This window comes from Nicotiana sylvestris, chromosome 7 (assembly GCF_000393655.2).
Source record: "Nicotiana sylvestris chromosome 7, ASM39365v2, whole genome shotgun sequence".
Taxonomy (NCBI): Eukaryota; Viridiplantae; Streptophyta; class Magnoliopsida; order Solanales; family Solanaceae; genus Nicotiana; species Nicotiana sylvestris.
In genome coordinates this window covers 14,844,690-14,916,778 of record NC_091063.1, presented here as the reverse complement: position 1 = coordinate 14,916,778, position 72,089 = coordinate 14,844,690, and the positions used below count along the sequence as shown (strand labels likewise).

Here is a 72,089-nt window from a genome sequence, read left to right as displayed (position 1 = left end):
ACTAAAGCTCAAACCAAAATCAAATCAATACTAATGCTAACAAAAGACATTCAATGCAATACTACGAACGGCAATGTATTGAATATCTATTTTTTGTTTTGCAATAATTTAGATAAAAATGCACAACCTATTTTTTATTTTTTCTTTAGCGTTTAGTCATGTAATTAATATTCCCTTATTAGTCTACTTATTTTAGCATGACTTAGTATGTTTAGATTATATTTATTTTTATTATGGCTTTCTAATTAGCAATATTTATATTATATAATTTTATTCTCTTTATTGTTGAATATTTTAGGATAATGCTATGATACATCTCATATTTTGTATTATTTTCTTGGAAAATATTTTATATGGTTGTATCTTGATAGGATTAAGGAAATATTTTGAGCACAAGTTATATATTTTGTGCCACGAAAATTTTACGGAAAAGAATCCGAAAAACCTTAAAAAACCCGAAAACCCAAAACCCGAGAAAAATCGAGATAGAAAAACTCCGAGTTTTATTGGTTTAGTTTGGTCTTTAGATTTAATAAACCAACACAATTGGTTTGGTTTGGTAATTACAAAATCCGAACCAACCCGACTTATGTAAACTCCTACTAGAAACAATGTCACGGTTTATTAATGGAACTAAAATGTATCCAAAATTTTACTATTTTCCTTTTTGTACTCCAACTTAAACTCCGTGAATCCCAATATATTCTCAACCAAACGCTCAATGTTTTACTTTATTGTCGTTTAATCTCTCGGACGAATTTTTCGTTGAGAACATAATAATATCCGTGATTATATATGAATAAAGCCTTAGCTTCTATTTGCTGCTTTTCCTAAACGGGAGAAGGACGTAAACTCCTCGCTTTTTATTTGATATGTTCATTTAATATCAATACAAATTAAAAGTGGAAGGACTTTGGACTCAACTCTATATATGTGCATGTGCGAGAAGTATAATAAGCGATAATTCGGTGCACGAAGTATTCTGCAATCACACAAGATCCAGAAAAAGGTCGTATTTCAAAATATGTGATATCGACAACTTATTCTAATATAAATATTAATAACTAATTTCATTGTTCGAACCATAACGTTTAGGTCACACAAACGAAGTTCTTTCCCGAACTTATAATCACTTTCGTCTGCAATAAGACCTTAACTAAATCAATAAGGAAAAAGGTATCTTATTTAGATTTGGTGAAGTTGCTGTCTTGTCCATATACTCTAAAAATGATGATCTTCAGAAGTTGACACATGTCATCCACAACAAAGTATAAAATTAAAAAGTTGAAGAAAGTATCTCATGGTTTCATTAACAAATATAATACTAAAATTAAACAAAGTACTATGAAGATGGTACTTTAGTAATTAAAAATACTTAATTATTGGAAAGTACTATAGTTTACAAAATTCCTATACTTGAAGATAAGGCAATTGGAGAGTACTTAATCAGCCACTTGAAGAAACGGACAATGATTAGACTTGTGATATTAAATTATTAATAATCGCACAAAAAAGATTATCTGCTTTATTTATCTTTTTGCCCCTCTTTTAGGCCCACATTTATTGTACGCTGATATCACAGTTGTACGTCAAGCAAAAAGAAAAGTACTCCCAACTATCACCAAATCTTTATATTTAAATAGTATTTACTTTGTTTTGGACACTTCTTTGTTGTTATTAACACTTCGAAATTAACTACTTTTATCATTCTCATTGTAGCATTGATATGATTTATTATAAACTCCAGTAGATTAGGAAACAAGTGTTGGACTTTAAGCCACTGGGCTTTAAAGTAGAAGAAGTGTGAATTGGAAATGGAGGAAAATAAAATGGAGGAAAAAATGAAAAAATTTGAAGAAGTGAACTTTTGTCTTGCACTTTGTCCCTCATTGGTGAGGGACAACCACATTTGTGTGTTTATATATAGAATCACTTCTTAAAGCTCTTAAAAGGAGTTGAAGAGAATGAACCCTCGCGCCGTCGTCGTCGTCGCTTGCTCGGCTCGGCTTTGGATTTGGAAAATGATCGATAAGATTATTTTTTGGACAAAATTTATTTAATTATTTAATAATTAATTAAATGTCAAGTCACTGCTGAAAATACGCTAGAATCTTGCTGAAGATTCAGAGAGCCTATCTGACCGCGGTTCTGCCGCGGTCGAGGTGGAATCGCGGAAGGCAGATTCAGAGAGCCTATCTGACCGCGGTTCTGTCGCGGTCGAGGTGGAATCGCGGAAGGCAGATTCAGAGAGCCTATCTGACCGCGGTTATGCCGCGGTCGAGGTAGAACCGCGGCACGCAGCGTATTCTTCTGAAAAGGCACTTTTTCCAGACAGCTCTTCTGATAAATGCCTATAAATTCTGAGGCAAGGCTCCATTTTCTACACACGAAAAACACTCCAGAACTTCTTTCTTTCTGAATACACTGCATCCTAATTCGCAGTCTCTCTCTCTCAAATTCGTAAGTGTGATTTTGCTCCGTTCTTTGAGTTCGTTGGTATCCTGCAGTTTGTATTGCCACTGTTGCAGGAAGGTTTATTCCGTTTTATCCTGGGAGGATTTAATCCATTACCTTGACAACTTGTGAGGGGGTTAAAATTCCTTAAAGACGCACAAGAAAATTGTGGACTCGGAATATTTCTGATTCTTTATTGTTTTCTAGATTTCTTTATTCTTCTAACAGTTTTGTTTTCTGATTTTTGTTTTAACACAGTAACGCTCACAAGTTTAAGGAATTTTAACAATTACTAACGTTTCTGTGTTGATTATTAAACTGTTTTCTATATACTCTGCTGGAGACTAAAGCCTTGTTGCTTTTTACTCCTATAATTATTTCTGTCCGGTTTAAAGTACATAAAAAAAATATACCTGGGAATTGGTTGATCTTACTCTAGGTAATGAGCCTCGTACCTTCAAGGAAGCAATATCTTCCTCAGAAGCACAATATTGGAAAGAAGCTGTCAATAGTGAAATAGAATCTATATTGAGAAACCATACCTGAGAATTGGTTGATCTTCCTCCAGGTAACAAAACGTTGGGTTCTAAATGGATTTTCAAGAAGAAAATGAAGGACGATGGTACTATTGACAAATACAAGGCAAAACTTGTTGTCAAAGGATTTAGAAAACGAGAAGGTCTTGACTATTTTCACACATACTCACCGGTAACAAGAATTACATCCATTCGGATGCTAATAGCGTTAGCCGCCTTGTATGGTCTTCAAATCCATCAAATGGATGTAAAAACAGCATTCTTAAATGGTGATCTTGAGGAAAAAATTTACATGAACCAACCTGAAGGGTTTGTGGTTCTGGGAAAAGAAAAGAAGGTGTGTAGACTTGTCAAGTCCCTTTATGGACTAAAACAAGCACCCAAGTAATGGCATGCGAAATTTGACCAAACAATGTTGTCAAGTGGTTTTAAGATTAATGAATGTGATAAATGTGTTTACATTTAGAACGTTCCAAATCATATAGTCATTGTTTGTTTATATGTTGATGATATGCTAAAAATGAGCAAAGACATTGCCGACATTCAAGCTACTAAACGTATGCTTGCTAGTAAATTTGATATGAAAGACTTAGGAGTTGCCGATGTAATTCTAGGAATTAAAATCCAGAGGACTCCTCAAGGTCTAGCTTTGTCTCAGTCACATTACGTGAAAATGGTACTGGAAAAATTCAAACACTTGGAATTTAGAAGTGCAAGAACTCCAATTGACTTAAACCATCATCTTATAAAGAATAAAGGTGAAAGTACGTCTCAATTGGAGTATGCTCGTGTGTTGGGAAGCTTAATGTACATCATGAACTATACACGACCTGATATAGCTTGTGCAATAAGTAAACTTAGTCGATTCACAAGTAATCCCAACAAACATCACTAGGTGGCAATGAAACGAGTTCTGGGATACTTGGAGAATACCCAAGACTACGCCTTGCACTACAATAAATATCATGCGGTTATCGAAGGATATAGAGATGAAAATTGGATAACCGGCTCAACAGAAACAAAGTCCACAAGTGGATATGTTTTTACTGTTGGTGGAGGAGCAATATCTTGGAAATCTTCCAAACAGACGTGTATCGCTCGTTCTACAATGGAATCAGAGTTTATAGCTTAGAAGACATTTCGTTCGGGCCAAAGCCTTTGGCTCCTATTTGCATACATTGTGATAGTGAGGTTGCCATAGGACGAGCAGGGAGCGTTATGTACAATGGAAAGTCTCATCATATACGACGAAGACATAACACCATTAGACAACTACTTTCTAGTGGAATTATCACTATTGATTATGTAAAATCAAAGGATAATGTGGCGGATCCGCTTACAAAAGGCTTAACTAGAGAGGGAGTTGAGAAATCATCTAAGGGAATGGGACTATGGCCGAGGACAAGTCAACATGGCGGTAACTCTACCTAGAATTTTGGATGTTCCGAGATCTAGGTTCAAGGAGCTCAAACAAAGTTGTGATTGACCGGTTCAACATTGTCAAAATAAAATCTTTGGTCCATTCTCGTGATGAAGACAATGTTCAGTAACAAGGATAGAACTTTACACGTTCTTTAATGATTACCAAAGTTTGATGAGGTATCTATCAAATAGTGTCAATCTAAAGGATTACACATTTAGGAATCACCTACGTAAGTTTGAAGTGTAAGCCGCTTCAAGGAGAATTCTGTAAGGCCAATTCTCTACGCACTTATGAGACCAGGCGGTGTTCATGGCTAAAACGAACACAACAATGAGAACCAAAGGACGGTTAAGGGTTGGTTGTGTGACATATGGTTGTCTAGGTATACACTAAAGTTCGACGGTTCAAAGATATCAAATCTACCGATTGATCGAGTATATCCGACATATGTTCACTACGGAAAGTTCAAAGGGAAACCTACTTATCCAGATGCAATTAATCCTTACTTGCAAAATAACATAGCTTTCATCTATGATCTTTCTTGATACAAGCATTCCCATTCATATGGGGGATTGTTGGACTTTAAGCCATTGGGCTTTAAAGTAGAAGAAGTGTGAATTGGAAATGGAGGGAAATAAAATGGAGGGAAAATGAAAAAATTTGAAGAAGTGAACTTTTGTCTTGCACTTTGTCCCTCATTGGTGAGGGGACAACCACATTTGTGTGCTTATATATAGAATCACTTCTTAAAGCTATTAAAAGGAGTTGAAGAGAATGAACCCTCACGCCGTCGTCGTCGTCGCTCGCTCGGCTCGGCTTTAGATTTGGATTTGGATTTGTCAAATGATCGATCGATAAGATTATTTTTTGGACAAAATTTATTTAATTATTTAATAATTAATTAAATGTCAAGTCACTGCTGAAAATACACTAGAATCTTGCTGAAGATTTAGAGAGCCTATCTGACCGCGGTTCTGCCGCGGTCGCGGTGGAATCGCGGAAGGCAGATTCAGAGAGCCTATCTGACCGTGGTCGCGGTAGAACCGCGGCAGGCAGCGTATTCTTCTGAAAAGGCACTTTTTCTAGACACCTCTTCTGATAATTGCCTATTAATTCTGAGGCAAGGATCCATTTTCTACACACAAAAAACACTTCAGAACTTCTTTCTTTCTGAATACACTGCATCCTAATTCGAAGTCTCTCTCTCTCAAATTCGTAAGTGTGATTTTTCTCCGTTCTTTGAGTTCGTTGGTATCCTGCAGTTTGTATTGCCACTGTTGTAGGAAGGTTTATTCCATTTTATCCTGGGAGGATTTAATCCATTACCTTGGCAACTTGTGAGGGGGTTAAAATTCCTTAAAGACACACAAGAAAATTGTGGACTCGGAATATTTCTGATTCTTTATTGTTTTCTAGATTTCTTTATTCTTCTAACAGTTTTGTTTTCTGATTTTTGTTTTAACACAGTAACGCTCACAAGTTTAAGGAATTTTAACAATTACTAACGTTTCTGTGTTGATTATTAAACTGTTTTCTTTATACTCTGTTGGAGACTAAAGCCTTGTTGCTTTCTACTCCTATAATTGTTTCTTTCCGGTTTAAAGTACATAAAAAAAATATACTTGGGAAATGGTTGATCTTCCTCCAGGTAATGAGCCTCGTACCTTCAAGGAAGCAATGTCTTCCTCAGAAGCACAATATTTGAAAGAAGCTTTCAATAGTGAAATAGAATCTATATTGAGCAACTATACCTGAGAATTGGTTGATCTTCCTCCAGGTAACAAAACGTTGGGTTCTAAATGGATTTTCAAGTAGAAAATGAAGGACGATGGTACTATTGACAAATACAAGGCAAGACTTGTTGTCAAAGGATTTAGACAATGAGAAGGTCTTGACTATTTTTACACATACTCGCCGGTAACAAGAATTACATCCATTCGGATACTAATAGCGTTAGCCGCCTTGTATGGTCTTCAAATCCATCAAATGGATGTAAAAACAGCATTCTTAAATGGTGATCTTGAGGAAGAAATTTACATGAACCAACCTGAAGGGTTTGTGGTTCCGGGAAAAGAAAAGAAGGTGTGTAGACTTGTCAAGTCCCTTTATGGACTAAAACAAGCACCCAAGCAATGGCATGCGAAATTTGACCAAACAATGTTGTCAAATGGTTTTAACATTAATGAATGTGATAAATGTGTTTTCATTAAGAACGTTCCAAATCATATAGTCATTGTTTGTTTATATGTTGATGATATGCTAATAATGAGCAAAGACATTGCCGACATTCAAGCTACTAAACGTATGTTTGCTAGTAAATTTGATATGAAAGACTTAGGAGTTGCCGATGTAATTCTAGGAATTAAAATCCAGAGGACTCCTCAAGGTCTAGCTTTGTCTCAGTCACATTACGTGAAAATGATACTGGAAAAATTCAAACACTTGGAATTTAGAAGTGCAAGAATTCCAATCGACTTAAACCATCATCTTATAAAGAATAAAGGTGAAAGTACGTCTCAATTGGAGTATGCTCGTGTGTTGGGAAGCATAATGTACATCATGAACTGTACACGGCCTGATATAGCTTGTGCAATAAGTAAACTTAGTCGATTCACAAGTAATCCCAACAAACATCACTGGGTGGCAATGAAACGAGTTCTGGGATACTTGGAGTATACCCAAGACTACGTCTTGCACTACAATAAATATACTGCGGTTATCGAAGGATATAGTTATGCAAATTGGATAACCGGCTCAACAGAAACAAAGTCCAAAAGTGGATATGTTTTTACTGTTGGTGGAGAAGCAGTATCTTGGAAATCTTCCAAACAGACGTGTATCGTTCGTTCTACAATGGAATCAGAGTTTATAGCTTAGAAGACATTCCGTTCTGGCCAAAGCCTTTGGCTCCTATTTGCATACATTGTGATAGTGAGGCTGCCATAGGACGAGCAGGGAGCGTTATGTACAACGGAAAGTCTCGTCATATACGACGAAGACATAACACCATTAGACAACTACTTTCTAGTGGAATTATCACTATTGATTATGTAAAATCAAAGGATAATGTGGCGGATCCGCTTACAAAAGGCTTAACTGGAGAGGGAGTTGAGAAATCATCTAAGGGAATGGGACTATGGCCGAGGACAAGTCAACATGGCGGTAACTCTACCTAGAATCTTGGATGTTCCGAGATCTAAGTTCAAGGAGCTCAAACAAAGTTGTGATTCACCGGTTCAACATTGTCAAAATAAAATCTTTGGTCCATACTCGTGATGAAGACAATGTTCAGTAACAAGGATAGAACTTTACACGTTCTTTAATGATTACCAAAGTTTGATGAGTTATCTATCAAATAGTGTCAATCTAAAGGATTACACGTTTAGGAATCACCTACGTAAGTGTGAAGTGTAAGCCGCTTCAAGGAGAATTCTGTAAGGCCAATTCTCTACGCACTTATGAGACCAGGCGGTGTTCATGGCTAAAACGAACACAACAATGAGAACCAAAAGACGGTTAAGGGTTGGTTGTGTGACATATGGTTGTCTAGGTATACACTAAAGTTCGACGGTTCAAAGATATCAAATCTACCGATTGACCGAGTATATCCGACATATGTTCACTACGGAAAGTTCAAAGGGAAACCTACTTATCCAGATGCAATTAATCCTTACTTGCAAAATCATATAGATTTCATCTATGATCTTTCTTGATACAGCCATTCCCATTCATATGGGGGATTGTTGGACTTTAAGCCATTGGGCCTTAAAGTAGAAGAAGTGTGAATTGGAAATGGAGGGAAAATGAAAAAAATTGAAGAAGTGAACTTTTGTCTTGCACTTTGTCCCTCATTGGTGAGGGACAACCACATTTGTGTGCTTATATATAGAATCACTTCTTAAAGCTATTAAAAGGAGTTGAAGAGAATGAACCCTCGCGCCGTCGTCGTCGTCGCTCGCTCGGCTCGGCTTTGGATTTGGATTTGGATTTGTCAAATGATCGATCAATAAGATTATTTTTTGGACAAAATTTATTTAATTATTTAATAATTAATTAAATGCCAAGTCACTGCTGAAAATACGCCAGAATCTTGATGAAGATTCAGAGAGCCTATCTGACCGCGGTTCTGCCGCAGTCGCGGTGGAACCGCGGAAGGCAGATTCAGAGAGCCTATCTGACCGCGGTTATGCCGCGGTCGCGGTAGAACCGCGGCAGGCAGCGTATTCTTCTGAAAAAACACTTTTTCCAGACACCTCTTCTGATAATTGCCTATAAATTCTGAGGCAAGGCTCCATTTTCTACACACGAAAAACACTCCAGAACTTCTTTCTTTCTGAATACACTGCATCTTAATTCGCAGTCTCTCTCTCTCAAATTCGTAAGTGTGATTTTGCTTCGTTCTTTGAGTTCGTTGGTATCCTGCAGTTTTATTGCCACTGTTGCAGGAAGGTTTATTCCATTTTATCCTGGGAGGATTTAATCCATTACCTTGGCAACTTGTGAGGGGGTTAAAATTCCTTAAAGACGCACAAGAAAATTGTGGACTCGGAATATTTCTGATTCTTTATTCTTCTAACAGTTTTGTTTTCTGATTTTTGTTTTAACACAGTAACGCTCACAAGTTTAAGGAATTTTAACAATTACTAACGTTTCTGTGTTGATTATTAAACTGTTTTCTATATACTCTGCTGGAGACTAAAGCCTTGCTGCTTTTTACTCCTATAATTGTTTCTGTCCGGTTTAAAGTACATAAAAAAAATATACCTGGGAATTGGTTGATCTTACTCCAGGTAATGAGCCTCGTACCTTCAAGGAAGCAATGTCTTCCTCAGAAGCACAATATTGGAAAGAAGCTGTCAATAGTGAAATAGAATCCATATTGAGCAACCATACCTGGGAATTGGTTGATCTTCCTCCAGGTAACAAAACGTTGGGTTCTAAATGGATTTTCAAGAAGAAAATGAAGGACGATGGTACTATTGACAAATACAAGGCAAGACTTGTTGTCAAAGGATTTAGACAACGAGAAGGTCATGACTATTTTCACACATACTCGTCGGTAACAAGAATTACATCCATTCGGATGCTAATAGCGTTAGCCGCCTTGTATGGTCTTCAAATCCATCAAATGGATGTAAAAACAGCATTCATTAATGGTGATCTTGAGGAAGAAATTTACATGAACCAACCTGAAGGGTTTGTGGTTCCGGGAAAAGAAAAGAAGGTGTGTAGACTTGTCAAGTCCCTTTATGGACTAAAACAAGCACCCAAGCAATGGCATGCGAAATTTGACCAAACAATGTTGTCAAATGGTTTTAAGATTAATGAATGTGATAAATGTGTTTTCATTAAGAAAGTTCCAAATCATATAGTCATTTTTTGTTTATATGTTGATGATATGCTAATAATGAGCAAAGACATTGCCGACATTCAAGCTACTAAACGTATGCTTGCTAGTAAAGTTTGATATGAAAGACTTAGGAGTTGCCGATGTAATTCTAGGAATTAAAATCCAGAGGACTCCTCAAGGTCTAGCTTTGTCTCAGTCACATTACGTGAAAATGGTACTGGAAAAATTCAAACACTTGGAATTTAGAAGTGCAAGAACCCCAATTGACTTAAACCATCATCTTATAAAGAATAAAGGTGAAAGTACGTCTCAATTGGAGTATGCTCGTGTGTTTGGAAGCTTAATGTACATCATGAACTGTACACGACCTGATATAGCTTGTGCAATAAGTAAACTTAGTCGATTCACAAGTAATCCCAACAAATATCACTGGGTGGCAATGAAACGAGTTCTGGGATACTTGGAGTTTACCCAAGACTACGCCTTGCACTACAATAAATATCTTGCGGTTATCGAAGGATATAGTGATGCAAATTGGATAACCGGCTCAACAGAAACAAAGTCCACAAGTGGATATGTTTTTACTGTTGGTGGAGGAGCAGTATCTTGGAAATCTTCCAAACAGACGTGTATCGCTCATTCTACAATGGAATCAGAGTTTATAGCTTAGAAGACATTCCGTTCTGGCCAAAGCCTTTGGCTCCTATTTGCATACATTGTGATAGTGAGGCTGCCATAGGACGAGCAGGGAGCGTTATGTACAACGGAAAGTCTCGTCATATACGACGAAGACATAACACCATTAGACAACTACTTTCTAGTGGAATTATCACTATTGATTATGTAAAATCAAAGGATAATGTGGCGGATCCGCTTACAAAAGGCTTAACTAGAGAGGGAGTTGAGAAATCATCTAAGGGAATGGGACTATGGCCGAGGACAAGTCAACATGGCGGTAACTCTACCTAGAATTTTGGATGTTCCGAGATCTAGGTTCAAGGAGCTCAAACAAAGTTGTGATTGACCGGTTCAACATTGTCAAAATAAAATCTTTGGTCCATTCTCGTGATGAAGACAATGTTCAGTAACAAGGATAGAACTTTACACGTTCTTTAATGATTACCAAAGTTTGATGAGGTATCTATCAAATATTGTCAATCTAAAGGATTACACGTTTAGGAATCACCTACTTAAGTGTGAAGTGTAAGCCGCTTCAAGGAGAATTCTGTAAGGCCAATTCTCTACGCACTTATGAGACCAGGCGGTGTTCATAGCTAAAACGAACACAACAATGAGAACCAAAGGACGGTTAAGGGTTGGTTGTGTGACATATGGTTGTCTAGGTATACACTAAAGTTCGACGGTTCAAAGATATCAAATCTACCGATTGACCGAGTATATCCGACATATGTTCACTACGGAAAGTTCAAAGGGAAACCTACTTATCCAGATGCAATTAATCCTTACTTGCAAAATCACATAGCTTTCATCTATGATCTTTCTTGATACAGCCATTCCCATTCATGTGGGGGATTGTTGGACTTTAAGCCATTGGGATTTAAAGTAGAAGAAGTGTGAATTGGAAATGGAGGGAAATAAAATGGAGGGAAAATGAAAAAATTTGAAGAAGTGAACTTTTGTCTTGCACTTTGTCCTTCATTGGTGAGGGACAACCACATTTGTGTGCTTATATATAGAATCACTTCTTAAAGCTCTTTAAAGGAGTTGAAGAGAATGAACCCTCGCGTCGTCATCATCGTTGCTCGCTCGGCTAGGCTTTGGATTTGGATTTGTCAAATGATCGATCGATAAGATTATTTTTTGGACAAAATTTATTTAATTATTTAATAATTAATTAAATGCCAAGTCACTGCTGAAAATATGCTAGAATCTTGCTGAAGATTCAGAGAGCCTATCTGACCGCGGTTCTGCCGCGGTCGCGGTGGAACCGCATAAGGCAGATTCAGAGAGCCTATCTGACCACCGTTATGCCGCGGTCGCGGTAGAACCGCGGCAGGCAGCATATTCTTCTGAAAAGGAACTTTTTCCAGACACCTCTTCTGATAATTGCATATCAATTCTGAGGCAAGGCTCCATTTTCTACACACGAAAAACACTCCAGAACTTCTTTCTTTCTGAATACACTGCATCCTAATTCGCAGTCTCTCTCTCTCAAATTCGTAAGTGTGATTTTGCTCCGTTCTTTGAGTTCGTTGGTATCCTGCAGTTTGTATTGCCACTGTTGCAGGAAGGTTTATTCCGTTTTATCCTGGGAGGATTTAATCCATTACCTTGGCAACGTGTGAGGGGGTTAAAATTCCTTAAGGACGCACAAGAAAATTGTGGACTCGGAATATTTCTGATTCTTTACTATTTTATAGATTTCTTTATTCTTCTAACAGTTTTGTTTTCTGATTTTTGTTTTAACACAGTAACGCTCACAAGTTTAAGGAATTTTAACAATTACTAACGTTTCTGTGTTGATTATTAAACTGTTTTCTATATACTCTGTTGGAGACTAAAGCCTTGTTGCTTTCTACTCCTATAATTGTTTCTGTCCGGTTTAAAGTACATAAAAAAACACATACGGGTTTGAAGTATATAAAAACTTCACCATTGTTACGTGTTGTATGTCTGGTTTGGTATTCAGTTTGAAGATATCAAAACTTCACTAATTTAACAAGTTCTGTATTGTTTTCAACTTTATAGAAATATGACGAATGAAAACCAAACTAATGGAAGTATTGCGGGAACGGGTGCTACTGTTACGAGTGTTACTGCCTCGTCAAGCCGTTCTACTCCTGCTCATGCTATGGCACCGGCAGAAAAACCCGAAAAGTTTTCCGGTATTGACTTCAAACGCTGGCAGATAAAGATGCTCTTCTATCTTACTACGTTGAGTTTGCAACGTTTCATCAAGGAGGATCCTCCGGTCATGGCTGAAAATACTCTGGATGATGAACGACTTGTTGTAACTGAAGCATGGAAACATTCTGATTTCTTGTGCAAAAACTACTGTAAGCACGTGATTTTTGCCCTATATGAGAATTACTCCCAAAAAATTCAAAATAAAATGATTTTCCTTGGTGTGAAATTTTGTGAGATTTTGTGATATTTTGGATAATTATTTGTATTTGTCTGTGTTTGTTTATTTGTTAAATTAATAAAAAATTACAAAAATATGTCGCATTTGCATGTAGGATTTAATTCTATAATTGTTACTAATTAAATTTGTTTACAAAAAATGAAAATTACAAAAATAGGCATCTTTTGCATTTTTAGCATTTAATGTCCAAATATACAATTTTATGCTTAATTATTACTTAATTGTGCGTTAATTGTTATTTGGAGTTAATTTGCACTTTTATAACTTAATTTAGTTCTTAATAATAGTTTAAGTATTTTTATAATTTAGTTTTAGAGAAATAAAAGAAGAAAAGAGAGCGAAAATATAAAGAAAGTCGGAATTGGGCCTCGTCTTCGATTTCAAGCCATAGGCCCAAAAAATGGCCCAATCTTCCCTACGACCCAGTCCATTTTGAACTGGGTCGACCCAGTCCATAACCCAACACCCCTATTATCTTACAAACAACACAAAACAAAAGAAAAAAAAAGGAGAAAAAACCCTAAAAATTCCTAACTAATCCGCCACCCCCCTCCCTTTCCTATCTTCTTCTTCTTCCTCAAGCTTCTCCACCTCCTATGGCTTCCCTTTGCCTTCAACCTCAAGAAGCCATGACTACACACACACACACGCACGTCACCCTCATGACCCCGGCTCAACTAAACGACCCCAGCCCTATCCGCCATTGAAGCTCGTCAAGCTCGAAGCTTGCTCGACTATGGCTGCTTCCCCGCTGCTTTCAGCTGCTTTTGCTTACGTCCAAACACGCCCCCAGCTGCTGCTGCTTCGTGGTTCAAACTTCAAGCCCTGAGCTGCCTCGTCCAGCTTCATGCTTCGTCGTTCATGGCTGAACATCCATCGCGACAACCCAACTGCTGCTACGTTGTTCTTCTTCGTCTCCGTCGCGGCCAAGATCACGCAGCAACTGCTGCTGCTCACGTTTCCGCCATGGACGAGCAAGCTTTGATGCTGCCATGGCCAGCTGCGGACTGCTGCTCCTTCCTCTCCATCTTTTTCGTTTATTCGTCGTTGTTTCGAATCGGTTAGTTGGTTTATGTTTTCAAATTTCGTCCATATTTTTTTTTGTTCGTTGTTTTTCGGATTCAAAATCGATAAATGATTCAATGTTTGTTTTGTTTGTCCGTAGTTGAAATAATTTTAGTTTGTTCATATGTTTCGTTAAATTAATTTTCAGATTTCAAAATAGAAGTTTAATTAGTTGTTTTCATGTTTATTTCATGTTTGTATTATTGTTTAAGTAAGTATTTGTTAGTTTGATGTTTGTTAGATTCAAATTGAAATTTAATCAACTATTTCTTCAATTTGTTTCATGTGTTTATGTATTGTTAGAAATTGTTAATATTGTTAAGTTCAAGTTTAAGTTCATAATTGTTTCTTCGTCGATCTTGTTATTTGTTTAAAGAATTTAGTTGTATTAAAGGAATATATTGTTTTAATCGTTTAATCCGTCATGTTTGTTGTCTTAAAATAGATTCATTCATGTTCATACTTTGTTTGGATGATCTTGAATCCGAATTTTGTATAGTTTGATTTCTTGTTTACCATTTATGATTATTGCTTGAATTGTTCTCATAATCTTGTTTAAAGTTTAATATAAGAATTGTTTGTTGTAATGTTGTTAGAGTTGATTTTAAGTTCAATATGATTGAATTTAGAAATCTTCATACTTTGTTTGTTGTTGTTGTTGAATCCGAAAATAGGATTGTTTGTTGCTAAAATATTGTTCAATCAAATTTTAGTTGTTCTTTGTTGTTCAATTCGTGTTCATGTGATTTGTTGTTGAAATGTTGTTAAAATCGTGTTCATGTGATATTGTTGTTATGATGTTCATCCATGTTCATATTGTTGTTTGAACATTGTTAGAAATTGATCATATTGTCTATATTTTGGTTAAGTTTGATTAATTGATGTGTTATAGCTGATGGGTAGTTTGGTAAATTTGTAGTACGTTCAGGGGTAGTTTGGTAATTTCAGTAAGGTCGGAGGGGGTAGTTTAGGAATTGTACATTTTGTAATTGTTTATTTGAAGCATGGGGGACAAAATGAAATGGGGTGGGTTGTGATATGATTATTTAATATAAAAGGGGGACAAGATTTAATTTAAAGGGGAATCTTGCATTATTTTAAATGAAGCATGGGGGACAAAATATAATGGGGTGGTGTGATATGTTTATTTAATGTAATGGGGATGAGTGGAAAGATAATGGATTGGGTAGAGAAAAAGTATTGATTTAATTGATTAAAAGATTTATGGGATGGGATTATATATATGTGAAGTCTTGAACACAAGACAGAAGAGAATACAGAGAGAATAGAAAGAGATACGAGAGAAAAAATACACACACAGATAGAGAGAGAAAAACGGACAGAGAATAGAAAAGAGAAAAATTCCGAAAAATATTTAAGCTTTCAAAATAAAAATAAAACTAAAAAAAATCTACTGCTTTCTTTCTTTGTTTGAAATTAGTATTAATGGTTGTTGTTTCATTTAAAGCTTAAAGCTTTTGTTTTTGGGATTACTACTCCACCGGTCTGTTACTGGGTTGTTACTGTTGCTGGGCAGTTGTTGCTGTTACACTGTTATTACTGTTGCTGATTTTCATCTTCATTTTCTTTTGCTTCCAAATATCAGGTACATATCTTTAAAACTCATGTTGTGAAGAGCTTCAACATGGCAAGTAAATGAAGTTTGGAATTATAAGGATGTCTTCTACTCATTTAAATTTTATTAGTTTAAGTTTCAGTTTTGTTTTAGTTGGTTAATATAGTATTAAATTAATTGGTAGATTAGTTCTCTTTCTTAATAACAAATGGCTTAGTTATTTTAGGAACGCGATCAACTCATTTCTTTTAATATATGAAATAATGTCAATGATTTTTTACAAAATATAGAGTTAGTGTTTGCAAATATTCGCATAGGCAGAATATAAGAATTGGTTTATTTATCTCAAACCCAATCTTCGTAAGCAAAATTAACCAAACAATTATAACCTCGGACTAAAAACAAGTGGTATGAGAAGGATATGAGATTTATAAGCACGAATCGCAACATTTTATGTCAAGGATATGTAGAAATAGAGTTCGCATTAAATATAACAATGAAAATTCTTCAGAAACTATTAATTTGTCTATCAAATTAATTCTTTTTCCAGTTTTATATGCGATTCGATTTTTGGATATATTAATGTTGTATCCACGATAAAAATGGTAGTATTTTTAGTTACATGTTGTTTGTTTCTTTTTCATATCATTAATTCTTTAAAATTTGAATAGTTTTGAGGTATATAATTCATACGCGTAAAATAAGACTTGTAGCAACGCCTAATAAATTTTGAATTCTTTGTCAAGAAATTTGGTGGCATCCCAATCGGTGATTCTCCATGACTCTTACATTTAAAAATAGATGGATGCAATAAACATTTGTAGAGAATTTATATTACCGTCAAGAATATTTGCATAATTAAGGATGCGTTCGCGTGACTTGATTATACTTCTAAAGGCAATTCGGATTATGCGTTCGCGCAACTTCGAGCAAATTTTTATTAAAAAAAGATTCGTCGGAGGATCTTAAATTAATTTCATAAAACCCGAGATGTACGGTTCACTACTTAATCATATAAATAGTGCGAATGTTCTTGATTTTATTTAAAAATACAATTTCGAAAAAAATTATTTTATAATAAATATATTATCAATATCATTGTGTACACGTACGCGTGACACGATTTTTCACGTTAAAAAAAATATATAATATATAAAACGAATACACGTACGCGTGATTCGATTCAAAGAAGGGACTTTAAATCTAAAAAGAAGCGGTAACAATAAAATCATGCAATAAAAATGTATTTAGCAAATCAAAATAATCAAGCCGAATATAACAGTTGAGCGACCGTGCTAGAACCACGGAACTCGGGAATGCCTAACACCTTCTCCCGGGTTAACAGAATTCCTTATCCGGATTTCTGGTGCGCAGACTGTTAAATAGACAGAGTCATATTCTCCTCGATTCAGGGATTAAAACCGGTGACTTGGGACGCCTTAAAATTCCCAGGTGGCGACTCTGAAACAAACAAACAAATCCCGTTTCGACTGTCCTTTAATTGGAGAAAACTCCCTACGCACCCTCGCGGGGGCGGAAAAAGGAGGTGCGACAGCTCTGGCGACTCTGCTGGGGACTTAACCCAGAACCACTGGTTCAGGGTTCAAGAATTCGAGCTTAAAATAATTGTTATAGTTGGCTTTATTTATTATCTGATTTTTTTACATGATATATGCCCAATGTGCTAAATGACACTTTTACCGCTTTAATATTATTTGAATTATGAATATATACAACTGCTACGAAACCCCCTTCTTTCTGAGTCTTCTAAATTTATGGTGCACACGTGCGCGTGACCCACCTTTCTGTTAAAGTCATACCAAATAAGACGAAGTTGGGACAAGTAACTAGGCCGGGTAGACTTTCGTGCTCCCGGTACGTTGCCCCCGCTTCGGCTCAAACTGTCCGTTTGGGTAAGCCAGGGCTAGATCAATATGCCTCAGGTTTTTTCACTTAGAATAACTCAGCTTCATGCCGGATCCCTAGTAGGAGCGATTGTTTGCATCACGTGCATTTGACTTTGGAGACTCAACACAGGGGTTGGGTCTGTCTAGGACAGGTGTACCAAAAAAAATGACCATCCTGATGCATCTTACTTGCTGCTACTTGCGCATTTATTTGATCCGGATTTGTGTGTTGACTGACTTTTGAATATCATGAATAATATTTTAAAATTGAAAAAAAGAAATAGCGGTTAGAGAATTGACTGTTTATTTTTGAAAAAAAAAACCAATGCCCAAATACTGTCAAAACTCTGCCGAAATTTTGAGAAAATGAAAAAAAATGTCTTATTAGTTTGTTTTATTAAAACCAAAGAAAAAATAGAAAGAAAAAAAATCGTTGTTCTGTCTTATTTTTCAAAAAAATAATATATATATATATATATATAGGAAAATAGTTTGTCTTCCCCTGAAAATGACAATGAAAAAGAGTCTTACTTTTAAAATAGTTTTTTTTTTCGTTTCTTGAAAAATTCAAAATAATAAAATAAAAAGAGTCGCGTTGAAAGTGGTTTTATTATTTGTTGCAAATATATATATATATATATATATATATATATATATATATATATATATAAATCCAAAAAGTTTTTCTTTATTTCCAAAAAATATATATATTTGTTGCAAAAATATTTGTCCTGCCAAAAAGTCTAGAAAAGTTTTTTTAGACTCCCAATTTTCAAAACAAAAAATCCAAAAATATTTTCCATTATTGACTTCTTTAGAAAGTCTTTTTAATTATAATATATATATATATATATATATATATATAATAAAATAAAACAAATTCGAAAATATTTTCCTTCTTCTTTAAAAATTGAAAAGAAAATTCAAAATTCAAAAAATATTTTTTTTAGAAAGCATTTCTTTTATTAAAGGTAAAATTCCAAAAAAAATATTTTCTTTCTTCTTAGAATAAGAAAAAACAAAAAAATATCTTCCTTTTACTTTTGAAATTCTCAAAGTTCAAATCAAAAGAAAAGGAATTCTTAGAAATCTTTCTTTCAAAAACAAAATCAATCAAAAATCCAAAAAAAAATATATATATTTCATTTCTTCTTTTAAAGGAGTTCTTTTACAAATTCAAAAAAAAAAAAATTAAAATTACTTTATTCCTGACCTGCCCGAACTACGCGGGTTTGATTCTCACCGGATGTGAGATACGTAGGCAACCCTCATCGGGTCCAACCCCACCTTTTTGCTAAAATAGCCAAAAACCAATAAATAAATAAAAACGTGTCAAAATTTTAATTTTGTCATAAATAAGTCGGGTGGTGTCTAACCTCCCCTTTTTGCTAAAAATAGCCAGGAAAAAATATGTCAAATTTTAATTTGGTCATAAAGAAGTCGGGTGACGCTGTTTTATCAAGACATAGCCGAATGTTCCCGAAAGGGACGCCGGAAGGCTGACTTTGCATGAACAGCCACCTTTGGGGCATTGTTTAGGATTTTGGTCTAGTTGACCCACACAGCCGTAAAAATCTTCGTCCCCGAGGCGCTGAAAGGCCATGTTTGCAACACCCGGTTTTTATTGTAATTTGAACCAAAAAAAAAAAAGAGTCAACGGTCAGGTGAATTTTTTTTAGTCATAATAAGCCGAGCCAGCTTCGGCCGCGTCTTAAACCGTTCTTGCCGAAATAGCCTCAGAGTATCTTTCAGTTGTCGAAAGGCTATTTTCGTAAAAGAACGGACAAGTGTGTAAAGTGTCATAAAATAATCCTCTCCGGCCTCAAAATTTGGACGGGGCCACATTTGCAAAAATAACCGTTTGGTTGCATTTGTCAAACGGAGAAAGGAAGCTGGCCGTTTGTTTTGGAGTTTGTAAAACTTTTGATTATAATATGTGGGTCGTTTGATTTTCAAGTTTGTAGGTCATTTTTAAACCTTTGAAACCCAATATGAAAATTGAAAAAAAAATGATTAGTATTGCTTATCTTTTATTGGTCCGAACTACGCAAGGTCTGATTCATGCGGGGTCATGATACGTAGGCAATCTCCATAAGATTCGACCACCACTGAAAAAGAAAAAAAAGGAAGAAAGAAAAATAAAGGAAAGCGCAAGTGCATCGCATCTCTGATAGAATGGTTTAACTGCTTAGGTGCATTGCATCTCTAATATATGATTATCTGTCAAATGCCCTGACACTAACGTGATGGCTTCCCTTTGCTGTGTTCATATATAGAAAAGTGATGGCTTCCCTTTGTTGTGTTCATATATAGAAAAGTGGTTGGTTGTGGTAACTCCTCCCTGCAAAGCAAATGACACAGAACCTCAGAACAGGATGGGTCGGTACTGATGACCGACAACAATTGGTCGAACAGAACAACGGGTTGGTAGAAGAAGTGAAAATGCTTAGACAACATGTGGCAGACATGTATCAGGCATGGATAACTGGGAAAGCACCACCCCCACCACCGCCAAGCTTTTCAAACTCTGGCATTACCCATCCCCCATACTCTCCATCCCAACCCACTTATGACAGCTTTCCTAGCTACCCGAGTAGTTCCATCACTCGTCCACGCTACTCCCCTCCCCAATGCTACTTCTCTCCACGAGATTCCCAAAGATGGGCTTCACTTTCCAAATACCCAGCTCCACAGAAGGCCTATCCACCCTCACAAGCCTACCGGAAGCCCCCTGGATCAGGTTTCCGGCCCAATCAAGCATTTAGGAACGAAAGGTTGCTCAAACGAGGAAAGGCTCTCACCCCTATCGGAGTATCTTATGCAAGTCTGTTTGAAAGGCTAAAGCATGCTGGCTTGATTGAGCCGCTCCCCGCATATACTCCAGATCCACATGCAAGAAACTTTGATCCGGCAGCGCAATGCGCGTACCACTCCAATGTCATAGGGCACAACATTGAGAGTTGTCGTAATTTGAAAAGGGAAGTAGAGAAAATGATCCAAGAAGGGCGGATTGTGATCGATAACAGTAACATGGAGCACTCGAACCCTATCGAGAACTTGTTGACGGAGGTTGATGATATGGAAGCTGATAATGGTCTTGGCAATACTAATGCAAAGCTTAGTGGCTAAGATGCCAATTTTGATAAAATGGGAGGACGCTCCGTTCCTTGGTTAGCAAGAGAGAAGCTGTTGGTGGTTTATTTTGTTGTCATTTCTGTTATCCGGATTATTCTTAGGGTTGTAATCCGAATATTGTCTTGTGTCAAACCTTCTTATCTTTCCATTTTTGTCGTATCAGTTTGTTTAAGTCTCGTTGATGTTGTGTTAAGATTTTATTCTGGTTGTTTTGTTTGTTTTTCTAACCATTTCGCCGGAAGTTTAATACAAAAGCCGGTCTTTTATTATTTCCAGTCATCTTTTTATTTAGTCCTTTTGTCATTTTCGTTCAATGCCGATTCTAGGGACATGACATGCGCACACAGTTTGGGCCTAGTCTATAAAGTTAATCATAAAACCCTGGGAAGGTGATCAAAGCATTTAAAGGAAATAAGAACGGTTTGAGATTATTTGAAACCCGAGCCATGTGGAACTGGGGCAAGTAAAACATAAAGAAAACCGTTAAATGCAAGATTCGCCAAATTGGCATGAGGGTCGTGCATGAGAGTGAGAGTGTCGCCCAGCAGTGCTTTAGAAATGACAAATGAAAAAGCAAGTGTTTAACATAATTGTCAAGTCCAGCACCATCGGAAGAGACTATAAATCTATGTTCAATTGTGTTGTTTGCACTTGGCATGTTTTGAAGACTGGAATGACGAAGGCATTTTGTTCTGCTACCTAAACACTTTATCCTTCGTTACCCCTTTTGAGCCTTATTTATTTTCTTTCATACCCCTCGTTCGGAATCAATAGTAATGACTAGGAAATACGAGCCTAGAGGGTAAAGAAAAAATGAAAAAAAAAATGAAAAAGAAAAGTGAAAAAAAAAGTCAAATGAAAAAGAGGAATTGGGAACTACGTTTGACCTGATTCCTCAAAGAGGATACGTAGGCGCTTCACGGCTCGGTCATAGGGTGCATAGTGCGCATAATGTGCGTAATATGCATAGTGTAACAAAAAATTAAAAAATATATATAATAAATAAATAATCCCCAAGCAAGAAACTGGGGCAAGGGTTGCGCTTGTTATAAACAAATATGATTTCGAAGGTTGTAATTTTGAACCCCAAATTGATTTGTTTTTGAGCCTTTAATACCCTTTCTTTCTAAGCCTATCCAAAAAACCCACATTACGGTCCAAAGAAAGACCTTCTGATCAGTCTGCAAAAGATGCCAAGTCAGACAAATGAGAGTCTTACCGGCGAACATAATATTCTGTTCCACAGCAAAAAGGACTCTAATCTCCAGCAGAGAGAGTCATACCGGAAACACTCCAAATCCCCAGCTAGAAAGTGATATAAATGAGAGAGTCTTATCGGTGAAAATCTTCACGGACACCATAAGGCGATGAAAGCTGAGAGAAAAACCCAAAATGAGAGAGGCTTGATAGTGAAAACCCTTCGGGCACTACAAGTCGAATAAGATTGGGAATCAGATGGGGGATAGTCAAGGGAAGACCTTGAAAGACGATTGATGACGAAGGATAGGCCACATATGCATGTCATGACCATTAGAGTCAGTGTTTTCATTTGATAGGTTTTTATTTATAGTTTCTTTTGTTAAAGAGTCATTTTTTCCTTTGTCTTTTATTCTGTTCCCTTTTATCTTTTCCTTTCATAGAAATTTCCCCAGTAGAGTCTGTTTGGTCAAGACCAGTGGGAAATGACTTCAAAGTAGACCATCAGCTTTCCAAGATAAGATCTGACTAGTACATCCAAGTGATATAGTCAGGAAGGAACAAGCGCGAGGCCAGTGTCAAGAAAGATATCCCCAGCAAAAGGATTGACGAGTGTCAAGAGGGATATCCTTGCCGAAATCAAAGGTTATTAAACCTCAAGACCAGAGCCCGTGGACAAAACAAGAAAAACAATAAGCATGATTTGGGAAATTCATGCGAGACTAAAAGGTCGGGAAAATGCAAGTTTCCGAGCCATGCCACGAAAGAAGAGGGATATCCCCAGCAGAAAAGGATTATCCCCAGCAAATAATATCATCCCCAACAAGTTGTGGAATGCAGAGCAAGGAAGGGAAAAGGGAAAACCATCCCAGTGGGAGTATCACAACCAACCACCGCGTTTTAAACTAACAATTTTTGTTTAAATTGAAACAGGTAAAGGAAGTGGCATTGATGACAGAAATGCAGGCCATAAGGGAGACTGTCAAACTGGGGCAGAAAATTTTCCTTTCATTTGGAAAATTTTCTGGAAGTCAGATACCCATTCAGGGTAAAATGAATATAGCACCAGTCTCAAGGGAAGTGGTCTTTGAACCAGTTTTACCCCCAGCATAACAAGTTTTAATAAAAGAAGTTGTTCCCCAGCAGACAGAACAAAGGGATGACATTTGTGCTCAGAAAAGCAAAAACCATTATCATCCTCAGCAGCTTCCAGAAGAATGAAGCATCGATTTGAAGGGATAAAATTCCCCAGCAGCATTATCCTCAACAACGTTATCCCAAGAAGATAACACTTTTATCCCTAGCAGTGTTGAGCGAAAATAAATTCTGAAAAAAAAAATTGAATTTGAAGGAGGGGAAGAAAGGAGACTCCCACAGTGGTATTATCCCCAGCAAGCAAGAACAAAGCAGAGCGAAGGAAAAAGAAAAGAAAAAGTCAGGCGTCCACCTGGAGAATGAGGATGAAAAAAAAAATTGAAGAAGAAGTCAGGCGTCCACCTGGAGAATGAGGATGAAGAATTAAAGAAGAAGTCAGGCGTCCACCTGGAGAATGAGGATGAAGATTTTAAGAAGAAGTCAGGCGTCCACCTGGAGAACGAGGATGAAGAATTTAAGAAAAAGTCAGGAGCCAACCTAAAGAAAGGAATGGCGATGTATGGTTTGAAATCAGGAGCCCGCCTGAAGAGAGGAATGACGATTATTTTCAAAGTTGTTGTCAGGAGCCCGCCTGAAGAGAGGAAAGGCATTTTTAAAAAAAGTTGTTGAAATCTAGCCAACCTAAAGAAAGGAATGGCGATGTATGGTTTGAAGTCAGGAGCCCGCCTGAAGAGAGGAATGACGATTATTTTCAAAGTTGTTGTCAGGAGCCCGCCTGAAGAGAGGAAAGGCATTTTTAAAAAAGTTGTTGAAATCTTGCCAACCTAAAGAAAGGAATGGCGATGTATGGTTTGAAGTCAGGAGCCCGCCTGAAGAGAGGAATGGCGATTATTTTCAAAGTTGTTGTCAGGAGCCCGCCTGAAGAGAGGAAAGGCATTTTTAAAAGTTGTTGAAATCTTGCCAACCTAAAGAAAGGAATGGCGATGTATGGTTTGAAGTCAGGAGCCCGCCTGAAGAGAGGAATGACGATTATTTTCAAAGTTGTTGTCAGGAGCCCGCCTGAAGAGAGGAAAGGCATTTTTAAAAGTTGTTGAAATCTTGCCAACCTAAAGAAAGGAATGGCGATGTATGGTTTGAAGTCAGGAGCCCGCCTGAAGAGAGGAATGGCGATTATTTTCAAAGTTGTTGTCAGGAGCCCGCCTGAAGAGAGGAAAGGCATTTTTAAAAGTTGTTGAAATCTTGCCAACCTAAAGAAAGGAATGGCGATGTGTTGTTGTTGAAGTCAGGAGCCCGCCTGAAGAGAGGAAAGGCGTTTTAAAAAGTTGTTGAAATCTTGCCAACCTAAAGAAAGGAATGGCGATGTATGGTTTGAAGTCAGGAGCCCGCCTGAAGAGAGGAATGGCGATTATTTTCAAAGTTGTTGTCAGGAGCCCGCCTGAAGAGAGGAAAGGCGTTTTTAAAAGTTGTTGAAATCTTGCCAACCTAAAGAAAGGAATGGCGATGTATGGTTTGAAGTCAGGAGCCCGCCTGAAGAGAGGAATGGCGATTATTTTCAAAGTTGTTGTCAGGAGCCCGCCTGAAGAGAGGAAAGGCATTTTTAAAAGTTGTTGAAATCTTGCCAACCTAAAGAAAGGAATGGCGATGTATTGTTTGAAGTCAGGAGCCCGCCTGAACAGAGGAATGGCAATTATTTTCAAAGTTGTTGTCAGGAGCCCGCCTGAAGAGAGGAAAGGCATTTTTAAAAGTTGTTGAAATCTTGCCAACCTAAAGAAAGGAATGGCGATGTATGGTTTGAAGTCAGGAGCCCGCCTGAAGAGAGGAATGGCGATTATTTTCAAAGTTGTTGTCAGGAGCCCGCCTGAAGAGAGGAAAGGCATTTTTAAAAGTTGTTGAAATCTTGCCAACCTAAAGAAAGGAATGGCGATGTATTGTTTGAAGTCAGGAGCCCGCCTGAAGAGAGGAATGGCGATTATTTTCAAAGTTGTTGTCAGGAGCCCGCCTGAAGAGAGGAAAGGCGTTTTTTAAAAAAATAATTGTTGAAATCTTGCCAACCTAAAGAAAGGAATGGCGATTTATTGGTTGAAGTCAGGAGCCCGCCTGAAGAGAGGAATGGCGATTATTTTCAAAGTTGTTGTTGAAGTCAGGAGCCCGCCTGAAGAGAGGAATGGCGATTATTTTCAAAGTTGTTGTTGAAGTCAGGAGCCCGCCTGAAGAGAGGAAAGGCGTTTTTAAAAGTTGTTGAAATCTTGCCAACCTAAAGATAACAGAGGCATACATATCAGTCTTTACATTTCAGTTGTTGAAGTTGGGAGCCCGCCCAGACAACAGAGGCATACATTTCAGTCTTTATATTTCAAGCATTGAAGTTGGGAGCCCGCCCAAATAACAGAGGCATACATTTCAAGTCTTTAATTTTCAAGTATTGAAGTTGGGAGCCCGCCCAGATAACAGAGGCATACATTTCAAGATCAAGTCAGAGGACAATAAAACAGAGGGTTACAATAGGAATCCCCAGCAGGAAACAATAAAATTCCCCGGCACCGGGAAACAGAAGGTTGCAACAAGAGGTCACAGTACAAACTCAAGTACATGTGTCAAAAGAAGTAAAGCACCGAAAGAAATGCAAGCAGACAAGGAAGCAAGGCAACAAAAACAAATTGTACTCTAGCCTAGCTTCTTGTTTTTTTAAGCACGGTGTAACAAGGAGATCGGTAAGCAGTAGTAATAGCATGCAACAACAGTAACATTGCAGTCCAACGGTAGTCCCAGCTACCAAAATTTCCCGAACTACATTGGCCTGATTCCTGTTTAGCCCAGGATATGTAGGAAACCTTTGAAGCAAAGGTTCGGTCAAATCTTTTTCAAAAAATGCTTCACACGGAGTACTCGGATGGGCAAAAATCGCTCACTTTATCTTTGCACGAAAACCCTTCGTGTCTTCGGGCAAAGAGGGGCAGCTGTAAGCACGTGATTTTTGCCCTATATGAGAATTACTCCCAAAAAATTCAAAATAAAATGATTTTCCTTGGTGTGAAATTTTGTGAGATTTTGTGATATTTTGGATAATTATTTGTATTTGTCTGTGTTTGTTTATTTGTTAAATTAATAAAAAATTACAAAAATATGTCGCATTTGCATGTAGGATTTAATTCTATAATTGTTACTAATTAAATTTGTTTACAAAAAATGAAAATTACAAAAATAGGCATCTTTTGCATTTTTAGCATTTAATGTCCAAATATACAATTTTATGCTTAATTATTACTTAATTGTGCGTTAATTGTTATTTGGAGTTAATTTGCACTTTTATAACTTAATTTAGTTCTTAATAATAGTTTAAGTATTTTTATAATTTAGTTTTAGAGAAATAAAAGAAGAAAAGAGAGCGAAAATATAAAGAAAGTCGGAATTGGGCCTCGTCTTCGATTTCAAGCCATAGGCCCAAAAAATGGCCCAATCTTCCCTACGACCCAGTCCATTTCGAATTGGGTTGACCCAGTCCATAACCCAACACCCCTATTATCTTACAAACAATACAAAACAAAAGAAAAAAAAAGGAGAAAAAACCCTAAAAATTCCTAACTAATCCGCCACCCCCCCCCCTTTCCTATCTTCTTCTTCTTCCTCAAGCTTCTCCACCTCCTATGGCTTCCCTTTGCCTTCAACCTCAAGAAGCCATGACTACACACACACACACGCACGTCACCCTCACGACCCTGGCTCAACTAAACGACCCCAGCCCTATCCGCCATTGAAGCTCGTCAAGCTCGAAGCTTGCTCGACTATGGCTGCTTCCCCGCTGCTTTCAGCTGCTTTTGCTTACGTCCAAACACGCCCCCAGCTGCTCCTGCTTCGTGGTTCAAACTTCAAGCCCTGAGCTGCCTCGTCCAGCTTCATGCTTCGTCGTTCATGGCTGAACATCCATCGCGACAACCCAACTGCTGCTGCGTTGTTCTTCTTCGTCTCCGTCGCGGCCAAGATCACGCAGCAACTGCTGCTGCTCACGTTTCCGCCATGGACGAGCAAGCTTTGATGCTGCCATGGCCAGCTGCGGACTGCTGCTCCTTCCTCTCCATCTTTTTCGTTTATTCGTCGTTGTTTCGAATCGGTTAGTTGGTTTATGTTTTCAAATTTCGTCCATATTTTTTTTTTGTTCGTTGTTTTTCGGATTCAAAATCGATAAATGATTCAATGTTTGTTTTGTTTGTCCGTAGTTGAAATAATTTTAGTTTGTTCATATGTTTCGTTAAATTAATTTTCAGATTTCAAAATAGAAGTTTAATTAGTTGTTTTCATGTTTATTTCATGTTTGTATTATTGTTTAAGTAAGTATTTGTTAGTTTGATGTTTGTTAGATTCAAATTGAAATTTAATCAACTATTTCTTCAATTTGTTTCATGTGTTTATGTATTGTTAGAAATTGTTAATATTGTTAAGTTCAAGTTTAAGTTCATAATTGTTTCTTCGTCGATCTTGTTATTTGTTTAAAGAATTTAGTTGTATTAAAGGAATATATTGTTTTAATCGTTTAATCCGTCATGTTTGTTGTCTTAAAATAGATTCATTCATGTTCATACTTTGTTTGGATGATCTTGAATCCGAATTTTGTATAGTTTGATTTCTTGTTTACCATTTATGATTATTGCTTGAATTGTTCTCATAATCTTGTTTAAAGTTTAATATAAGAATTGTTTGTTGTAATGTTGTTAGAGTTGATTTTAAGTTCAATATGATTGAATTTAGAAATCTTCATACTTTGTTTGTTGTTGTTGTTGAATCCGAAAATAGGATTGTTTGTTGCTAAAATATTGTTCAATCAAATTTTAGTTGTTCTTTGTTGTTCAATTCATGTTCATGTGATTTGTTGTTGAAATGTTGTTAAAATCGTGTTCATGTGATATTGTTGTTATGATGTTCATCCATGTTCATATTGTTGTTTGAACATTGTTAGAAATTGATCATATTGTCTATATTTTGGTTAAGTTTGATTAATTGATGTGTTATAGCTGATGGGTAGTTTGGTAAATTTGTAGTACGTTCAGGGGTAGTTTGGTAATTTCAGTAAGGTCGGAGGGGGTAGTTTAGGAATTGTACATTTTGAAATTGTTTATTTGAAGCATGGGGGACAAAATGAAATGGGGTGGGTTGTGATATGATTATTTAATATAAAGGGGGGACAAGATTTAATTTAAAGGGGAATCTTGCATTATTTTAAATGAAGCATGGGGGACAAAATATAATGGGGTGGTGTGATATGTTTATTTAATGTAATGGGGATGAGTGGAAAGATAATGGATTGGGTAGAGAAAAAGTATTGATTTAATTGATTAAAAGATTTATGGGATGGGATTATATATATGTGAAGTCTTGAACACAAGACAGAAGAGAATACAGAGAGAATAGAAAGAGATACGAGAGAAAAAATACACACACAGATAGAGAGAAAAAAACGGACAGAGAATAGAAGAGAGAAAAATTCCGAAAAATATTTAAGCTTTCAAAATAAAAATAAAAGCTAAAAAAAATCTACTGCTTTCTTTCTTTGATTGAAATTAGTATTAATGGTTGTTGTTTCATTTAAAGCTTAAAGCTTTTGTTTTTGGGATTACTACTCCACCGGTCTGTTACTGGGTTGTTACTGTTGCTGGGCAGTTGTTGCTGTTACACTGTTATTACTGTTGCTGATTTTCATCTTCATTTTCTTTTGCTTCCAAATATCAGGTACATATCTTTAAAACTCATGTTGTGAAGAGCTTCAACATGGCAAGTAAATGAAGTTTGGAATTATAAGGATGTCTTCTACTCATTTAAATTTTATTAGTTTAAGTTTCAGTTTTGTTTTAGTTGGTTAATATAGTATTAAATCAATTGGTAGATTAGTTCTCTTTCTTAATAACAAATGGCTTAGTTATTTTAGGAACGCGATCAACTCATTTCTTTTAATATATGAAATAATGTCAATGATTTTTTACAAAATATAGAGTTAGTGTTTGCAAATATTCGCATAGGCAGAATATAAGAATTGGTTTATTTATCTCAAACCCAATCTTCGTAAGCAAAATTAACCAAACAATTATAACCTCGGACTAAAAACAAGTGGTATGAGAAGGATATGAGATTTATAAGCACGAATCGCAACATTTTATGTCAAGGATATGTAGAAATAGAGTTCGCATTAAATATAACAATGAAAATTCTTCAGAAACTATTAATTTGTCTATCAAATTAATTCTTTTTCCAGTTTTATATGCGATTCGATTTTTGGATATATTAATGTTGTATCCACGATAAAAATGGTAGTATTTTTAGTTACATGTTGTTTGTTTCTTTTTCATATCATTAATTCTTTAAAATTTGAATAGTTTTGAGGTATATAATTCATACGCGTAAAATAAGACTTGTAGCAACGCCTAATAAATTTTGAATTCTTTGTCAAGAAATTTGGTGGCATCCCAATCGGTGATTCTCCATGACTCTTACATTTAAAAATAGATGGATGCAATAAACATTTGTAGAGAATTTATATTACCGTCAAGAATATTTGCATAATTAAGGATGCGTTCGCGTGACTTGATTATACTTCTAAAGGCAATTCGGATTATGCGTTCGCGCAACTTCGAGCAAATTTTTATTAAAAAAAGATTCGTCGGAGGATCTTAAATTAATTTCATAAAACCCGAGATGTACGGTTCACTACTTAATCATATAAATAGTGCGAATGTTCTTGATTTTATTTAAAAATACAATTTCGAAAAAAAATTATTTTATAATAAATATATTATCAATATCATTGTGTACACGTACGCGTGACACGATTTTTCACGTTAAAAAAAATATATAATATATAAAACGAATACACGTACGCGTGATTCGATTCAAAGAAGGGACTTTAAATCTAAATAGAAGCGGTAACAATAAAATCATGCAATAAAAATGTATTTAGCAAATCAAAATAATCAAACCGAATATAACAGTTGAGCGACCGTGCTAGAACCACGGAATTCGGGAATGCCTAACACCTTCTCCTGGGTTAACAGAATTCCTTATCCGGATTTCTGGTGCGCAGACTGTTAAATAGACAGAGTCATATTCTCCTCGATTCAGGGATTAAAATTGGTGACTTGGGACGCCTTAAAATTCCCAGGTGGCGACTCTGAAACAAACAAACAAATCCCGTTTCGATTGTCCTTTAATTGGAGAAAACTCCCTACGCACCCTCGCGGGGGCGGAAAAAGGAGGTGCGACAACTACATATTGAGTTGTTTGGAAGATGGCTTGTACAATGTCTATAGTGTCATGGAAACTTCAAAAGCGTTATGGAATGCGCTTGAGAAGAAGTACACGACTGAGGATGCCGGACTTAAGAAGTTCGTGGTTGCAAGGTTTTTGGATTTCAAGATGATTGACACTAGGTCAGTCATAACTCAAGTCCAAGAATTACAAGTCATTGTGCATGACCTCCTTGCTGAAGGTATGACCCGAATCAATAATTTTATTAATAAGATTTATCTTATTATTAATTATGAATTTGTTATTGAAGGTATGGTCATAAATGAGGCCTTTCAAGTCGCTGCTTTCATTGAAAAGTTACCTCCGTTGTGGAAGGATTTTAAGAACTATCTTAAACACAAGCGGAAGGAGATGACACTAGAAGACTTGATTGTTCGTTTGAGGATAGAAGAAGACAACAAAAATGCTGAAAAGAAGTCACGTGGAAACTCGACAATAATGGAGGCAAACGTTGTTGAGGAGGCGCCACAAAATAAGAAGAGGAAGAAGGCTTCTGGACCAAAGAATTACCCAAGCAAGAAAAAGTTCAAGGGTAATTGCCACAACTGTGGAAAATCTGGGCATAAGGCCGTGGATTGTCGTGCGCCAAAGAATGATAAGAAGAAAAAGAATCAAGCTAACATGGTTGAAGATGAAATGGAGGACTTATGTGCCATGTTGTCTGAATGCAACTTGGTAGGAAATCCAAAAGAATGGTGGATAGATTCTGGAGCCACCCGCCATGTTTGTGCTAACAAGGAGTTATTTTCATCTTATGCCCCCGCAGGACCCGACGAGACAATCTTCATGGGAAATTCATCTACGGCCAAAATTGAAGGAGTTGGCAAGATTGCGTTAAAGATGACGTCGGGAAAAATAGTGACTCTAAACCAAGTTCTCCATGTTCCAGAAATTCGCAAGAATCTTGTGTCTACCTCACTTCTTGTCAAGAATGGATTCAAATGTATTTTTGTTTCTAATAGTGTTGTACTAAGTAAGAACGATGTATATGTAGGAAAAGGTTACCTAAATGAGGGCCTTTTTAAGCTAAATGTAATAGCAGTTCCTATCAATAAAGTGAATGTTTCTTCTTACTTACTTGAGTCAAACACTTTATGGCATTCGCGTTTAGGTCACGTAAACTTCAAAACATTGCGGAAGATGATAAATCTAGAAGTATTGCCAAAATTTGATTGCATTAATTCCAAATGTCAAATATGTGTGGAATCAAAGTATGCTAAGCATCCTTATAAGTCCGTTGAAAGGAATTCAAGTCCTTTAGACTTAATTCACACAGATATTTGCGACATGAAGTCAACACCATCTCGCGGTGGGAAAAAGTATTTTATTACTTTTATTGACGATAGCACGAGATACTGCTATGTTTATTTACTTAATAGTAAAGATGAGGCAATTGATGCTTTCAAGCAATACAAGAGTGAAGTTGAAACGCAACTAAACAAAAAGATCAAAATGATAAGAAGTGATAGGGGTGGCGAATATGAATCTCCTTTTGAAGAAATTTGTTTGGAAAATGGCATTATTCACCAAACAACTGCCCCTTACTCTCCACAATCTAATGGAATTGCGGAGAGGAAGAATCGAACATTGAAGGAGATGATGAATGCATTGCTAATAAGTTCTGGCTTACCACAGAACTTGTGGGGGAAGCTATACTTACAGCTAACCGGATAATCAATCGTGTACCTCATAGTAAAACACAGTCCATTCCTTATGAAAAGTGGAAAGGAAGGAAGCCTAGCTTAAAATACTTCAAAGTGTGGGGGTGTTTAGCTAAGGTACAAGTTCCTAAACCTAAAAGGGTTAATATAGGTCCAAAAACGGTTGATTGTGTGTTTATTGGATATGTAACCAATAGCAAGGCATATCGTTTTCTGGTTCATAAATCAAAAAATCCTGAGATTCACATTAATACGATAATAGAATCAGATAATGTTGAATTCTTTGAAACTATTTAACCGTATAAAAAGGAAAGTGAAGTGACCTGCCAAAAGTCAAAACGACCTCGGGAGGAAATAACAGATGGTATGCCTAATGAAGAAAATCCAAGAAGAAGTAAACGTCAAAGGATATCTACTTCATTCGGTCCAGATTTTCTGACTTTTCTGTTAGAAAATGAGCCTCGTACCTTCAAGGAAGCAATGTCTTCCTCAGAAGCACAATATTGGAAAGAAGCTGTCAATAGTGAAATAGAATCCATATTGAGCAACCATACCTGGGAATTGGTTGATCTTCCTCCAGGTAACAAAACGTTCGGTTCTAAATGGATTTTCAAGAAAAAAATGAAGGACGATGGTACTATTGACAAATACAAGGCAAGACTTGTTGTCAAAGGATTTAAACAACAAGAAAGTCTTGACTATTTTGACACATACTCGCCGGTAATAAGAATTACATCCATTCGGATGCTAATAGCGTTAGCCGCCTTGTATGGTCTTCAAATCCATCAAATGGATGTAAAAACAGCATTCTTAAATGGTGATCTTGAAGAAGAAATTTACATGAACTAACCTGAAGGGTTTGTGGTTCGGGGAAAAGAAAAGAAGGTGTGTAGACTTGTCAAGTCCCTTTATGGACTAAAACAAGCACCCAAGCAATGGCATGCGAAATTTGACCAAACAATGTTGTCAAATGGTTTTAAGATTAATGAATGTGATAAATGTGTTTTCATTAAGAACGTTCCAAATCATATAGTCATTTTTTGTTTATATGTTGATGATATGCTAATAATGAGCAAAGACATTGCCGACATTCAAGCTACTAAACGTATGCTTGCTAGTAAGTTTGATATGAAAGACTTAGGAGTTGCCGATGTAATTCTAGGAATTAAAATCCAGAGGACTCCTCAAGGTCTAGCTTTGTCTCAGTCACATTACGTGAAAATGGTACTGGAAAAATTCAAACACTTGGAATTTAGAAGTGCAAGAACTCCAATTGACTTAAACCATCATCTTATAAAGAATAAAGGTGAAAGTACGTCTCAATTGGAGTATGCTCGTGTGTTGGGAAGCTTAATGTACATCATGAACTGTACACGACCTGATATAGCTTGTGCAATAAGTAAACTTAGTCGATTCACAAGTAATCCCAACAAACATCACTGGGTGGCAATGAAACGAGTTCTGGGATACTTGGAGTATACCCAAGACTACGACTTGCACTACAATAAATATCCTGTGGTTATCGAAGGATATAGTGATGCAAATTGGATAACCGGCTCAACAGAAACAAAGTCCACAAGTGGATATGTTTTTACTGTTGGTGAAGGAGCAGTATCTTGGAAATCTTCCAAACAGACGTGTATCGCTCATTCTACAATGGAATCAGAGTTTATAGCTTAGAAGACATTCCGTTCTGGCCAAAGCCTTTGGCTCCTATTTGCATACATTGTGATAGTGAGGTTGCCATAGGACGAGCAGGGAGCGTTATGTACAACGGAAAGTCTCGTCATATACGACGAAGACATAACACCGTTAGACAAGTACTTTCTAGTGGAATTATCACTATTGACCAAGTATATCCGACATATGTTCACTACGGAAAGTTCAAAGGGAAACCTACTTATCCAAATGCAATTAATCCTTACTTGCAAAATCACATAGCTTTCATCTATGATCTTTCTTGATACAGCCATTCCCATTCATGTGGGGGATTGTTGGACTTTAAGCCATTGGGCTTTAAAGTAGAAGAAGTGTGAATTGGAAATGGAGGGAAATAAAATGGAGGGAAAATGAAAATTTGAAGAAGTGAACTTTTGTCTTGCACTTTGTCCCTCATTGGTGAGGGACAATCACATTTGTGTGCTTATATATAGAATCACTTCTTAAAGCTATTAAAAGGATTTGAAGAGAATGAACCCTCGCGCCGTCGTCGTCGTCGCTCGCTCGGCTTTGGATTTGGATTTGTCAAATGATCGATCGATAAGATTATTTTTTGGACAAAATTTATTTAATTATTTAATAATTAATTAAATGTCAAGTCACTGCTGAAAATATGCCAGAATCTTGATGAAGATTCAGAGAGCCTATCTGACCGCGGTTCTGCCGCAGTCGCGGTGGAACCGCGGAAGGCAGATTCAGAGAGCTTATCTGACCGTGGTTATGCCGCGGTCGCGGTAGAACCGCGGCAGGCAGCGTATTCTTCTGAAAAGACACTTTTTCCAGACACCTCTTCTGATAATTGCCTATAAATTTTGAGGCAAGGCTCCATTTTCTACACACGAAAAATACTCCAGAACTTCTTTCTTTCTGAATACACTGCATCCTAATTCGCAGTCTCTCTCTCTCAAATTCGTAAGTGTGATTTTCCTCCGTTCTTTGAGTTCGTTGGTATTCTGCAGTTTGTATTGCCACTGTTGCAGGAAGGTTTATTCCGTTTTATCCTGGGAGGATTTAATCCATTACCTTGGCAACTTGTGAGGGGTTAAAATTCCTTAAAGACGCACAAGAAAATTGTGGGCTCGGAATATTTCTGATTCTTTATTGTTTTCTAGATTTCTTTATTCTTCTAACAGTTTTGTTTTCTGATTTTTGTTTTAACACAGTAACGCTCACAACAAGTAGTTTGAATTTATGTACCAAAAGTCTTACTGTATTTCTTTAATTTCATATCCAATCAAATAAAATTAAACCTACACAGATACTTTCTCTTTATTTTGTATAAAATCTGATTAAATGTGAAATTTTTAGCTGTTAAATGTATTAAAATTAGAAGTTAAAAATCAATTTGGTGGAGAAAATGTTACTTCAAAATTTAAATTTAAGTTCTGAATTTCAGATAAAAGGAATAAGAAAATTATGTGAAACACCTAGTGACTTCTTTAAAAATGAGACAAGTGCTGTATAAATTGAAATAGAAGGACTAATTCTTATATTTCCATATAGAGGTATTGCTAATACTATAAATTCACATATACTTTTTATCTCCATGCGAGATTCATTTTTTTCTGTGATGGCCTCTAATTAATTCGAATTCGTGCTGAAAAAGTATATTCCATGAAAGATGCCTAACTTTATTTCTTCAACATGAAAGTGTCATTGTTGAGATGCCAATTCTTATGTATCTTGTCCCTTTCCTAGTGTTTTTTTTTGTAAATAAACAATGAAATAGCTACTTCTTACAATTGCGATAAAATAGCTCTACAAACGAACTATTAAAATAGCTAAATAAAATATAAATCTAATTAGTAAAGCTTTCAATAAAAAGTTGTTCGACGCGGACAACAATTATATTAAAGCCTTAAATATATTTAGTTATTAATTTGTTTGAAGTATAAAATTATATTTCTCGCCGTCACTATGATTAAATTTTTAGTTAAATATGCCGTTAATGTCGTAGGATTAGTTATTCTATGTGCCTTTGACAAGGACACCCCCTTCAAATACATAAGTAGGATTTTGTGTCGTAAGGCATATAAAGATTTATTAGTCTTTCTCCCTTACTTTCTTTGGTTGGTGTATACTAAAATCCAGGGGTCGCTATTTTTTTTTTCCTTTTCTTTTTTTGGTTTTCTTCCTTCTCTTTATGGTAGGCTTGGGAAATGGGATCCACATTTACATTGACCACTCTATTTGATGTTCCTTTTGCGGAGAAGAAAAAGGGTCAATCTAGTACCGTGCATAAAGTATTTCGTATTTACATAGGATTTGGGGAATGATCGCACTTTAAAGGGTATGATGTAAACATTTTATTCTAACATAAATATTAATAGTTACTTTCACGACTTGAATTAGTGGCGGAGCTAAAAGTTTCAGTAACAGGCATCAAAATATTAAAAAATAAATACACTAAATAGTTTAGGGGAGTCAACGTATAGTAAATATATATAAAATAAAAAAAATTATCTAATAATACAATTTAATTTTATGGTGAAGGAGTATTCGATTGACGCTTCTTAATTGAATGTGGCCCTACCACTTGTTCGAAGTCATGACTTATATGTTACCTTAGAGATAATTCTTCCTTTTTAGAGAAAAAAAGAGATAACAAAAGGAGAGTTTTTTCAGCGCTCCTCTGTGCTTTTGACTAAATTGTAATAATCATTGAAGAGCTATAGTAAAAAGGAAAGGAGTTGGGACCTTGACATTTTGGTTTTGTGAGACTGAAAGATATTTTTCTTTTTAGTTTATTCCAAAATAAATGATATATTTTTAAATTTGGAAATAATTCAACTTTAAACTCTTCTTTTTATCCATTTTACCCTTAATAGGAAGTTTTTATAACCACACAAATGACATGACCCCATAAAGCTTTTACCGCTTAAGCTTTTAAGACCACAATTTTTCAAATTCTTTTTTAAAACTCTGTGCCGAGTTAAACTACCTCATCTGAATTGAAACGAAGAGAGTATTATCTATAATAGACAATACTCAATAGGCTGGCTGAGAACCTTTGAGAATCCCAAGAGGCCGTTGGGTATGTGGTATAAGAAGGTATTAGGGTGATATAAAAATTTAATACCACCTTAATACTCTGTTGGTTAGTAAACCATGTATTTTAACACCGGGATAACTTATACCTTATAGAAGGTGGGGTAATTAGCACCGGTATAACTTATACCTTCTTCTTAGAAATTATACAATTGTCATTCTTAATACAACATACCAAACAATGAATAAACAACAATCCCAGCATAACTAATCTCACCCAGCATAACTTATCTCAATATAACTTATACCGGTATAAATCGTATTTCAACCAAACGACAAGCTAAGAGTTCGCTTCGTAATTAAGAAACCAGAAGACCCACTTTTTTGGCGTGTGATTTTTGAATAAGCTTCAACGTCAAGATCTTTCTGGGGTGAACTTTTCATTTTTTACACTGATAACTGCAAAAGTTTCATTCTATTATGTTCTCTATTTTCATTTCTAATCACCTCGACAGGAACATGAATTAGAACTCTTATAACGTTATTTATTCATATCCGACCACTATTGCTGACAGTGATGTGCTTTCAGTTTATAGCTAAAAGCCTTTTAAGATAAAATAATCCAACGTTGATGAAACTCTTTTCCTTTTGAGTGGCCATACTGTCAAAACTAAAAGCACTTAATCATAATTACAATAGCTACAATATTAGTGCCCCTATTACAATCGGATGTGTACTGAATGATCAAATTTTATCAGATTTCCCAGCACATATTGTAAGTTTGGCCAATTAGTTTATAGTTAATCGTGGGTTAGCAATATAGGATCATAGTTTAAGATGAAGGAACGGGAGTTTGCCTCCAACATTAATTAATCCCACAGTACCACAAAAATACTTGAGATAAAGGAAACCTTAAACTCCAGTTCTCTTCAAGTTCAATATGTAAGCACAGATAAACGACTTGCATCCGTTAAAATATAATTTCTTCGTTCTGTCGATGACATTCCAACTCTACCTGTGATTGAAATGCATAGGGATGGCAATGGGGTGGGGTGGTTGCGGGACGAGGCGGGTTTAGGCCTATGCGGGGTGGGGTGGGGTGGGTTCAGGCTTATGCGGCACGGAACGGGTGGGGGGCGGGTTGAAATGAAAAAATTTCAAATTCTAGCGGTTGCGGGTGGAAACTATTTCTCCTGGTACACGAAACTGAAGTTGCATGATCTATTCTTTCTATTTACAATTAATTTTTATAAGGGCCTGCTACCTAATTGCTAAAACCAAAGGAAAACATGTTAGAGGCTACAATGATGGAAAATAACAAGTTTGCTATAATATATTTGAATAATTTGATTCGACGACTGCAAATAGATGAAACAGAGTAATTTCTGATTGTTACTCCATGAAGACTACTAGACTATTACCATTTCTGAATTTTCAAACTAAATTCTTTATTTATTTAAGCAACCATAAAAATGTCCAATGTGAATCCAAAAGTAGACATCTCGGAAGTTAAAAAGTACTCTGTTCATTTCACTTTATACGACTTGAATTGGAGTACGGTGGTCAAATTACCCAATTTTCAGTATGAACTCAAATATAAAACCTTTAAAAAATTTAAAAATTATTACATATATATAAAAAATACAAATACAACAAAGTTACAATAGTTAACAATTTAAAATATTTGATAAGTATTTGAAAAATTTGTGATAAAAAAAATTTCTTTGATTCTCCAAATACAACTAGATCACATAAAATAGAATAAAAAGAGTAGTTTCTAAGGTATATACACTACAACATTACATTTAGTTTGAATTTTTAATGTTCGATTAAGTACAAAAGTAATTAACATATGTATGGTATATATAAATGGAGCATTATAAAATGTGTTCTGGTGGTATTTTCGAGTATTATGGTTCACAATCACATATTGACTGAAAAAATTAAATATGGCATAATGATTTGAATATTTTTATAGGAGAATGATTTTCAATACTAATTAACAAATTCTTTTTTGTTAGACACACGTTGTTCAGAAGGAAACAAAGCAAAAAATTGATAGGCAAAGAAATACAGAAAAAAATAACAAAATGAACAAGCGGAAAAAGAAAAAAGAAAAAAAAAAAGACTTGATGCAGGGCAGGACATGGCTGGCCCGGCGGGGCGGGGCGGGTTAGAAACCTATAAAAAAGCTATGCGGATTGAAAGTTTTGGGGTTCAGCCAAACCTGTCCCGCAATCGCCCATTGCCATTCCCAGAAAAGCATAGTCCATCCCAACAATTCTAACGATGATAAATATATCAAAAGATGGGATACATATAATAAAGCCTAACTAATGAAGCACATTTATCAACTATAGATGAAGTTCCTTGAGAAATGGTACGTGGTTCCCCACATCACCAAATCTAAATGCTTAACGTATGTAGAGTACCAACTTGGTGGTGGTATCCGAAGGGCAAAAGGACAATTAGTAGAGTTTAGAACCAGTGATAAATAAATGCAATCATGAATAGTTAATCCTAACCATCAACAACAAAAAACACAGAATAATCCCACAAGTGGAGTGTGAGAAGGATAGTATGTACACAACCTTACCCCTATCTTAAAAAGGTACTGAGGCTACCTTCGACTCGTGTAAAGATGGCCAAAAAAAAAAGCAGTAACAATAAGAAGATAAGAAACCGTAGCGAAAGAAACAACTGGTAGTAGTAGAAACCTAAGTATAAGAAAATACAAGACTAACAATAATACTACTGGTACGCAGAAGAAAAAATCCTAACCATCCTCAACCAAATTTACATTTGAAATATTTACGAAACATTCAAGATACAGTTGTATCAAGACGCGAGCGCAAAACAGATATAGCCGGAAAGAGTATGAAAACCCATACAGCTAAAGTAGGCTAACTCTAGAGTTCCCCGTCAGAGTTTTCACTATTTCATTAGGGATACGTATGTATGAGCAAAATGCAGCTAATCTAACAGCTTATAATATTCGATCAAAGTAAACAAGAGCTCACGCTGATCATTATAGTTCTAAAGTTTAGAACTCTCCAACCCTACATCGCCCAAAAGTAAAACAAGAAATTAAGAAGACGGTTTAGAAAAATAGAGAAGGCCTAGGAAAATAACCAATGACAATACTTCTGGATCGAAGAGAAAAAGTTATACATTCAGCTATGATCTCACCTCATATATCACAATCATTCTTCAACATATGATGCGATTGTTGCCACAGAAGACCTGTGACAATGGAGAACATCTGCAAGAGGAAGTTCATAAGTGCTCCAAGCAGTGGCAATCCCAACAAGAGTCCATTCATCCAAGTTCAAATTTTCTTTTCTGCTGAAGTTAACCACCTGAGGCTTGAACAACTCGTGAAATACAATCACATAACCGTATAATCCTCATGTATCCAGCTCTAAGATTTTTGACAGCAGCTCTAATTTCACCAAGTAGTGCATCATCTGAATGTTCCACGCGAAGAGCTAGAGCTGCAACCTGGGATGGAACAACTTCTGAAGGATAGACCCCCCTGTCAGGAAATCCTCAAAAAGTCAGTAACTTGTGACACACAATGAAGATGTTGCCACATATCAACAAGTTAGTTGATAATCTTATGAAAAATTGATGAAAAGCAGAATTCACTACCAATCAACACAACCATATGATGATTGAAAATTACTTCCACCAGAGAATGCAGTTCTGATTAAATTACTAGTAAGTAGCTCTGAGGTTATTAACGATATATATTCAGAACTTCAGATCAAATTTCGGACATGACAAGAAAAGAAATATGTTCTAAAGCAATGTGTTTGTGCTGCCACATGCGGTTACTGGTGCACCTCTCTTGACGTAATTGTATGTGCGCATTTCTGCTTAGAGCACCGTAACCTGTGCCTCCAATGCACCATTTTAATATAATCTTGATAATAACTAGATGGCTCCAACCATATGGTTCACTACGTCTGAAATAAGCTAGCAGTTTAAAAACCACCAGACTAAGGAGAGCAACAAGGCTAATATTTTTAAGATTTTCTCTAAGAAGACAAGAAAACTGGAACTAGTGGAGCATTCTTATGTTGAGATGATACATCAACTCTACTTTTTCAACTGGGAAACAGAAACCAGATAAGAACAATTGAGACCAGATACGTTGGTGTCCAAAACCAGCTTAAAGGATTTATCACTGTGCTCATCAAATTATTTTCGACTTTGGATTCATTTTTACTTTCTGGTTTGAGAACTAAAGGGGCACTTATAATGCACAGTATAGATATTTTATCCTGCAGGAAACATGACAAAGATGAACTAATTCATACACCATGTTGTAAGAAAGGTGAAAGCAAAAGACACGAAGCTGTAGAGAAAAAAGGGATGTACCTATTCAAGCATGACATATCTAGTGTCAATTTCACCTTCTTGCCAGTATTAAAATTCACAAAATGAAGCTGCAACTCAAGTTCCTCAACTGCGAATGTGAAGTCAAGTGTTAGTTATAAGGTGCGACGCGCTTATACCAGCAAAATACTTCAAATAATCTGCCAATAACAATTACTACTAAAAACTTACTCCACAAGGACAAAATGACTGTTTACTGCTGAACATTTTAATTTCTGATAAATTGCAGTAAAAGTAAAGGCATGGAGTGCCCATGTGTCTAGGCATGGAATTTACCTGTCTATCCATCCTAAAATATGTATTACTCCATAATTCCCTCTTTGTTATGATAAAAGCACAAAAGAGTTATACAATAAAACGATCCTGACAAAGATAAGAATTAACAGTCCATCTCCAGGGGACAGCAAAGACAATTGCTACCAGTCACTTATCTTCAATTTCTTAGAGCATTTCCATAACCTAATATATGATATGTGAGTGTGAAAGAGGAGTTCAACAACTAGAGAACATGAAAAATGACAGTAATCATCTGAAAAGCACAAATTAAAATACAAAAGGGATGCGTAACAAACAGGAGGCACAGCCTGATGTGAGACTTACTAGACAAGAGAAAGAAAACTTTTAAGGTGCGTGAAAAGCAAAATAGCCCCTTGCAAGGAAGGAGATTTCCACAGAGGAAAAAGCAAAGCAGATGTTAATCTAAAATCCAACTCAAATTAAATAGAAGACAGAATGAGTCTTCCCACAATAATACCTTTTGTGACCAAACTTGCAAGAGAAGAAACAGTGCAACCAAATAAAATAAGAATGCATACAAATTAGAACTTAATATCCCTAATCCAAGAATATTAAAATATTGTATAAGAACTGATTCTGTTTTACATGAGACTTTATTTTGGAAAATCCCAACACCATTCCATTAATGATACAAACTATCTTGCAGTAATTTGACTATTCAAATTTCTCTCTAATTAACTTTTCAGAAACAATTTTAAAATCTTTTGACACCATCAAAAACCAACAAAAGTCATAAGCATGTTAGTATTCTCTACCTAGTCAAATAACTTCAGATAATATAGGTCAGAAGGAGCAATAAAACAACCTCACGCCTTAATAATAAATTACTGAAATTACAGCAATAAATGACCCTAAAATAATTGTCCACAAGTGCCTGATGGTAACGGGCTTAACTGCAAACAGATATCACAAGTGGAATTCAGCAGGTGGGGTGAGAAATGAAAGAAAGAATCGAACAACAATACCAGTTGGAGTGGAGAAGGCAATATCAGCCAAGTTATGAAACTGTATTTTTGCCTTTTGCACCTCTGCAACCACATCAAGGGAGTTGCCTAAAAGGGAACGAGTAACCTGCACATATTTTTAATTTATCAGTATCAATCTAATAAGCTTGAAGTATCTCGGATGAACTCAAAAAGTAGCTCAGCAAGATTCACTGTTAAAGGTTGCTTTGAAAGCACAAGTTGTTAAGATCACAGTACTAAGGCAGTTCCAGACATGAAAAACATCCGAGTTTGAGCATTGCCATTTGCTGCCCAACATTTAATGGCCCAAAATAATTCTTTCGATGCATTTATAGTTATTTGTGTGGGAATATATCAGTTGCTTCAGCATTTTCTTTCTAAGCTTCAAAAGAAGCAGACATAATAGGCACATCTACTTCACATATCAATGCCCTGCATCCCTACCCGATGACCCCCACCCCACCCCACCCCACACCCACACACACTAACAAATAGAGAAAAGGAGAAGAAAATCATTTGTATGCCTATGGTTCCACTTCCAACAGTTTATAGCTAGTACCAACATCAGTAGTCAAATTCAAATGGTTAATCAAAGATTCTTTTGCACTTCAAAGATTAGAAATTACCTAGACACAAGCAGTGCATTTCTACGCTAAATCTCCTGGAAATTTTCCTTTAATTAAGGACCTGATCACCTAATGAGGTCAGATACAAAAGTTACCATACAATCAAGAGACTATTGCTTTGGCTTGTAAATTAATGTTACTTCTGGATCCATCCGGTATTCAGTGTACATTTCCAACATTGTTCAACAACAATCTGTGTAACTAGTCTGTAATGCCCTGTAAATTTCTAAGTTTTTTAAATTCAATTCATATTTTTTAAAAGGTGCCAATTTGTGAAATTATGTGGTGATAATTGATTCAATGTTTAAACATTGATGTGGATGTTGACTTGGGTGTATAAATGAATTGGATGAGTTGTGATTGATATTATAGAGAAAGGCGAAGAATTTCGAAGTTTAAAGGTTAAATAGGCTACAGGTAGGTCGCAGTAGAACGTGCGCATCTCTTTGAAACTAAAGGAAGTCACCATGGAGTGGATAATGTGTGGGCATGATTTTGGAGAGGAAGTTCCAGCACGCAGGGGCAGCACATTTCACCCCATCGTGTGATAAACTATGGCCCCACAGTGTGGGATACTACTGGGTATGTTGTTATTATTGTTGTGTGATAAACTGTGAAGCTCAGCTGGTCGGCCGAGCAAATCATGCAGTAGCTCATAGCAGCAATAAGCAGAGTTTTGGTGGAAGAGTTCAAGAAAATAGTCCAGCTCAGTTTGGCTCTACCATGAGACTAACACATCAAGGTTGCCTAGCTGTCAACCAGGTCATGCGTTAGCCTAGCTGCGGCATGAACTAGGGTTTGGGCCAAGGAAGTTTGCTGCCATGGGAGCTTAGTAGGGGATCATCACACAACTAAGGCGCGAGGCCTGTCTGGCAGGGCAAGTGGCCAAGGCCCAAGGGCAAATCCAGGGCGCAGCTTACAAACGTCAGGACGTGAATGCCCTGAGCCCTCACCAACTATAACAGCTGAGATTCGGAGAAACCAATCAGATGGAACTTGTTTGTGATAATCAAGTTGTGCTCCATATTGCTTCAAATCAGTTATCAAATGCGCGCTTAAGCCCTGAAGCGAGACTCAAAACATGTTAAGCGCTTCGCCTCGCTTAGTGAGCGCTTCATTGTTTTCATCAAGGCTCTAAGACATACGTTTCCTTGCCAACGAGCATAATCCTGAAGAGGCGACACTAAACAATTGATATACTTCACTTTATCATAAATTTTCTTCAATTCCTTTCTCCATATATTTGGTATTCATGCTTATAGATATTAGTCTTGGACTACACATACATATTCGTAGTTTTTCTCTATTTACGCCTTTCTTAATAAAGCCCATGCTTTATTGGCGTTTTGCGCTTAAAGCCCCACACCTTAGAGTTCTTTTGCACTTTTCGTCTTTGATAACACTGCTTCAAATCCAGTATTTCATGAGATGTCCAAACACGTAGAGATTTAGTGTCACTTTATTACTGCATTGCATACATATTTACCAAGTCTTTCCCAGGTCCACGAGTTAATTATATGTAACAAGCTTAGTATATACGATATGTATGAACCGGCTTTAAATGGAGTGTCAGATGTTAGACAGGTAGTTTATACTCCTTACATTCCAATTTATGTAACACTGTTTTCTTATTAATCTGTTACAAAAAGAATGACACATTTTTATATTTGAGAATAATTAACTTTAAACTCACGTTTCTATATTTGGAAACAATTAACTACACTTCCCATATTACCTTTAATGAGAAGGTATTATAGCCACACACATGTTATGGTATGTTTTACGACACCAGTTTCAAAAGTTTTATAGCAACACAAATGTTATGGCATGGGTTTCAAAAGTGTTCCTTTCTTTCTTTAACTTCCCCACCAATTCGAACTATGTCACATAAATTGGAGCATGTGGAGTATTGTATATCATCCCACATTGGACAGGTGTAAAGATATAAACATTTTGAATGAAGAGGATGAGCTCTTACGTCTTCAACTTATAACTGCATAACATGATTTCACCAAAACTTGTCCCAACATTTAGAGGTCATCTATGAGACTTGAGTATGTTTATACTCACTCCCTACTTCATGTTTGCAGATACAGACGCCGACGGGGACCTAGCTGCTGACATCCCTCCTCTTCTACAATTCTGCTGGTAAGCCCCACACATATCCAGTGGTGGCTTCTTTTAGAGTGTTAATTCTTTTGCATAGCCTAGCAGTTTCCCAAATACATCTTTTGGCAAGTTAGAAGCTTATTGTCAGTAGCTAGTGGGTCAGAATCATTCTTTTTGGGTATATATGAATTAACATCCCTCATCGGAACTATATGAGGTTTGTTGATGCCTACGGCCTTTATGTGATTTTATGTTGTATGATACATTATTATTATTATTATTTTTTATGACAGAGAAATCCGTCTGAGACCGATCCTTTGGACCAATTGCAGCCTTCGAAACTCGGTGGACAATGGGTCCGTCCCTCTACCCTTCTCCACTTAAATACCAAGCTTTGCTTTGCATGGTGTGGGGGTAGGGGTGGCAAATGGGCGGGTTGGGCTGAATTTGGGCGGGTCAAAATGGGTTAGGTCAATAAATGGGTCATTGCCCAACCCAGCCCAAAGTATATTTGGGTTAAGATGGGCTAAACAATGGGTCATAACTCAACCCGCCCAACTTGACCCATGTTTTAGAACCATGCTCATCTTGAATATAAAAAAAACTTTTACCTTAAAATATGTGAGCTGACAAATATTTTATGGGTGAGGGAGGGGGGGTTGGGGTGGGTGGATGGTGCAGAAAAACGAAAAAATATAAAACAGAAAAAAGAAAATTGAAATTATAAAAAAAAAGTAGAAAAAAAAAATTGAGGGGTTTTGCGTGCGGCGAGGGGGGTTTGGGGTGGGTGGTACAGAAAAATACAAAAAAAGGAAATTTTTTTTTTGAGAAAGATTCAAGCATAATAAAAGACATTATGTGGGCTTTAGGACATAAGAATTGTAAAATTTCAACAACAAAAAAAAGTGAAATTCTTTTTTAAGTGAAAATTGTATTTGAAAATTGCATATGGTCGAGATCGAATGTCTTCGATCTATATACTCGAGAGGTCGTCCGAAGTCCGAGTCCGCGCAAGATCAAGTCCGAAAAATTCAAAAAAATAAAAATTTGGGGCAACTAAGTAAATTTCTAGATAAGTTGGGTTGAGATCCTTTGTTTTGGGTGAGTTTCATGGGTTGTATTTGGGCTGTTAAATGGGCCAGAATGGGCTATAAAAAATAATGAGTTAACTTGGGCTCAACCCTAATTGACCCATGAGCTAAAATGTTTGTAGCCCAACCCATTAATCTCTGGGTTAGTTGGGCGGGTTAGATGGGTTTGGGCTCAAATTGTCACCCTATGTGGAGGCTTGAACCTGTGACCTAAGACACAAATCCACCACCCTTTGCCACTTGAGCTAGGCCCTGAGGGCCATGTTGTATGATACATTATTACAAACTGTTGTTCGATGGTACAAGGCAAGCCGGATCCCCATATGTGTCTTGTTAGATATGTAGTTTTGTCCCACATTGGAATAGGAGTAGTATGTCCTTGTATATTATAGCTATAAATAAGGACCTCTTGTATTGTATTGAACACACAATATCAATATATCATATTTTCTCTCGTGCCTTCTCACATGGTATCAGAGCTATCGTGAGAGATTTATCATTGTGCATAAATTCCAGCAATTGCAGGAAGTGAAATCAGTCACCGGAACCCTTTTTCCGGTGACTTTCAAAGTTGTTTTGCGCTTTGTCTCGGTCAGTGTTGTGCAAAAAATCCAACACTACCACAAGAGTAGTCACTGTCCGGCGACCAAACCCCAGTGAAAATCTCCGGCGGTACTGTAGCTGTCTGAAGAAAATTTTCCGGCGAAGTTCCGACGTCGCGTGGGCCATCTTCCGGCCATTTTTTGGCGACGACTCTTCAGGATAGATTGTTCCCCTTGCAATTCCGAGCCTACCCATCCAGGTTACACCAAATTCCGACCATTTTTATATTTTTCCGGCGTAAATAGTGATTTCAAAAGTGGACTTCCGGCCATTTTTTGAAAAAGTTCCTTCAGAACGGTTGGGTCTTCTGGTAATTCCGATCCTACCCCTACTGTTTTTATTTCATTCCGACCACTTTGAATATTTTCCGGCAGCTACAGTAACTTCCCGGCTGCTATAGTAATATTCCGAGAGCTACAGTATTTCTGGAGTGAACAGTGTTTTTCGGGCAGAACAGTGTTCTATTTTCCTACTATAAAAAGTGTTTTCTCAGCAATTTCTTCAGTTTTCCCAAAGGAGTTACTAATTTTCACTATTTCAAGTTAACCCTACCACTATTAATTGTAGCGACATGGGAACCGATACTTCGAATAGTTGGATGATTTCTTTAGTGGATTATTTTGAGTTTCTTCATTACAAAGCAGGTAAGCAGACATCTTCTGAGATAGCTTCCGTTGTTCAAATAGGTAATAGCGTGACTTGTGTCTCTCAATCTTCATCCTCTGAGTCTTGGGTCATTGATTCAGGTGCATCGGATTATATTTCTGATAACAAATCTCTTTTCACTACTATTTTATATTCTCAATCTCTTCCAAGAGTCACAATGGCCAATGGGTCTCAAACCATGGCAACTGCAATAGGTCAAGCAAGCTCAATTCCTTCCTTACCTTTAGATTCAGTTCTTTATGCCCTAATAGTCCTTTTAATCTCATAGTTGTTAGTCGCCTAGCCAAATCACTTAAATGTGCCATTTTATTTCTTGATGACCAAGTTTTTATACAGGAACGCAGTACAGGGCGGATCATTGGTACTGGGCGTGAATCAAATGGACTTTATTACCTTATCCTTGCTAAATCACATGGACTCACATCTTGTCTTCCTTCAACAATTTGTCCTGTTACTGATTCACCAGATTTATTACATAAACGGTTGGGACATCCTAGTTTGTTAAAACTTAAGAAAATGGTACCTGGTTTATCTCACTTGTCAGCTCTAGAGTGTGAGTCTTGTCAGCTCGGTAAGCATACTCGCTCTCATTTTCCTCGACGTATTGATAATCAAGCAGAGTCCCCTTTTACTTTAGTCCATTCAGATGTTTGGGGTCCTAGTCGGGTCAGTTCTACCTTAGGATTCCGCTACTTTGTTAGTTTCATTGATGACTATTCTAGGTGCACCTGGATATTTTTGATAAAAAATTGATCTGAGTTGTTTTCTATTTTCCATACCTTTCACACTGAAATTCAAAATCAATTTGGGGTTTCTATTCGCACATTTTGTAGTGATAATGCCCGAGAGTATTTGTCTTTCCCATTTCAGCAGTTTATGAAATCACATGGGATTATTCATCAAACATCTTGTCCGTACACATCTCAACAAAATGGGGTGGCTGAAAGAAAGAATAGACATCTTATTGAAACTGCTCGTACACTACTCATACAATCTCATGCTCCGTTGCGTTTTTGGGGGGATGTAGTTCCTACATCTTGCTATCTTATTAATCGTATGTCATCTTAGCTATCCATAACCAAGTTCCATTCTCTGTTATGTTTCCCCACTTACCTTTGTTCTCTCTTCCACCCCGTGTCTCTAGAAGCACTTGTTTTGTCCATAACCTTACTCCAGGAACAGATAAGTTGGCTCCCCGTGCTCTTAAGTGCGTATTTCTTGGTTTCTCGAGAACGCAAAAGGGGCATCGATGCTATTCTCCTGACGTCCAGCGGTACCTTATGTCCGATGATGTTACCTTCTTTGAAACCCAATCATACTTCACAGGTCCAGGTAATCACTTAGATATTTCTGAGGTACTACCAATCTCTTCTTTTGGAGATTCAGTCACTATCTCCCATCCATCTTCCTCTACATCTCCAGCTCCACCACCTATAGCTCCCGTTCTACCATCTATAGCTCCAGTTTCACCACCTATAGGTCCAATTCCTCCACATAATCCAGTTCAACCTTCTGCAGCTCCGCCACTCTTGACTTATCATCGCCGTCCGCATCCAGCATCAGGCCCAGGTGATTCACGTCCTGCATCAGATTCTGCACCTACTACGGACTTGTCTCCTCTTAGTCAACCAATTGCACTCCGCAAAGGTGTACGGTCCACAATTAATCCTAATCCCCACTATGTTAGTCTAAGTTTTCACCGTCTGTCGTCACCTCATTATGCTTTTATATCTTCTTTGTCCACTGTTTCTATTCCTAAGTCTACAGGTGAGGCACTATCTCATCCTGGATGGCGACAGACTATGATTGACGAGATGTCTGTTTTACATGCGAGTGGCACTTGGGAGCTTGTTCCTCTTCCTGCAGGTAAGTCTACTGTTGGTTGTCGTTGGGTTTATGCAGTCAAAGTCGGCCCGGATGGCCAGGTTGATCGGCTTAAGGCTCGTCTTGTTGCAAAAGGATATACTCAGATTTTTGGGCTTGATTATAGTGATACTTTCTCTCCCGTGGCTAAAGTAGCATCGATTCGTCTTTTTTTGTCCATGGCTGTTGTACGTCATTGGCCTCTTTATAAGTTAGACATTAAAAATGTTTTTCTCCACGGTGATCTTGACAAGGAAGTTTATATGGAGCAACCACCTGGTTTTGTTGCTCAGGGGGAGTTTAGTGGTTGTGTATGCAGATTGCGCAGGTCACTATATGGTTTGAAACAGTCCCCTCAAGTCTGGTTTGGTAAGTTCAGCACAATTATTCAGGAGTTCGGCATGACTCGTAGTGAGGCTGATCACTCTGTGTTTTATCAGCATTCTGCTTTGAATCTGTGTATTTATCTGGTGGTTTATGTTGATGATATTGTTATTACTGGGAACGATGATGATATTACTAGTCTGAAGCAACATCTCTTTCAGCACTTCCAAACTAAGGATCTGGGCAGACTGAAGTATTTTCTAGGTATTGAGGTCGCTCAGTCTAGCTCAGGTATTGTTATTTCACAGCGGAAGTATGTCTTAGACATTCTTGAGGAGACTGGAATGATGGGTTGCAGACCTATTGACTCTCTTATTGACCCGAATGCTAAGCTTCTGCCTGGACAGGGGGAGCCTCTTAGAGACCCTACGAGATATAGGAGGTTGGTTGGAAAATTGAATTACCTCACAGTGACTAGACCTGACATTTCTTTTCCGGTGAGTGTTGTAAGTCAGTTTATGGATTCTCCCTGTGATAGTCACTGGGATGCAGTTGTTCGTATTCTTCGGTATATAAAGTCAGCTCCAGGCAAAGGATTACTATTCGAGGATCGAGGCCACGAGCAGATTGTTGGGTACACAGATGCTGATTGGGCAGGATCACCTTCTGATAGATGTAGATATTGTGTTCTAGTAGGAGATAATTTGGTCTCGTGGAAGAGCAAGAAACAAAATGTAGTTGCTCGATCTAGCGCCGAAGCGGAATATCAGGCCATGGCTATGGCAACGTGTGAGTTAGTTTGGGTCAAGCAGTTGCTCAAGGAGTTAAAGTTCGGAGAAATCAACAGGATGGAACTAGTGTGTGATAACCAAGCTGCTCTTCATATTGCGTCAAATCCGGTGTTCCATGAGAGGACTAAACACATTGAGATCGATTGTCACTTTGTCAGAGAAAAAATACTTTCAGGAGATATTGTTACAAAGTTTGTAAAGTCGAATGATCAACTAGCAGATATTTTCACTAAGTCTCTTACTGGTTCTCGTATTAGTTACATGTGTAACAAGCTCGGTACATATGATGTGTATGCACCGGCTTGAGGGGGAGTGTTAGATATGTAGTCTTGTCCCACATTGGAATAGGAGTAGTATGTCCCTGTATAGTATAGCTATAAATAATGACCTCTTGTATTGTATTGAACGCACAATATCAATATATCATATTTTCTCCCGTGCCTTCTCACATGTCTAATTTCAGATTAATAAACGGATTGATAGGTCCGCTATGTGAGGGTTATGTTGTGGGGTGCCAGTCACGTGACCCCTAATTTTCAGGTGTAACATAGTCACGTTATCCAATTAGAAAATATGTTTATCACAAACTACATATTCTTGGGCTAAAAGGACAGCCTAAAAGGATGTCAATTTTTATACTTGGGCCTTTTGTTTAATTTTTTTTATCAATTTTCACAAGATCCCAATTATTCAATCTGGACGTCCAGAGATCACAAGTAAGTTCCAAACACAATTCTTGCTAGGAGCCATATATTATTACATACTTCACGTTTACATACTCTTTACTTAGTATAACTATTTTCATTTTCCTTATTCAGGAAGGCTGTCACTTGTTACCTATTCCCTAAAGAAAACGGACACATGCAGCAACAGCAGCGTGTCAGTGTGCTGTGCAAGTTACTAGATGACGCTAGTAGTGCGCTTCACCTTATTGAAACTGTTGCCGATGCAAGAGGTGATAATTTTAAAAGATATACCAAGCCGTCCGCTATTTCTTTGGAGATACATAAGTTGTATTTTACCTGCATTTCTTGCGCCAGAGTCCTAGCACCAAGTTTCTTTGAAATCTCAGCCTTTAAAACAAATCGCAATGCAGCACACGCATTGATATTTGGAAAATTCTACAGAGCCAAAATGTAGCACATCAATAAAACCAAGAGAAGGAAAGAAAGTACAAAAAAAAAGTTCAGCATAATCATGACTTTCACCTTTGTGATTAGTTGATCATTCAAATCGTTAGAGATGATTATGCTTGAGTTTGAACCAATAGTCAACTTCAAACTGGAGTTTTCAAACAAATAAAAACCTAAACATATCATGACATAGAGGTAGAACAAAACTTTCTTCCAAAACCTTAATCATGAAAATAGGCGTAGGAAAATTGTCAGAGAAACCTTTGAACCAGCAAACCAAGATAGTTGAGGATGACAAATGGCCTCCTCACATTCTGAATGACACACATCTAAAAAACGATAAATGGTGTATATTAGTGACAGAATAAAGTAGCTTGAAGCATATAACACAGGACAGAAGAGACCTGCATATCTTGACGTAGGAATCTACAACACGATCTCCTCACTAGATGTTCTTTTACAGAAATGATGGTAGTGGCACAACTTGGTTCTCCCTCAAGTTTAAAAGAAGAACGCAAGGATCTAGCCAATTTTGCAACTTTTCTTTCTGAAACTTCCAAACCCTCCTTGATAGTGGCCACTTTATTATGACGCTCCTGCATTACATAAAGCATCTGTATCATACTAGATTAAATTGGTCATAGCAAGTATGATGAGTTGGACAAGCTCAGAGGAATATAACATTATATAGGTCAACAAACAAAGTATACAAAGTTGTTTGCTAAAATCAAGCAAGTTATCTTTAATTTCTCTAACTTTTTAGTCCTCTAAAAAGAAGGCAAAAACATTTATTAAATGATTTCTGCATCATGAGCAAATTTAAATTAAAAAAAAAACATGTTTACATCCTTTCTCACAGACACATGCACGCGCATAAAGGATGATAAGTGTAAGACAATTATTCTAAATGTCTTCGGTATCCAAAGACAGAACCTGGAACGTGAGAAAACTTCATGAACATTAAAAGATATGAAGTGCACTAACTCGTTATTCTAGAAGCATGGTCACAAATAAAACAAGCTGTTGCATCTTGCCATCTTTCAGGTGTGCCACAATTAATTCTGATGAATAGACCCGAACTCCAGTCTGTACGAGATAAAGTAGTAGATTGTGAATTTATGATGATTAGGGACCTGATGCCCTTACAACAGACAAAAGACAAACTTCAACCGGGAGGAAAAGGGAACTAAAACCCATAGTTGAGCCTTCATAACTGTAGAGTAACCACTTAAAACTGACTGGGACAACTAAGAGCATTTTTCCTGTTAATAAAATGGATGTTGAGCTACAACTACTGAAAAGATAATGACTGACATACAAAGTCTCAGACGAATGGCAACTGATCAATAAGTCAAGAACTCCAGTTACAAGTTCTTAGTCATGGACTCATGGACAAAGTCAGAAGTAATGTTTACAGTTAATGACATCCATACAATTAACAGTTAATGATAACGACAATAAATATAACCTAGCAACACCACCAAGTTTTCAGCTGAACAAGGAACACCAAGAATGGAGAACTAAAAACCGGTCCTGGCAAATAAAATGACAGATTGAAGAGGGAAGTTTTCCTATTAGCGTTATTCCTTTATTGAATATTTCCTTCCTCTTTTAGTCGGCAAATACAATCAGCAAATGAAAGTGTTATAGGAAATGATCGGCATACCCAGTGTTATTGAAAGCGCTCGCTTCTCGCTTTAAGCGCTGAAGCGATGCGAGGCGCTGTTCTATCGCATTTCTGCTATAAAAGCGACTCACATAAAAAAAACGCACGCTTTAACCGCTTAAGCGAGAAGCGCCGCGATGGAAAAAGCGCAAAAAAGTGTGCTTAAGCGATGTGAAGGCATCTGCTTGGGTTTATTTTAAAATATTTGGCAAATAAACCGTCAATTGCCAAATAAACATACGCTCTTCTGCTGCTCCAACTCCAGCGACGACTGCTGCTCCAACGACTGCTTCTTCTCCGGTTCTCTGTAAGTTTCTTCTTCTCTCTTCTTCTCTTCTTCTTCTTCTTCTTCTTCTTCTTCTTCTTCTTCTGCTCTTCTTTTTCTGTTCGACTCCTTTTCTCTCTTTTTCTTTCTATTTTTTTCACTTTCTATTGCTCTGTTCTAGACATCTAATTTATGCTCTGTTCTTCTGCCCTATTTTTCTCTTCTTCTTTCTGTTTTTTTCACTTTTTATTGCTCTGTTTTTGTGCCCTAAAACTATGCTCTGTTTTCTGGTTTATTGCTCTGTTTTTGTGCCTTAAAACTATGCTCTGTTTTCTGGTTTATGCTCTGTTTTTCTGATTGTATTGCTCTGTTTTCTGTTTTTCTGTTTTCTGCTCTGTTTTTCTGCTAGTGCTCACTGTTCTGGTTCGTCAAAATTAACTGCTAGTGCTTAATATGTTGTTTTTAATGAGTTCCTAGCCATTTATCTATGCCTTTTTTTTATTTGTGTTAAATTGTACATGAAAAAAGCGCGCGCTTTGCTTAGCGCTTCTCGCTTCGGTGAAGCGAGGCCTCGTCGCTTTTTTGAGCTTAACGCTTTCCAAAACACTAGGCATGCCAAACAGCAGTATGTAATCAATATTTGATTTCTATAGAGTACCTCCTGCAGAGCCTTTTCACAGGCTAATGAGCTCTCACTAGAAATAGCATCATCCTGGGTGACTCCTGAGACAGTTATATGAAGTGAATGATTGATTTTTGACATTTGGGACCTCTGAATTCCAGAGTTCAACAGTTGACATTTTTCCTGTATGCATGATGACTTATGTCAAAAGAATGACAAGGTGATCATAGAAAGAGAGATTAAGCATAAATAGTACCAGCAGTTTCTTCTTCTTCGCACACCTCAAGTGATACTTTGCTTTCTCATGTACAAGCTGACATAACAACATTATTGCTTCTAAAGTTCTGCATTATCATCACATATAAGAGAGATAACACACTTTTCAAGCACACAGAAATATGATGTCAAAATGAAAATAACATCAATTATGTTGGCAAATAAAGGTGGAACGAGAATTTACCTTTTCTCCTGAAAACTGGTAACTAACGTTTTCTGAAAAGATGAGGAAATCAAGGTCAATAGCTACTTAAAACTTCCTGGGCATAAGAAGAATGCATTTAACATTTGATCTATTATTATTTTGCTTTTCATTAGTTCTGAAACATGAGCCAACGTATCCCCAAGCAAAGAAACCTGAGTGAGAATTTGACGGTGCAAAATGTCGTATGTTTGTGCCTTCTGCATTCGGGTGACAATGTCTTCCACCATTTCAATCTACAACAATTTATTAAAAAACAATAAAGATGATAAGACAACATGAATCAAAATCTGGTTATTTTACATCTAGAAGTAAATTCTACCGACAGAACATTTCTAAAGCATATCTTAAAGTGAAAAAACTATACTGCTGGCATAGTAAGCATGGTAAGTCTTTCTTTAGGCAAAGATATCCACTCATCTGCACCCTCCATACGTTTGGATTTAATCTGCAACATAAAAGAGGAAGCCTTTTCATTTCCCGAACCCTTTTTTTCAAAAAGAGTGCCATCCAGGCAAGTAACATAGAAAGACCATAAAGCCATCTTACATCTTTCCATTGTCTGAGTTCAAGATGAGCTCTGAGCATTTCTTTTCTGCTATCATCAGGACGTCCCGAGATTCCTGGACTATTACCAACCCCTCTCTGGAGTTTCGAGCTACTTTGAGACATGATAATTTCATTTGTGTGTTCCATATCTCCATATGTCAACTCTTCACTGCATCTTTTATGGGCAGAAGAGTTTCTAGGTCTGCCAATTGAGTGGTTGCATGTGGGAGATTGCACAGCTTCACCTACAGAGGAACATGTAGTGTTGGATTGTGCCAGCAAGTGAAACCCCTTTGCTGGTGGACTTCGTGAAGACCATTGTACAGGAGTCTGCAGAATATGGCTATATAAGTGAATATTGAATGCAAGTTGCGAATTTTCAAGCTAAAAAAGTGGCAAAGCAGGAATTCAGCAAGCGTGTGCTTAGAAGCCACAATAAGGATTTGGAGTTAAAAAATTAAATGAAAAACCAAATTCGTAATGGAAAAAGAAGAACAAGCTGTTTGCATGTTTCAATATCCAAAATTAACAAAAAAGGAAGAACAATTGCCAATGACAGTAGCTTTTTTAAGGAAAAAGGGGACAACACCACATTGATAGAAGTGAATCAAATGTAGGGAAAAATAACCTTAGGGAAATAGCAAATAAGCAAATCATCATGGCTCATGCAGGACACAGGTTTAGCTGCATACCGACACCACAGCAAATTAATTGATCGGTCTCAAACAACACATAAGGGAATGGAATGGTGTATTAACCTTTTCAACCACCAACGCGCCTACATTCTGAATAGAGGAAGAAGCAGTGCGAGCTAAAGGAGACTTGTTTAGCTCTTGAGGATCAATTTCAAATCTAGGGAGACCATTTGCACTCTGAAAATTCCCATCTAATATTGCTGAAGATAGATGAGAGCTCCCATCCCTGGAGATCTTTGAGTCCTCAGTGCTTTCCAGTACATTCATTTGATCAAGGAGCTTAGCTTCTATGCTATATGTCCCGTCTGGTTGCCTTAACACTTTGCTGCCTTCGACAACTGGTGAACCAGACTGTTCTTCAGTTGATGTGGAGGAAGAATGCCAATTGCCATCCGTTGCATTCGAAGAATGTCCATCTGTCAAATTACCTATTGAAGATGCATTTTTCACTAGGCCTAAGCTCTTCATGGGTTCATCATGCAACTTTGATTCTTTAAAGGGGCTGGACTGATGTTCAGTCCATGTTGATGACTTTGACTGCAAGGACTTTTCTGGAGAAAAAACCAATTTTTGAGCAATAGCAGTCACTTTCTCCTGCCCTAGATACTCAACCAATGGGAAACCAGTTCTAGAAATCAGCGATCTCTTCTGCCTGAGGTCATCTGGTGTAAAAGTGTCATTTGTCTTTCCCGACCAAGAAAACCTTGATGAAGCCAAAGGGGCTGTAGGTTTCAACACTTGATCCACGGGGAGAAAACCAGTATTTAGCCGATTGAGAGATTTCCCCTGCTTTTCAGGGCCCAGAGATTGTTCACATGGAATTACATCGTCGCTAGTTAAAAGAGTCTCACTCCTACTACCACCTGAGGTGAACATTTTTTTTTTTCCTTCCTTCATAGAAGTACCTGAAAATTGCTCCTCTGTACAAGTCATAAAGGAATCCAGAGATTTGACTCCCATTTGTAGGTTCCTTTTCTTCAATATAGAATCCAAAGGAGGTGTTCTTGGAAACACTAAGGATCTGATGTCCATATTGGGGATTCTGTCACCAAGGGGAGAAGATAGTTCAGAAGCCTTAAGTCTCTCAAGTTTGGAAATGTTCTTCTGGAGGGACGCTGAACTTGTCCAAGGTCCTCTCTTTTCATTGCTCAAAAAGGAAATGGGATCTTCAAGGAAAGACACTGCCATTGAATTCTGTTTGACAGGTGAAGGACTACCAATAACTATTATTCTTTGCGTAGCTGGTGAAGAGGACACTAAATCAACCAACGGAGATTCCCTGCCACGCGGGGACCCACAAAATTGACCAAGCTCACCATCATTACTACATAGGGCTTCACTAATTCCCACCTCAGAAGCATCCTTGACAGACTTATTATTTTCACCAACATCCTGCAATTGAAACTACAAAAAAAATGAAATCAGGGCATTGGGAAAAAGCAAAGTAGATTAAGCCTAACTTCCTGACCCAGTAAAAATATTTATCATAACTATTTTCCTGAAACAAATCATTCAGGGACATGGATAAAACATATCTGTTTCACAATTCAACGAGGAACTTAGCCCCAACGTGGCATGTACAGGATTTTAGAACAATGCATCCCTAAACAAGACACCAACTACTTGCAATTCAACAAGGACTTTAGCCAAAATATGACGTGTACAGGACTGTAGAACAATCTAAAAGAATTGGCAATGGCAAGTAAAAGATCATATCTTATATTTAAAGTCACATCTTCTATCACCTACCTTATCATCAAATAAACTTAGCATGTAGAATCTCAGAGTAGGAAACACTAAGGACATGGACATAATGTCAAGTGGAAAATGATGACTTATTTACATAAATGTAAACTAAAGAACTGAGGTGTAGATAAGCCCAACGATGTAGTGTACCAAGATGGTGTAAATAAGAGAGCACAACAGGTCATGGATATTGATTATGCATTTATGCAACGGAATTAACATACCATAACTCGGTTACTTACTTTACTTAGCTCCTTCGGCGACTGATTTACTCTATGAACATAATTATCCGGAGCTGGAACAGTGGATATGGGCAACGCATCAGCATCAATTGCACGAGAACGAAACTTATTACCATCATCTGTGTCGTCGATTTTCTGGCACAAAGGTACAAGTGGCATATTAAGACTAACAATTGCATTTGCTTCTTGTTCTCCATTTCCACCTAAATCCATCATTGCACTTCCAACCTCCGGTGACTCTAAAACACTAGTATCTCCTGAAACAGAATCTGCATGTTTTTCTTGGCCTTCTGCTAAAAGAGCTTCTAAATCAGGAGGGAGTCTCCCATAATCATATCTTCTCGAGTTTTCTCCAATCAGACTCATGTCACTCGAATCACTAATGCCACTAAAATTGGCAACAGGCATAGAAGATTGAGAAATTAGCTTCTTGGACATAGTGAGTTCCATGGAATTACCTAGACAGGTCTGTGTCGGTGTTTTCTCATCAAATGATACTTCTGTTGGGGTCTTCAAATCTATCCCTGAATCTGACCTAACAAATCTGCGGAAGTGCATGGAGAAAGCTGTTGAATCCATAGTAATATCATGATTTTCGTCTGACACTGCTGAATCTGATAGCCGGCCTGGCCTTATAAAATTGGGAGATACTGGGCCGAAAAAATTATCTTCTGCCAAAAAGAGAGGCCACATAGAATACTACTGTCACAAACTCTTAAGGGTTTAACATTCCTATCAAATCAACATAATTATGTCTAATGGAAGAGATCCCTGTAAACTGAAAATTTTAAACCATTAGAAAAAAAGATGGTTTGTTTTCCATTTGTGATTCAATGACAACAAAGACCACAAATTCCTTCCAGATAACAAATCTATTATCATGTCACATGCAGAAGCAGCTATCCTGATATGCGATATCATAGAAGTCCTTTCACAAAATGTGGCCCAAGTCAGGACATTAAAGGATACAGATAACAGCTAAAAATAAAAAGGAGCCAAAATCCTAATTATCCAGTCTCTCAAAATAACATCAATTCAAGCCATAAAGACATACATAACCTCTTCCTATCTCTAGTGTGAAGATAACATCTTCCTATCTCTAGCGTGAAGATGATCAATGCAAGGTACGTGCATGTTGTAGTTGTACATTGTGCACCAAATGTATCTACAAACAGGGGAAGATCCATGTGGATGGGTGGGAGTGCCATGGCACCTGCAAGGCTGCAACTTGGGAAATACTACAGAAAGTATGTTGATATCTTTTGAAACTTGGCTATGTAATTTAAGTTGGCACCCGCATTCAGAAAAGAGGAATAGGTCCAGGGGTTGGGAGTGACCTTAAATGTTACTTTGGCAAGGAGCAAAATTTGAATTATTCAAGCTCCTATTTTTGTTTGTCAAGGATTTCTCCTCTTATATTTTTTTATAATCGTGGCATCCCACCAAGCATACGGATACCTTCAGTAATTCCACGTGATACCTGCTATCTCCCACCAGCAATAGGTATCGGCAACTCTATCCACTAAGGTTGGGACAGATGAAAAGAAATCACCTAGTGTTTTTGCCTATTTGAACCTGAGACCGCGTGGTTCTTAACCCACTTCATTAACCAAAAGAATATTTCCTCCTCTTATATTTTCCTTTACCTCTTTTCTATTTTATCATTTTGTTACTTTTCTTATAATGTTCTATGTCCAGGCTTCCTACTTCTCTTTCTATTTGTTTTTTCCATATTTCCCTTTATCCTCTCATATTCTACTTCCTATAACAGTAACCTTGGAGAAATAAACACACAGAAAAGTACCTAAAACACATGAAATCTCATAAACTGAAGCGCCAGCTACAAACCAAATTAGAATTTCCATCTTTCAAGTCCGAAAAACTATTGACCTTTTGAAAACTCTAATGACCTTTTGAAAACTCTAATTGATCAAACTAATGATCCATTTCTTTTGTTTATTAGATTCAAAATTTAGTGGTTTGTTATGGTGTTCAATTCAATTTAGAATTTTTAGGCGCTTAAATCAAGCTGCAACAACTATAGGGATATCAAGTTGTTAAGCCATACGATGAAAGTGTGGGAGAGGGTGATTGAAGGGAGGTTGAGGAGGTGTGTGTCCATTTTCGAGAACCAATTTGGTTTCATACCGGGACGGTCGACTACTGAGGCCATTCACGTTGTGAGGAGATTGGTAGAGCAGTATAGGGCGGTAATGAAAGATTTGCATATGGTGTTCATTGACCTGGAGAAAGCCTATGACAAAGTCCCGAGAGAGGTTCTATGGAGATGTTTGGAGGCTAGAGGAGTGCTTGTAGCATATATTAGAGTGATTCGGGACATGTATGATGGGGCTAAGACATGGGTTAGGACAGCAGGAAGAGACTCGGACTAATTTCCGGTTGAGATGGGGTTGCATCAGGGATTTGCACTTAGCCCGTTTTTGTTTTCCTTGGCGATGGATTCTTTGACGCGTCACATTCAAGGGTAGGTACCTTGGTGCTTGTTATTTGCGGATGACATAGTCCTGATTGATGAGACGCGAGGTGGTGTTAATGAAAGGCTAGAGGTCTGGAGACATACTCTAGAGTCTAAGGGTTTAAGGTTGAGCAAGACCAAGATAGAATACTTGGAGTGCAAGTTCAGCGGTGTTACCTAGTAGGCAGATGGGGATGTGAGACTCAATATGCAAGTCATTCCCAGGAGAGAGAGTTTCAAGTATCTGGGATCTATAATTCAGAAGAATGGGGAGATACCGGAGCAGGGTGGATGAAGTGGAGGCTCGCTTTCGGTGTCTTGTGTGATACGAATGTGCCGTTGAGACTTAAGTGTAAGTTCTACAAGGTAGTGGTTAGACCGACTATGTTGTATAGGGCAGAGTGTTGACCAGTCAAAAAGTCCCATGTCCAGCAGATGAAAGTAGCGGAAATGAGGATGTTGAGATGGATGTGTGCGCATACTAGGTTGGATAGAATTAGGAATAAAGTTATTTGAGACAGGGTGGGAGTGGCCTCTGTGGAGGCAAAGATGCTTGAGGCAAGGTTGAGATGGTTCAGGGATGTTAAGAGGAGAAGCACAGATGCCCCAAACAGGAGATGTGAGAGGTTGACCTTGGGAGGTGAGATGAGGGGTAGAGGTAGGCCAAAGAAGTCTTGGGGAGAGGTGATCAGGCGGGACATAGCGCAGCTTGAGCTGACCGAGGACATGACCCTAAATAGAAGGGTATGGAGGTTGAAGTTTAGAGCAGAAGGTTAGTAGGTAGTCGTGTGTTTCCCTTTGTCTTCTCTAGTTCGATAGTATTAGTGCTAGTACGGTACCCTTTTTTCCCTTTATTTGCTATATTCGCATGTCTTGTTCCGTTATTACTTGTCATCGGTAATTCTGCAGTTTGCTAGCAGTACTTCGTTCATATTCTCGTTTGCTGCCTTGGATTTATTTTTCTAAATATATTATCTTGATATTACTTGTTATTGGTATTCCTTTCATATTCTTTGTTGCTATCTTCGATTTAGTTTTTTTAATTATTCGTCTTGCTATTACTTGCTAGCAGGGCTTCCTTCACCTTTTTAGCCGAGGGTCTATTGGAAACAGTTCCCCTGCCCTTCCAGGGTAGGGGTAAGGCTGCATACATCCTATCCTCCCCAGACCCCACTTGTGGGATTATACTGGGTGGTAGTTGTTGTTGTTGTAGGCACTTAAATCATGATGAGAATGTTGTATGAATCAGCAGATAATATGAATTTACTTAGATTTGTTTCTTAGGACTTTAGTTTGTAATAGTGTATTTTCTTTGAATTTAATCCTATTTCATTCCAGGGAATCATAAGCATTTTAAACTAACATCTGATCAGAATATGTTGTGGGCTTTGTGTTGCATTTTCAATCAATTATCTAATAACACGAGCTAACTTACGAGCACCTCAACTATTTCACCGGGTACCGATCACTTCCTACCAGCACGAGTAATTCTTAAGCAGAAGGGAAGAAGAAGAAATCACCTAGTGCTTTTGCCTCCGCTGGGATTTGAAAACTTTTGGTAGCTATGGATCAGAAAAGCTATTAAACCAATCCGAATTAACCCAGAATAGATCAAACCAAACCAATTATACTCTCCTTCTCAGCTATAAACACAGATAAAATAAAATAAAAAAGAGGGAGAAAGAGAGTACTTGCCATCATCATTTGAAGTAGCAGAACCAAAATTACTGCCAGGAGAAAGTGATTCTGCAGGTCTTAAAAACGACCTAGGCAAAGCCATCTCATCATCCTCATCCTCATCCTCATCCTCGTCATTTCCTTCATCTCCGTCCTCGGACTCTTTGGAATCGTCGACCAATTGATCAAAACCTAGGTTTATTATCTCTTCACGTTCACTGTTACTTTCAGCTTTGCCTGAGGGATCCGGAGGGGTTTCGTACTCTTCATCACGGTCGAAGAAGTGTACAGAAGTCATCTCAGCAAAGCTCACTCTTCGTGCTCGCTTCTTCTGCATCGCCATGGTGGTGCCGCCCTCCGAGTTCTCCGTATTGTTGTGGTTCTGATGGCGGTCCTCGCTGGTGACACCGGCGGCGACGGTCGTCGGCGCTGCCGGGGAAGACATTTCAAAATTTTGAATTAATCGGAAATTTATTGCAGATTAGGGCTCGCTCTGCTTGCTGTACTACACTCAGTGAGTGAATTTTTTGTGCGGGAAAGGCGAAATGTTTTTCGGTTTAAAAAACTCGCAATTTTATATAACTTCTACATAATTTCCCTAAATGCTTTTGTTAGAAAAACCCAAAATAGTCCATATTCTTCGAAAAATGATACACTTTTGGTCCTCTCCCAAACTTTTTACTATTACTTTTTTAAGGTGAAAGCGACGACTACACGCGGACTCCTGATCAGGAAGAAAGATGTTGATCTCAGATTACTACGGAAAGGATGCATTTCACATAGTCCATTTGGATATCAATTCTAAAGCAAGAGGCTAATTGGATTGTCTTTTCAATAAAAATAACTTTTAAACTAAAAAGCAATAAGTTAGGTTTGCTGCTAAAAATAAAAATAATAATAAGTTAGGGTTGCCCAGTTTATTACTTTTGGTTTGTTTTAAGCAATTTTTAACTTATTTAAAAAAACTAAAAAGAACTTGATTTGACCAGCATAAAAACCAATCCAACGTGTCAAGGGAAGCTTCGTTGCTAGAAAGTATTGTCTTGTAATCGTATTTGATTGTAAACCAAAAGTAATTAGTTCCTGCACGAACAATCCTATTCAAGCCTGGAATAATCATACAAACAAACCAAATCTGCATGCCTACTAAGGTCCCGTTTGGACATAAGAAAATTTTCCTTTTTTTCAAATTTTTTTTTGAAAACAATGTTTGGTTATCAAAATCTTACAATTTTTCCAATCTCACTTGGAAATGCATTTTCAAATTTGAAAAACCGGTGAGAACTAGTTTTTCAATTGAAAATAGGAAAGTTTCTCGTGTTTAGTTGCAAAATATGTGGAAAAAAAGACATCCAAATATGTTACAAAAATTATAACCAAACACAACTTCATCTTCAATTCAAATTTTAGTGAAATTCCAAATTTGAATTTATTTTTTGTTGGTGCAAAGGAAACTATTTTATAGCGTATTAAGGTGGATCGTTACAAGTAGGAGGCAACAAACGCAACATTCCAGGGGGACGACCTCGTGATGGGTCGTTACAAAAAGGGGGTGCTAGGGATAAGCTAGTAGATGTAGAAGCCGTTCCCGAAGGACCTACTAAGTACTGAAACTCCAAAAAGCAGGAAAAAATGAATAAACTAGAGATTGAAATCAAATTGACTTAAACAAGAATGGAGAAGATGAGTCTCAGATGAGAGACCCCTCTCTCCGTTAACAAAGTACCAGTTTGGTGATAGACCGAAAGTGTACCCTTTTTCCAAAAAATATGGACTATTACTGCACCATGTGGAAGATCATGGATGATTTTGAGCATAAGTCTTAAGATAGAGCCTGTTTGGCTTAGCTGATTTAGAGTAGTTGATAAGCACAGGTGCTGAAAAACACTTTTAAGTGCTGAAGCTAATTTTAAAAAATAAACAGTTACGCATTTGAATAAAAGTGCTGAAATTAATAATAAACAGCTAAAGAATTGGGTATACAAAGAGTTTTGTTTTAAAAAGAAGTATTTTAGTGATAGAATAGTAAATATTTTGGTCAAACCTAATGTGCTTATAAGCTAAAATTTGATAAGTTGGGGGAGACCAACTTATGGCTTTTGGCTTATAAGCACTTAACTTATAAGCACTATTAATTTTACCAAACATGTAGATAAGCCAAAAAGTACTTATAAGCCAGTTTGACCAGCTTATAAGCTTAGCCAAACACCCTCGTAGTCGACTATTTTGAGCTTTTTCTCTAAAAAATTTTGCAGAAAATCTTCTTCTACTTTTTGAACCAAATGCCACCACATCTCATACATTTTGTTTCACAGGCAGACAACTTAGTAAGCATACACGTTCAAACCATAAAAGGAAGTGAACACTGCCAAGTAAGTCATCTGCCTCTCGGAATAATTGGGTCTCTACGGGTTGAAACAACAGACGCAATTGTGCTTTCCCACGGGTCTGCTAGGAGCGTACTGAAACTAAATAACACTCCATGTAAAGATGAATCAGCGTTAATGCTTAGCTCCTGATTGTGGCAAGATTCACCCATATAACGCACGCCAAGGCTCTTGAGTTTCTCTTGAAGATTTGGTTGCATCCCATGCTATCTTTTCTGCTGAGAAATTAAGAGATGAGAAGCTAGCCAAATGCCGTCCTATCTCATGTATCACCTGGAAGTTAGAAAATGAGATATAACGTATTAGTATATTTTATTTTGTTTTTCATCCTTTTTCTGGATAAGTACGCTGAGAGGATGATTGGGGTTGGGGAGGAGGGGGGGGTAACTGCTAGCTCTATCGAGGATATCGAGCCCGTCCACTGATATGCAGAAATGGTAAGAGAGGATACCCAGGTATGTCATTCTTGTCAGGGAACTTCAGATGATAATGGCATAATATTCAAGTCGATAGCTCTATCAATCAAATCCCTTGAACCATAATGTTGGTTTGCTTAAGACACCTTCAGAGCATTTACCAATTTTTAAAATGTATAGTTGCATCCACAAGTCAGCCCATTTTCGGATGTTCATTCCTTAATGATTTTTTTCTGTTACTCGTCAGATTAAAGGGGAATAATGGTGCTAATATCACTCTAAACGACTTAAAAAGCTGGTGTATATTTAACCAAAAAGAATGTATGGCTTTAACTATCTTGATCTACTTGAACTCAAGCAACCAAGAGCTGGTTTTTTTTGCCACGCAGATTTGAATTTTGCAGCTGTATTAACTTACTGGATGGCATACATAAGCCAATCAGCTCGGCCAGCTGCAATAAGATATATCAAGGATAACTGCAAGAGAGCTAAATCATTCTATTTAAAGTGCATTGTTTTAGCTTGTTTTCGGTAGTACATTCCCTAATCAAGTTATTTTTTCAGTTTCGTCATAGAAAAGGAAACAATAATGTTAATTTTATGAAGACTAAAATTTAATTAGTTTTAACCATAGAAAATATATGGCTTTATCTATCTTGGTCTACTTGAACTCAAGCAACCAAGAGCTGGTTGTTTTGCCATTCCGGTTTGATTTTGCAGCTGTATTAACTTACTGCCTGGCATACATAAGCCACTCAGCTCGGCCAGCTGCAACAGGATATATATATAACTGCACCATAGCTAAATCCCGTAACTAATTTATTCTAGTAAAAGTGCTTTTCTTCCAGCAGTCCATTCCCTAATCAAGTTGTTTTTTGTTTCACAGAAAAGGAGAACAATAATTTTATCAGACGTTTAAAAGTTAATTATATTCAATCAAAGACAATGTAAGGCTTTGTCTATCTTGATCTGCTTGAACTTAAGCAACCAAGAGCTGGTTTTCTTGCCACTCAGATTTCGTTTTTGCAGCTGTAATAACTTACTGCTTGGCAATACATAAGCCATTCAGTTCGGCCAGCTGCTATAGGATATAACAATAGAAGCAACACTGAAGCTAAATTCACTCTATTTAAAGTGCTTTCTCCTCTCCCCTACCCCCTTCATTTTACAAGACATGCAAAACACAATTTTTCAGGATTAAATTGTTCAAAAGATAAGATCTTAAAAATAACATAAGAAACTAAGAAGCCCAGAACACAGTCCTGTTTCGTTTCGTTACTTCTGCATGATGTGAACAACCTAGATAACACAGGGAAGCAGCTCTCATGTTCAAAGCATGAAAATCATCCATTGGACGAACAGTCATATGACATTTATAACGTACCTCGAGGTCCTCTTCTGAAGTCTTACGATGCAACTTTTGACCTTTTTTGCCAATTATAACTACAGTAGGCAAGTTCAAGACTCGAACCAACTGAAGTAAGCAGGCCAACTGTTCGTGGAAAATCTGCAACGACGGGGGTGGACTTTGCAAATTTGTGACCAAAGCTTTAGTAAGGCCACTGGAGGCACCTACTTGCAAAGCATAAACTGAGATGTTGTCAACGCCAACGGAAGTTCTATTTTCCATCTTAAGCTTAGTGTCAGCCACGAGAAAAGGGGCTACAATTGTCGGCATATTTGATGACCCATCTCCTACTAACAATGACAGAACCTCATTGAGAGCACAAGCAAGTGTTGGAGGCTCGTAATTTTCCAAAAGCAACACAGACACCTAAGAAAAAGAAGTAAAAAAATTTCAAACCGTGGTCCATAATCCCAAAAAGCAAAATGCCTAACCAATTCCAATATTTTTCAATGAAATTACTTTATATACTTTCTAACGAAACAGACAAATGACTTCCTTCAATTATAAATCCCAACTCTCACTTTACATCACTTGTTTAAACCTACAAATTTCGGCAATGATGTAAAAATAACTCAAGTGAGGTGTCCGGACAAGCTTGCGCGTACACATGTACCGGGTAACTCCGCATTATCACTTAAACCATATCCTTATACATTGTCACATTCACCTTGTACAATACCTATTTTTACACATATAACCAAGGACTGAAAAATTATCAAAAATACTGCAAATATACAGGAAATGAAAAACATTTTCAAGGAATACAGTTTCCTCTATACCAGACGCACCCAAAAGGAAAAAAGTACCTCGTAGAGATTTGAGCCATCCTGAAAATGAACGATCTCTACAGAAACCTTTTGATCTTTGATTCCGTAACGTTCTAACGATAAATCAAGCGATTCTTGTCTGCAATGAAATCCATTGTATGAAAATATATTCGATTAAAGGTTAGAGGGAGCCCGGGGGGGGGGGGGGGGGTAAGATGCTTACCTCTTTTGAAAGTTGGAGTTAGGGTTAGGTTGAAGAGCTTCGAAGATGGCGGTGCCGAAGCCGCTAGAGTCTCTGAACAGTAGTATTACTTTAGGGGCGACCTTCATTTCTGCAATGCAATGCCCTAGTTCTACCACTGGACGCGCTATTGGAAAAAACTTTATTGTATGTGATTTTTATGTAAACTTTTAGATTCTTTGGCCAAAAGCATCTATACCTCAAAACTTAAATTACATCCCTGTATTACCATAGTGACCAAATAAATACCCTCAACTATCACAATAATAGCAAGAATCATCCTTACTGTTAGTTTCCGTGAAGAAACTACGGCTTCAATGAACCAAAAACTTATGAAGGTCAGAGACAGTTTGGATAGTTGATAAGCTTGAGTGCTGAAAAGCTTTTTTAAGTACTTAAACTGATTTTTTCGGTAAGCATTTAAATGTTTGGATAAAAATGATAAAATTAATAACAAGGAGTTAGATTTATTTAGTAAAAAAAGTCAATAAACTATTCTTTTATAAAATGATTAAAATACACTTAAAGCTTTATAAAAGATTATACATTAAAAAGTTTTTTGTAAAGAAAATGAGGAACAACGAGAATATGGAATGAAGAGAAAGTTCGGAAATTTGTTTTGGAAAAAATATTTTGTGAATTAAAAATAATATTATTAAGGATAAACTAGTAAAAATTGTGGTCGAACTAAAGTACTTATAAGCTGAAAAGTCATAAGTTAGGGGTGACCAACTTATGACTTATGGTTGAATTTAGCTTATAAGTACTTTTGGTATTAATCAAACGCGTAGAAGAGCCAAAGGTGTTTATAAATTAATTTGACCAGTTATAAATTTTGCCAAATACCCTCTTAATTGTATGGGTCAAAATTAAATCAGAGAAATTCGGCACGCGGAGACGTAAGGCCAAGGTCGGACAGGTCGAGGTCGGGCAGTCATCAATAAGGCCAAGGTCGGACAAGTCGAGGTCGAGCAGTGATGAAACAACTAGTTTTATAGAATCCTCAAAAGGAATATTCTACCGAATATTCCCTCTAAATTGTACCTTTTTTTAGCGATTTTCTATGGATGCCTCTCTTATAAATAGGAGGGGAGGACTTCCCAAAGGGGGGGGGGGGTCGAGCTCTCTCTCTCCCTCTCCCTATTTCTAGAAAATATGTAAACACACCTCTCCAAAGAAATAGGAGGATCTGTGATCCCATATCTTTATCAGATCCAAAAGAGTCCTAAGGTTCTTGTATTTGCCTATCATTCATCTTTATTAAATGAAAGAAGATCCGTTTCACTGAAGATCGGGTGAATCTTTTCCTTTATTCACGTTTTTGTTACTCAATGCATCTTTCTTTATGTTATTAAGTCTGGTCATTGTGAGCACGTGATTTTTGCCCTATATGTGAATTACTCCCATAAATTCAAAAAAAAATAACTTCTTTTTATTTGGAACTTTTTGAGGATTTTATGGCATTTTCTGATAATTGTTTGCATTTGTCTGTGCATTTTTATTTTTGTTTAATTAATAAAAAATACAAAAATATGTTGCATTTGCATTTAGGAGTTAATTTTACATTTTAGGAATTAATTGACAAATTAGTTGTTTTATAAAAATGAAAAAAATCACAAAAGTAACTTATTTTTGCATTTTAAATTTTAGTTGCGAATTTTGATAGTTTTTCTTTAATTTGGCATTTAATTAGTGGTGGTAAGCATTATTTAGAATTAGCTAATTCGATTTGATAGGATAATTTGATTAGGAATTAATTTAGGTTTTATTTTTAATTTTTAATTTGATTTTAAAAGAAATTAGAAAAAAATCAAAAGGAAAAGGGAAATGAAAAGAAAATGGATTTATTAAGAGAAGACTCGGTTTTAGGCCAATTACAATTCCCCAGCCCAATAGATTCCTCCTCAAAAACTGGTTAATCACAGCCCAAACCCGTTACAATACCCAATCCAAATCGTAGCTTAACCAAACAATGTAGTTTCGAGTCTTGTTCAGTCCGAGTTCATCTCAGCCATTCGTTCACTTCCATCCAACGGCCCTTAGGACTTCCCTTTCTTTAGTTAAAAAGGTCTGAAGACCCTCATAGCAACCTAGTACCAGTTCACAACCCCCCCTTCGTTCATCTCCTTCATCTCTCTCCTAATGAACCCTAGCGCCGCCCTCATTTTCCCACCGCCTTAGCTCGGTGGCGCCACCCCTGTTCACCGCCAAAATAACATCCCTGAACCCCCGTCTCACCCTCATTCCAGAAATCCACTCTGTTTCCCTCGAATTTTAGCGAAGCTCTTCGAATCTGGATTTGAAGGGATAACCATAAAATCCCCAAGTTCGACTTTAATCGCGTGTTTTTGACAAAAAAACATACGATTAATCTCGGATTGGGCCGAAAATTGGATATTTCGAGGCGTAAATGCTATTTCTTGTTTGTCCGAGATCCCTATGTATTTTTCTTTACCCTTTGGTATTTTATTTCCTCATCCTCACTTTCCTCTACTCTTTCTCTTTTTTTTTATTTTGTTTCTTTTTCATTTTTCTTTATCTTCCGTATCTGCATGTTAGATTTAGGATGTGTGTGATTGTAAGTTGGGTCTTGTGTTCACGTTCGGATAATTTGAATTTGCATTGTTTTGGGGGCTTAACTTTGTTCCTAGTCTTTAAGGTTTCTTAATTTGAACATTTGGGTTTTGGGGGTTTTCTTAGTATTGATTGGGTTCACAAGATTAAAAAGCCCAATAGAGAGTTGAAATAGATTTCAGTAGACCCATTGAATTGGGTCAGCTTGACCCAATTAGCTTGATCAGTTAACCCGGTTAATAAATAGGGTTCAAGGGGGGTAATTTGGGTAATCTAGGCTTGAGAATCTCTTTGTAACTGGCTGAGGGAAGCTTCCTGGAAGTTGGGGTAGGGACTAATGTGAAAAATCTGATTTCTGGCTAGGGATTTTTAAGCTAAAACGAAAATTAGAAAGAGGGCAAAGTGCAAGCCGAGTCTACCCTAGCAGCTTGCCTATAAAGGCATTCAAAACTTGCCTTTCAAGGCAGACCCGAGAGACTTAAAGAGATAGAAAAATTCAAAAATCAAAAACGGCTGAAGAATATTAGAAAAATTACTATTTCATTGAATTTTTTTGGGGCTCTCAACGTCTGAAGCAGTGTCTGGTTCACTAGGGGTTTGAAATAGATTGAGCTTGATTTTCGAAAGTTTGGTTTTGAAGTTGTTCAATCGAAACTGGTTTATTCTTTACTGCTTCACGTCATTTTCTAGGTTTGAGCTGGTTTTGCTGGGACTAATTTCTACTTTGTTCTGCTGCTGCTGGCTACTGATTTCTTCACTTCTTTTGTTTATCTTTTATTCCCAGGTATGTATCGACTCTTGACTAACATATGAAGTGCAAATGTGAAGCCATGTAACCAAATTGAAGAGAAATGGCAAACGCTAGTTTTCTACTGTCGAATAACTGTTTGAATGTGTTGTATTTTGTCCATGTGTCCTTCAGTTTAGCTTACTATGTATATTTCGTTCATGTATTAGTATTGTATTTCGTTATAAGGCCTGGATTGGCTTTCTTTTGAATGATGCTTGGATTCGAGAATGTTCTTAGACTTAGGATGATATGTATGACTTGATGATTATGACTCTTTTGGTCTGATTTTGTTGAAGTTTTGTTAAACTTTGGAGATGTTTTCTCTATAGTCATGTTTAAGCATCCATCAGATTAGCTCTTTTATTTGTTCCTCATTAGCAAATCTAGTTTATGTTCTGTTGTCCATCCATTAGCTTATTTACGTTAGGTTGTTCTGTCATGATCCGTAGAATAACTTAGTTACTTCAGTTTGTTACCTTGCCTTGCTTGACCCATGAATGAATGTAGGGTTTGATTTTAAACTTGAGAATTCTCATATTAGCTTAGTTCTTTGCGTCTTGTTGTTTTCTTTTGCGGAAATAATTAAAGGCATATGATTCTGACCAACGTGTTGGCTTGAGCTAGATTTGGCATTGGGCTATAGTGTTTGTTCTTTCCTCTACCTCTGGGCTTAGCCTGGAGCCCATATCTCTCCATCAGTGTTGTGTTACTGAACATATAGCACGATGTAGCCCATCTTGGCCTGTACTCGCAGCCCATTTCTGAGTAAGTGCTTGTAGTTCATTCCCGGGACCGAGTTGAGCCCAATTATCATTTGACCGCTGCTGCCCGTCTCGTTCGTAACAGGCATGGTCCAAGGGCCTGAAAGCCAATGTGAATGATATCTGCACAAACAATAGCTCAAAATTATGTGATTTCAGAATAACTCCTTTATAATCGAGGCATGCCATATTAAATAATATTAATAGTTTATGGCCCTCTAAGTATAGTTGAAATTCCCTTTAAACATTGGAAGTCAAGGTGAGCGAACAAATGACAATTGCATGGCCCTCGTTTTAATTAACTTCGTTTTGGCCCCTAGAATTCGAGGTGCGCCATTTAGCAAATTTCTATGGCCCTCGCAAAGTTGCAAATTCGTAATTGCTTTAGGCGTGTTAGTTTAATAATATTACATTCCTAAACTCGGGTGCGCATTTATGTGACCCAAATCCAAATCTCAACAACGTTAGATAAAAATGTGTTGCGGATTGCTGGTGCATTTATGTGACGTGGTTTAAGACGCGTTTTACGTGACGTTGAATCTTCCGAAAAAATATTAAATAAAAGCAGTTTTAAAGTAAAAAGGCACATAGCTTAAATGTGTTTTAAATAAGATAAATAGGCCAATTATAACAGTTGAGCGACCGTGCTAGAACCACGAAACTCGGGCATGCTTAACACCTTCTCCCGAGTTAACATAATTCCTTACTCGGATTTCTGACTCGCGGATTGTTAAACATAGTCAATCTTTTCCTCGATTCGGGATTGGAACCGATGACTTGGGACACCATAAATATTCCAAGTGGCGACTTTGAATCTTTTAAAAATAAATCCCGTTTCGATTGTCACTTTAAGTTGGAAAAAACTCCTATATATACCCTTTTCGGGGGTGTAGGTAAAAAGGAGGTGTGACAGCTCTGGCGACTTTGCTGGGGAACGAACCCAGAATCTTTGGTTCAG

The 72,089-nt window shown here is 37.2% G+C and overlaps 2 protein-coding genes across 6 annotated transcripts; both read right to left on the bottom strand.

Annotated features, from left to right (window-relative positions):
• Window positions 1-39,273: 39,273 nt before the first annotated feature.
• On the bottom strand, window positions 39,274-62,437 carry LOC104237300 (uncharacterized). 5 transcript variants are annotated; one of them, XR_011401092.1, is made up of 17 exons: window positions 61,806-62,432; window positions 57,635-58,305; window positions 55,710-57,050; window positions 54,952-55,281; window positions 54,770-54,850; window positions 54,558-54,638; window positions 54,385-54,416; window positions 54,181-54,268; window positions 53,961-54,122; window positions 51,776-51,967; window positions 51,633-51,700; window positions 51,447-51,519; window positions 51,261-51,359; window positions 42,166-42,271; window positions 40,886-40,973; window positions 39,692-40,037; window positions 39,274-39,561 (listed from the first exon to the last, which is right to left on the bottom strand). XR_011401092.1 is itself a non-coding variant. In XM_070150962.1 (16 exons), the coding sequence occupies exons 1-16, from the start codon at window positions 62,230-62,232 to the stop codon at window positions 39,854-39,856; spliced, it is 4,023 nt and encodes a 1,340-aa protein (XP_070007063.1). In that variant the 5' UTR covers window positions 62,233-62,432; the 3' UTR covers window positions 39,274-39,853. The 5 variants fall into 5 exon arrangements, 4 of the variants coding, with proteins under 4 accessions (XP_070007063.1, XP_009789720.2, XP_070007064.1 ...); XM_070150962.1 differs by having other exon boundaries at window positions 39,274-40,037; XM_009791418.2 differs by having other exon boundaries at window positions 39,274-40,037; window positions 53,961-54,107; window positions 61,806-62,430.
• Window positions 62,438-64,034: 1,597 nt separating this feature from the next.
• LOC104237298 (uncharacterized) lies at window positions 64,035-67,337 on the bottom strand. Its single transcript, XM_009791417.2, has 4 exons — window positions 66,989-67,337; window positions 66,805-66,904; window positions 65,975-66,364; window positions 64,035-64,447 (listed from the first exon to the last, which is right to left on the bottom strand). The coding sequence occupies exons 1-4, from the start codon at window positions 67,093-67,095 to the stop codon at window positions 64,319-64,321; spliced, it is 726 nt and encodes a 241-aa protein (XP_009789719.1). The 5' UTR covers window positions 67,096-67,337; the 3' UTR covers window positions 64,035-64,318.
• Between the last annotated feature and the right edge of the window lie 4,752 nt (window positions 67,338-72,089).

Bases quoted from the DNA above. Each gene is read 5' to 3' on its own strand.
- LOC104237300 (XM_070150962.1), bottom strand. From the start codon at position 62,232: ATGTCTTCCCCGGCAGCGCCGACGACCGTCGCCGCCGGTGTCACCAGC. The intron at 51,701-51,775 runs GTCTCTTCTGTC...ATCGTTTTTTAG, and splicing joins TCCTACGTCAAGATATGCAG to ATGTGTGTCATTCAGAATGT. The intron at 51,520-51,632 runs GTTTCTCTGACA...TGAAAACTCCAG, and splicing joins CTTGGTTTGCTGGTTCAAAG to TTTGAAGTTGACTATTGGTT.
- LOC104237298 (XM_009791417.2), bottom strand. From the start codon at position 67,095: ATGAAGGTCGCCCCTAAAGTAATACTACTGTTCAGAGACTCTAGCGGC. The intron at 66,905-66,988 runs GTAAGCATCTTA...ATTTCATTGCAG, and splicing joins AACTCCAACTTTCAAAAGAG to ACAAGAATCGCTTGATTTAT. The intron at 64,448-65,974 runs GTACGTTATAAA...TCTAACTTCCAG, and splicing joins CTTCAGAAGAGGACCTCGAG to GTGATACATGAGATAGGACG.